Source organism: Schistocerca americana, chromosome 5, assembly GCF_021461395.2.
Source record: "Schistocerca americana isolate TAMUIC-IGC-003095 chromosome 5, iqSchAmer2.1, whole genome shotgun sequence".
Taxonomy (NCBI): domain Eukaryota; kingdom Metazoa; phylum Arthropoda; class Insecta; order Orthoptera; family Acrididae; genus Schistocerca; species Schistocerca americana.
This window is the reverse complement of record NC_060123.1, coordinates 392,309,522-392,381,610: the sequence shown is the minus strand read 5'-3', so window position 1 is coordinate 392,381,610 and position 72,089 is coordinate 392,309,522.

Genomic DNA, 72,089 nt, shown 5'->3' with positions numbered 1-72,089 from the left:
ATCTAGGCGTAATGCTACAAAGGAATATGAAATGGTACGATCACGTTTGGTGGATAGTAGGGACGGCCAATGGTAGCCTTCGTTTGATTGGGAGAATTTTGGGAAAGGAAATGATTAGTCGTTGTACGTGGTACCCCCCGCCATGCACACCACGGTGGGTATTTGTGTTCATGTAGATTTTCAACTGCTGATGTCTCTGGCCCTAAAGAAAAATAAATGTCTTCCATGTTAAACAGCATTTAATTTGAACGGGGTTGTTATGATGGAGGTTCTAAGCAGCCTTCCCCGTTAACGTCAGACGGCGATCAAATATTACCTTCTAGTTTCAGGTGGCAGCCGCTATGCCAGTTAACGAGGCTTTACGCCATGCTTGTCTTCACGCATTCCTTAATAAGGGAATCTCAGTATGAGTATCAGCAGCCAGAATTGTTTATTCATCGTATTCCACCTTATATCTTGTGGGTGTATAATGTTCAGCAACAGTAGAACTAAAGGCCAGTGTAGCGCTCAAGTTCTACGCATCGTTCTCCCTCGGCGCGTGTGGTCTGGCCTTTCCACTTGACAAGATATTTCATACGTTCGAATCTCTTGCGACAATAAATCATCATTCACCTATCCATTAAAGTATGCAATCTTAGATTGTGGACGTAAATTTCAGAAAGACCATGTGTATGTTGACATGGCCAAAAAATGGAAAAAAACTGGTATTTGCAAGTGTGCTATCATTTTTACCTTATCGCTTATCACTTGCTTTATTGGATAATTATCCAGGCTATTGATTTCCAAGACCACTGCACTCACCTTGACGACCTCCTCAAGCAATTTCTCAGAATCGGAAAATACGTCTCCCACGATCGAGCACCTTATGCACATTCGCAGTTCGTGACAGCTGATACCAACTCGAAGATTGTAAACATAAATCCGTGTCAGTGGGGTTACGGTCAACCACACTAATACATGACCAGCCGTTGATAGTTGCTTTGGGAGTGACTGAACGATGGGAAATTGAACATCATTCGTAGCAATAAAACCATTTATAGCTCTGCTGGGTTTAATAGAAAATCCCAGTAACACATTGACAATACGATAACAAGAACAGCTGCTTCGCCAGTCACAGTAGGACCCCTCCCGAGCCACACATCTTGTGACAGGATTCAGATCTCAGCGTTGCGCACTAGTCTGGACACGCCACAATACACACTGGCAGAGATAACAGCGTGGTGTAGGGCAGCTGGCACGGTAGCTCAGCATATTCGGTCAGTCCGTTTAGGTACCCTCAGAATTAAAGAAAATGAGTGAACGCTTCAACGAACGAACTGGACGAGTGTCATCGGACGTCTGCCACGAAAAAATCCAGTGAGCAATGTATAACAAAATGAGATTGACAAAAATAGGGGTAGCACGTTTGATTCATAATCAAAACGTTATCGGACCCGAGTTCGAATCCCGCCGATATTTAAATTTTGATTAGTAATCAGCTTTGCAGGCCAAAAACTTCCGGCATAAAGAGTCACCCCTCATTCGGCCAACGTCCTTGTCAAAGAGGGCAGAGGAGCGGAAAGAGATTCAGGGCACTCTCTTGTCCTAGGGGTGGGAAACTGCCCCTAAAGGCGGAAGAATCAGCAATGATCAGCAGCTCGAGAATGCAGAAGGAAGTGGAAACCACTGCATTAAAGGCACGTAACGTGTATCCACAGGCCATGTGGCCTGTAATTGAAGAAGTGTCACGATGATCTCTGCATTTGGCAAAAGATTCCAGAGTAGTCCCCCATTCGGATCTCCAGGAGTGGACTGCCAACGGGGGGTTACCATCAGAAAAAAATGGTTCAAATGGCTCTGAGCACTATGGGACTTAACATCCATGGTCATCAGTCCCCTAGAACTTTGAACTACTTAAACCTAACTAACCTAAGGACAGCACACAACACCCAGCCATCACGAGGCAGAGAAAATCCCTGACCCCGACGGGAATCGAACCCGGGAACCCGGGCGTGGGAAGCGAGAACGCTACCGCACGACCACGAGATGCGGGCTTACCATCAGAAAAATATTGAAAAATCAACGGAAGGGTAACGTTCAACAAGTCGGGGCGTGGAATGTCAGAAGCTTTAATTTGACAGGGAACCTTGAAAATCTGAAAAGAGAAATGCAAGGGCCCAACCTAGGTACGGTAGGGGTCAGTGAAGTGAAGTGGATAGAAGACAAGGTTTTCTGACCAGACGAGTATATGGGAACATCAACAGCAGCAGAAAACGGTATAACAGGGGTATGATTCTTAATGAGTATGAAGGTACGGCAGATAGTGTGTTTCTATGAACAATTAAGTGACAGGGTCCTTTTTATCAGAATCGACAGCAAACCAAATCAGACAACGATAGCTGAGGTATACATGCCGACGTCGCAAGCTGAAAATGAAGAGATAGAGAAAGTACACTAGGATATTGAATGGGTAATGCAGTGTGTAAAGGGGGATGAAAATCCAATATTCATGGGGGACTGGAATGCAGTGTAGGGGAAGGAGTAGAAGAAAAGGTTACAGGAGAACATGGGCTTGGGACAAGGAATGAGAGGGGAGAAAGAATAATTGAGTTCTCTAACAAGTTTCAGCTAGTAATAGCGAATATCCTGTTCAAGAATCACAAGAGGAGGAGGTATGCTTGGAAAGTACCGGGTGATACACGAAGATTTTAGTTAGATTACATCATCGTCAGACAGAGATTTCGAAATCAGATACTAGATTGTAAGGCGTACCCAGCAGCAGATACAGATTCAGATTACAATATAGTAGTGATCGAGATTAGGTTGTAGTTCAAGAGATTAGTCAGGAAGAATCAATATCTAAAGAGGTGGGATATGGAAATACTAATTAATGACGTGGCACGCTTGAAGCTCTAAGGCTATAGATCCAGCAATAACGAACAGCTCAGTAGGCAGCACAGTTGAAGGAGAATGGGCATCTCTAAAGAGGGCCATGTCAGAAGTTGGGAAGTAAAACATATGCACAAAGAAGGTAACTGTGAATAAACCATGAGTAACAGAATCAGTAGTTCAGTTGATTGATGAAAGGGGAAAGTACTGAAATGTTTCGGGAAATTCAGGAATACGCAAACACAAGTCGATCAGGAATGAAATAAATAGGAATTGCAGGAAAGATGACACGAAATGACTACAGGAAAAATGTGAAGACACCGAAAAAGAAATGACTGTTGGAAGGACAGACTCAGTATACAGGAAAGTCAAAGCAACCTTTGTTGTTATGTTGTTGTGGTCTTCAGTCCTGAGACTGGTTTGATGCAGCTCTCCATGCTACTCTATACCGTGCAAGCCTCTTCATCTCCCAGTACTTACTGCAACCTACGTCCTTCTGAATCTGCTTAGTGAATTCATCTCTTGGTTTCCCTCTATGATTTTTACCCTCCACACTGCGCTCCAATGCTAAATTTGTGATCCCTTGATGCCTCAGAACACGTCCTACCAACCGGTCCCTCCTTCTTGTCAAGTTCTGACACAAACTCCTCTTCTCCCCAATTCTGGAATGACCTTAGGTGTCATTAAAACCACGGGTGGTATCATTAAGAGGGCAACGGCAATTCCACTCTTGAATGCAGAGGAGAGAGCGGATAGGTGGAAAGAATACATTAAAGCCTCTATGAGGGGGAAGATTTGTCCGAGGCGGTGGAAGAACAAACAGGAGGCGATTTAGAAAAGGTAGGGGATCTAGTATTAGCATCAGAATTTAAAAGAGCTTTTGATGACTTAAGGTCAAATGAAGCAGATGGCATAGATAACATTCCATCAGAATTTCTAAAATCGTAGGCGGAAGTGGTAACTAAACTACTATTCACGTTGGTGTTAGAATGTATGATTCTGGCGACATACCGTCTGACTTTCGGAAAAGCATCATCCACCCAATTCAGAGGACGGCAAGGCATGACAATGGCGAGAATTACCGCACAATCACCTTAACAATTCATGCATCCAAGGTGCTTACAAGAATTAGATACAGATGAATGGAAAGAAAATTGAGGATGCGCTAGATGATGATCAGTTTAGCTTTGGGAGAGGTAAAAGCACGAGAGAGCAATTCTGACGTTGTGGTTAATAATGGAAGCAAGACTAAACAAAAATCAAGACACGTTCATAGGGTTTGTCGACCTGAAAAAAGCATTCGACAATGTAAAATGGTACAAGATGTTCGAAATTCTGTAAAAATTAGGGGTAAGGTATAGCGAGGGACGTGTCGTAAATAATATGCACAACAGCCAAGAGGGAACAATACGACTGGTAAACCAAGAACGAAGTGCTCTTATTAAGTGGGTATAAGGTAAGGATGTAGCCCTTCGCCCTTACTGTTCAATCTGTACATCGAGGAAGCAATGATGGAAATAAAAGAAAGGTTCAGGAGTGGAATTAAAATTCAAGGTGAAAGAATATCAATGATACGATCCGCTGATGACATTGCTATCCTGAATGAAAGTGAAGAAGAATTACATGGAATAAATAGTCTAATGAGCACAGAGTAGGGATTGAGAGTAAATCGAAGAAAGATGAAGGTAATGAGAAGTAGCAGAAATAAGAACTGCGGGAAACTTAACATCAGGATTGATGGTCACGAAGCAGATGAAGTTACGGAAATCTGCTACCTAGGCAGTAAAATGACGAATTTCGGACGGAGCAAAGAGGACATCAAAAGTAGAGTAGCTATAGCAATAAAAGGCATTCCTGGCCAAGAGAAGTCTACTAATATCAAATATCGGCCTTAATTTGAGGAAGAAATTTCTGACAATGTAAGTCTGGAGTACAGTATTGTAAGGTAGTGAAACATGGACTGCGGTAAAACCGGAACAGAAAAGGATTTGAGACGTGGTGCTATATAGGAATGTTGAAAATTAGGTGGACTGATAAGATAAGGAATGAGGAGGTTCTATTCAGAATCGGAGAGGAAAGGAATGTGTGGAAAACACCTAAAAGAAGAAGGGACAGGATTATAGGACATCTGTTAAGACATGAGAGAATGACGTCCATGGTACTGGAGGGAGCTGTAGAGGGCAAAAACTTTAGAGATTGGAATACATCCAGCAAATAAATCAGTACCTAGTAAAAACAGTAAAAATACCCGCGCCAGCTCGGAAAGTAAATAAATAAAACAATTGAAATATAGAAATGGGTTAGCTAGAGAAAAAATACTTTATTAAAATAATGACACAAAGTAAAATAAAGCCCATCTATTGAAATAGCGCAATACAATGGAACTCAAACAACAAACGCTGGTACATCCCATGCCTACAGATCTGAAAATGAACAGTAGCAATTCGGTCATGTTTCAGAAAATCTTCTGGGGGCTACAGTTTCTTAATTCAAATACAATTTGCCTACCAACAATCAGAACATGATTAGTGGAACAAATTGGTAATGCGGCACGAACTAGTCTCTGCCCGGAGGTGAATTTATCTGAGTCCAGTTAACACAGAAACAGCACAATTAAAATAACCCTCTTAAACGAAACTGTCCAGTTACATTAATGTGATCACCTGTCAGAACGTCAGCAACCAACTTTTGTCGCGAGGAGAGCTGCGAGACGTGCACGAAGAGGGTGAATGAGGTTCTGCATGGTACCGATCAGGATGTAGGGCTATGCTTGCTGCACTGGCGTGGCCAGTTGCTCTACGTCTCCCTGTTGAGGAACCATGACCCAAACAGCCCACTCTAGGTGGTCTCACAGATTCTCTATAGGGTTTAAATCGGCGTAGTTTGGTGGTAAGAGGAGTACAGTAAATTCATCCTGATGCTCTTCGAACCACGAACGTACGCTGCAAGCTGTTTGATACCTCGCAGTGTCCTGCTGTTAGATGCCATCGTGTGAGAACATGCAAACTGCCATGTTCCCAATTGACGGATGCATACTAGTGTTCATCTACTGTGCCTTCCATAATGACGTGATTACCCAGGGAAAGGCGTCAGGCCTAGACCCTTTTGACAACTGTTACAGGGTGTTTACTTTCTGACGTTTCATGCTGTACACGCCAAGCCATCTGTCCCGTGGAGCAAAGGCGTCACTCGTCTGAAAAGGCCAGCTGTCGTCACTCAGTGGATGTCCAGATGAATGGCAGTCAGCATGGGTGATGAAACAAGGCCCCTGCTGTGGAGACCCATACGCTGCAATGTTCACTGAGCAGTCGTTGAGGAGACACTGTTGGTAGCTCCTTGGTTTATCTGGGTGGTCAGTTCCTCTCAGTAGTTATACTTCTACAGGGTGGCGCACGAAATGTGTTACCAATTGTTTCTTTCACAATTTACGACGCACGTTAGATATCCCGCTGGGATCTCTACAGCAGTACCAGCAGAGCCTGTAAAAACAAATGAGTTACGAAATGACGTGTAATTCACGATAATGCCGCTAGGAGACTAGTAAGCAGCAATGGCTGACAATGGGAGACTGACGACACAGCAACGATCGGCAATTGTGTTACTTTTTCATGAAATGAAAAGCCTTGTTGTGACTCAGAGGCGTTTTTGATAACAGTTTAACACACGATGGGTCCCTTGCAAGAAGACCATCCACAAGTTTTACGATAAATGTATACAGGAAGGAACAGTATAGGAAGCGAAGCGACCTCGGCCTAAGCCGGTTTGTTCGCCCGAGAATATTGAAGCGGTTCGAGTTGCTGTACAGAGAAGTCCAGGGAAATCGTGTAGAAAGGCAGCAGTGCAACTGGGAATATCCAGACGCTCCGTTCAACGCATTCTTAAAAGTGACCTCCATATGTACCCATACAAGATGACCTGTACACAGAAGCTCACTGAGGAACACAAGCAGCAGAGTCTACTGTTTGCTCAGTGGGCGGAGGATAGGGAAGAAACTCTCACCAACGTTTGGTTTTCAGACGAGGCGCATTTTCATTTAGACGGTGTGGTTAACAAACAAAATGTACGCTTTTTGGCCACTGAAAACCCACAAGTGCATCATGAACGACAACATTATGCTCCGAGGATTACAGCGTGGGCAGTAATTTCCAGTCACGGACTTATTGGACCCTCTTTCTTTTAAGAAACTGTGAACAGCGAGCGTTATTTGAGCATGCTTCGCAATAGCTTCATTCCACAGCTTCTTGCTACTGCCTTGCCCTTCAACACGCAATGGTTCATGCAAGATGGAGCAACGCCACATACCGCAAACACTGTGTTGGAGTTTTTACACGAGCATTTCGACATGCGAATCATTTCACCCAGGTTTCCAGGTCGCTTCAATGACGAACAAAGTTGGCCCCCCAATAGTCCAGACCTCAATCCATGTGACATTTTTCTTTGGGGGTACCTAAAGGAAAAATTTTTTCGAAACGTCCACGTGATTTAATGGAGCTCAGAAGACATATTCTTCAAGCTTGCAGTGAAATTGCGGAAGACATGTACTGTAAGGTAATCAGTAACTTCAGTGTTCGTTTGAAGGAAGTTAGGAAACGAAATGGTGAACATATTGAGCATGTGCTGCGTTAGAACAAATCTCCATGGACGGCTCTTCATTGTAGTATATGTTGCTTTCAGATTGTATTGACAGTAAAGTTTATATTCAAAAACAAAATGGTAACACATTTCGTGCGCCACCCTGTATTCGCCCGTACACATTTCCGCAGCCGTCATTGACCCCTATAGCTACTGCCTATTGTGTATCATTCTTGCTTCGACGTTGCTCTTAGATAGCACCATTTTGCCATGTATGGTATATTTCAGCCATGGCAACATGCGAACATTTAAAAAACTTATCCGATTCGGAAATGCCTCCATTCTCGGCCCGAAAACCAATGATCATGCATTTTTTATTGTCAGATAAATCGCTCCGTTTCCACAGTGTAACGACGACTGCACTGTTTTCTGCATCTCCTCAACTTGCTTCTTATAACCCTCCACTGCTAGTCCTACCACTGGCCGTCTGTGAGTGGTTATTGCACATTGACGTGGAATATAGGCTGTGAACACGTTAATGGGATTGGACTGCGTACCATTAAACAGTGACAACAAATAAATAAATACGCATCCATGGGAGGCTGAACAGCATCACGGATCAAGAAGATGGATCTTTGAATCTTTCGATTTAATACTTGTTTAACCGTACAGAACCTAGAGCGCCAGCTTAACGTGCCTAAAACAAGGGTGCACAGTTCTGAATTATAGTAGCTGTCAGTCCCACAACAAGCCGGCTAGATGTAGAAATATAATTACTTCAAACAGTTCACTAAAAGAAGCCAAGCAACCACAATCGATTAAAAAACACACCCATCTAATGTAGTGCTTTGGCAGAGGCTCGATGGTGGTAAGGGACCTCCATAGGTGTTTTGAGCATGCTCTAACAACTGATGGTTCCACGCCCCCCCCCCCCCCCCTTCCGCATGAGCTACTGACCACATGACCTCCTCACCACGTTTCAGCTGACATGGCAAGACTGATTGGATGTACTGCATTGGTTCCTGTTACTGTTCACACCCTAACACCAACACAGGTTGCATGGCGATTTGCCACACACAGAGTCTCCTGCCTTAGCCGCTAAAGACAGGCTCTATGTATGGTCATTCCCATACTGCTCCCTTCGCCCAACTGCACCCCACCCTTATGTTCCACACGCCCAGCATGCACGCAGAATGTGAGAAGCAAACCTCAGACTCAGTTTGACAAAGTCGACTCTGATAATGGCAGACTTTTCTCTTCAAATGAACATGCTCACCCCAGACTAAGGTTCTTCTCCCACTCTGGTCACGCTAAGAGTGCTCAATATGTTTCCATGTGCGCCTCCCAGCAGCATATACTCTTGAGAGTAAAATCTGTGAAACCCAGAAGCGTGGTACGAGCTTAAGGCCAAACCCCGTGGTGACGTTTACAAATTACAGTAGAGATGAGTTCTAATTAGTATCGTCAGCCTTAACGTGACACAGATGCTCTCGTTGGTTCCGTCCAGTAGAGGGAATCTCGACCAGAAGATTACAGGGTCAGTACCTGGACCACATGACACGATCCTTTTATGCTTTTTTATGAGTATGAGCATGACCCCTGAAAATCCTAGTGAACACTTCCCAATCTTAAAATCCTTGAGATATCAGCCTGAGCCAATGCATGTCACTTGTCTCCAGTTGGCGCGTTCTATACTTAACTTGACCTTTTCCAGTTCTCTTAAACATCTTCTGGAGTATCCTTTTCTGGCAGCAGATCACTGACCAACAAGGGATTGAACCGTGGTGTATTTAAGAAATAAGAAAACATCAGAGCACCTGCTTTTGTCTTCTGAGCTTCTTAATTGGCAGTGTTGAAGGTGAGTTTCAAGCAGGGCAAAGAGCGATCCTATTTGATCTGCACATTACCATGAAAAACAATCAATGCAGCTTTTAAATTGTGGTTAGGCGTCCCAGCGATGGACGGCTGACGATAATAAGGTGCGGTCGTTGTATGAGTTATCCTGTTTTGCCACAAAATTTGGTTAACTTCCTCGATACAAACGCCAGAGCATTGTCACAAACTTGAGATAAGCAGGAGGGGGGGGGGGGGGGGGGGAGAGGCTCCAAACGATAGCAAAATCCTCGTCAGATACTAAATAATGATAGCTGCAGTGGCCCTGGCACTTACAATAATCAAACAAAACATCAAAAGATGTCCACGGCTACAAAAATATATTGGTGCCCATTCGGGCCAACGGTCCAAAATGGGGCATATCCAGTCCATCGGATTTTTAGTGTAGGTGGACTGGAGAAGCCCCCCTACGACTGATATTGCGTCTTTGGCACTTGCCCACCAATCTACAAAATTACTTATATAAGGACGGCCACGTAACAGCATATTTGATCCTATGGACGTTCCTACAGACTCCCAGCTGTCCCCTAGCATTTTTAATGACAAATCTTTAAAAATTGGTGTTTTGATCCTCTGTTAGAGATGAAAATATAAGTGATACACTGTTTTCGGGAACTCAACCCCCGAGGGCGTGAAATAGGGTCAGACTCGTCGTCACCCAGCCAAAACTGCTAATGATAGGAACTTGAAGTTTGCAGAAGGTGTGGATCTTATACTGTAGGCACCGTTTAGGAAAGGATTGCCAGAAGCTCCACTCCTAAGGGGCTTAAGTAGGATATGAAAGACTTTTTGAAAGTATGACGTACTTGAGGCAGTTTTGAAGCTTTAACTATGAATAATCGTATTTGGTTTCTCGGTCAGAAGAAAAGAAACTTACGGAAATTTCTCACGTGTAGGGGTGAAATAGTGGTTGAATGTTTCTGGGAAATACATCATGGCTAAAGAACTACTAAAGCATTTTTAAAGATAAGTTTACTGACACTTCTATTTGGCTACTAATTTGGAAACAAAAAATTTCTGTTTTTTCGTTTTGGATGTTCAGCCCATAGGAGGTAAAATTAAGGATGAAAGTTTTAATGGAAACATTCCATTACGGAAGTATTTTTGGAAATAAAACGCAGAAAGTTTGTGTTTGGCCTTTCGGTTGCAAACAAAACGATAGTAGTTTCAATGTTTTTTTTTAGGAATTCGAACCCTGAGGGGTGAAATAGGGGATGAAAGCTTGTGTGAAAATATTTCGTAGCATGAAAACACTTTTAAATGTCAGTCTACGACGAATGATATTTGACTTTTAAAGAAATAGCTCTTGGGGATGAAAATATCTATGGAAACATCACCACAAACACAAGAACTCAGACGGCAGGATTACAAAAGATCTGTGGCTTCAGTTGTCGTCAGAAGTATATTAAGGAAAGTCCACCCTTATTTGGCCTCAATCAGAGTGAAAAGTTTAGAAGACGTTAAATTGGTGCCGGCAGTACAGTGTACGCGAGCGAAGCACCGGGCGCTAAACTAGTCCTTTATATATAGAAGCATTACTGTACGTCTTCCTTGCATTCTCAGCGCTAGATTTGCACCTGGTGGCAAAAATTGGAACAAATTTACTTTGACAGTGTAATTAGGTTCCGCATCAACGCACTGAAGTATCTACCTACATTTCGCTGTCATACGATAATTGCAGGCCATACTGGGAATCTGATAGTAGCTACACTTGAATTATAACTACACTCCTGGAAATGGAAAAAAGAACACATTGACACCGGTGTGTCAGACCCACCATACTTGCTCCGGACACTGCGAGAGGGCTGCACAAGCAATGATCACACGCACGGCACAGCGGACACACCAGGAACCGCGGTGTTGGCCGTCGAATGGCGCTAGCTGCGCAGCATTTGTGCACCGCCGCCGTCAGTGTCAGCCAGTTTGCCGTGGCATACAGAGCTCCATCGCAGTCTTTAACACTGGTAGCATGCCGCGACAGCGTGGACGTGAACCGTATGTGCAGTTGACGGACTTTGAGCGAGGGCGTATAGTGGGCATGTGGGAGGCCGGGTGGACGTACCGCCGAATTGCTCAACACGTGGGGCGTGAGGTCTCCACAGTACATCGATGTTGTCGCCAGTGGTCGGCGGAAGGTGCACGTGCCCGTCGACCTGGGACCGGACCGCAGCGACGCACGGATGCACGCCAAGACCGTAGGATCCTACGCAGTGCCGTAGGGGACCGCACCGCCACTTCCCAGCAAATTAGGGACACTGTTGCTCCTGGGGTATCGGCGAGGACCATTCGCAACCGTCTCCATGAAGCTGGGCTACGGTCCCGCACACCGTTAGGCCGTCTTCCGCTCACGCCCCAACATCGTGCAGCCCGCCTCCAGTGGTGTCGCGACAGGCGTGAATGGAGGGACGAATGGAGACGTGTTGTCTTCAGCGATGAGAGTCGCTTCTGCCTTGGTGCCAATGATGGTCGTATGCGTGTTTGGCGCCGTGCAGGTGAGCGCCACAATCAGGACTGCATACGACCGACGCACACAGGGCCAACACCCGGCATCATGGTGTGGGGAGCGATCTCCTACACTGGCCGTACACCACTGGTGATCGTCGAGGGGACACTGAATAGTGCACGGTACATCCAAACCGTCATCGAACCCATCGTTCTACCATTCCTAGACCGGCAAGGGAACTTGCTGTTCCAACAGGACAATGCACGTCCGCATGTATCCCGTGCCACCCAACGTGCTCTAGAAGGTGTAAGTCAACTACCCTGGCCAGCAAGATCTCCGGATCTGTCCCCCATTGAGCATGTTTGGGACTGGAAGAAGCGTCGTCTCACGCGGTCTGCACGTCCAGCACGAACGCTGGTCCAACTGAGGCGCCAGGTGGAAATGGCATGGCAAGCCGTTCCACAGGACTACATCCAGCATCTCTACGATCGTCTCCATGGGAGAATAGCAGCCTGCATTGCTGCGAAAGGTGGATATGCACTGTACTAGTGCCGACATTGTGCATGGTCTGTTGCCTGTGTCTATGTGCCTGTGGTTCTGTCAGTGTGATCATGTGATGTATCTGACCCCAGGAATGTGTCAATAAAGTTTCCCCTTCCTGGGACAATGAATTCACGGTGTTCTTATTTCAATTTCCAGGTGTGTATCTAGTACGGTTTTGGTAAATTGCCTTCATCGCTCAGACAGATAGCATCCCATTATACTGGCGAGTTCCACCAGAGTGAAGTGTTGTTCGAAATAAAAACCGCGAATACATTGGAACTTGCAGTAAGCTGACGTCACTGGCGTCCCTTCGGAGTAGCCGCTCGCCAAAGTTGGCGGCGCAAGTGCGGCGCCGCGCAGCGGAGCGGCTCAGCGGGGCTCCGGGGATTAGAGCGGGGCGGCTGGGCAGGCGGGCGCACACAGCCCGGGGGACAGTGCAAGTGTCGCCGCCGGCCACCGCAGGGGACGCTGAATATAAAACAGGCCCGCCGTAAGCAGCCTTATTTGTATTCAGAGCGGTGCCCGCGGCCAATTACAGTTCGTCGCGACGGCATTCCGAACGACTCGCCAGCCGGCCTCTCGTTACGAATTTACCGCCGGTGGCCCGGCCGCTGGTTTTGCGCCCGCGCCGGTCACGTCGATCTCCGGTGTTGCCTCTCTGGCTTTCCTGGACAAACAGCGTCGGCCGCAGGACGTGACAAGAAACGGGGCAGCGCCAGCCTCCGCTACCGCCACAGATTTCTCGGCTCCGATTCGGTTGCTACCGACAGAGACAAAGTGACAACTTCTAAACCACCCTCAGTACTGTCTGAGACATCTGGAAAGGCTTTCTCGCATGTCGGTACTACACACAGTGTCTACGACTGGATACGTTTTTGGTTTTAAGGAATTGAAAGCTATACACACAGCTGGTTTGTATTATTCTTAACGAATAGAAAGCAAAAAGCTGTGCTGAATAACACAAATAGTATTGAGACGGTGGTAAATTCTAATAAATGGGGAGTTATCACAAAGGGAGTCCATTAGGGTTCAATTTTTGGTCCTCTGCTGGTGCTTATTCATGTGAATGACCTCTCATTTAATGTTAGCAAGCAGAACTAGTACTTTCAGCAGATGGCACGAGTGTTACAATAAATCCTATTCCAGAAAAACCAGCAGAAGATATTATTAAGGATGGCCTTCAAAGAATTATTAAGTGGTTCTCAGAAAATGGACTCTTCCTTAATTTTGAAAAGCTCACTATTTCCAGTTCTGTACACCGAATAGAGTCATACCAACAACTGATGTAGCACACGAACAGGGCTCAGTTAACTGAGTAGAGTTCTGCACATTTTTGGGCGTTCACTCTGATGACAACTTGAAACGAAAGAAGCGTATTACTGAGTTTCTAAAACAATTAATTTCAGCTTCATTCGCTCTTCGTATAATAGCTAGTCTTGGTAATAAACAGATCAGCCTCCTAACGTACTTTGCATATTTCCACTCAATAATGTCTTATGGAATAGTTTTCTGGGGTAACTCACCACTTTGACATAAAGTATTAATTGCACGAAAGAGAGCAGTGAGAATAATTAGTTGTGTTCACCCAGTGACGTCATGTAGGCACCTATTCAATGAGTTAGATATTTTAACTGCACCATCAGAGTACATATATCTCCGAATGAAATTCGTTATAAACAATCGATCTCAATTCGCGAACAACAGTGATGTTTATACCTACAGCACTAGAGGGAAAAATGACCTTTCCTATCCGTTATTGTCAGTTGCTCAAAAAGGAGTACATTATTCAGCAACAAAAATCTTTGATCATTTGGCCAACAACATAAAGTGTCTGGCAGGTAGCAGATCAAGTTTTAAATCTAGCCTAAAATCGTTTCTTTTGGACAACTCCTATTCCATGGACGAGTTTTTGTTTCAGAAATGGTAAAAAATACTGTACCATCTAAATGTAGTTGCGTGTGTAGAACTAAAAATTTCAGTAATATTAATATTAACTCTATTCATGTGTGTATGTATATCTTGTAATCTGACTTGTTCCACATCATATCGATAAAATAATCATAAAAATGATCTACGGAACATGACATAACTAAACTAAACTAAGCTAATTTCTTTAACGGGATATACTCTTAATCTTTAGAGGTTCGAACAGCGATTACATCGGTTGTGAAATCGATGTTGTGTTGTCATAACGACCACTATATAAGTAAGGCAAAGAGCTTCGACACAATGTTCGATTTTGGGTTACAAACACGAGCACCAGTGTTAAATACACTACTTAGTATATAGAAAGTAAAGATAACCTGAGGAGAAAGACGTATGAGATACAATATGCACAAGAACCAAGAGGAAGCAACAAGACTGGAAAACAAAAAAAAAGTAATAATAATAATTACTTGCATTAAAAATGGTGTAAGACAGGAATGTAGTCTTTCGCCCCTTCTCTTCAATCTGTATATTGAAGAAGCAACGGTGAAAATGAAAGAATGGTTCAAGATTGAGTTAAAATTCAAGGTAAAAGGATATCAATGATAAGACTTGCTGATGACATTGCTATTACAGGGTGTGTCTAATGGAATGAACAGTCTGCTCAGTGTAGAATGTGGATAGAGAGTCAAACCAAAGAAAGTAAAGAAAAGTAGCAGAAATGTGAACAGCGAGGAACTTAACATTGGAATTGGGTATTTGGATGCCAAGCTAAGAAATTCAGCTCCATAAGCATCAAAATAGCCAACGGCTTCGCAGCAGTGGTAACACCGGTTCCCGTCAGATCACCGAAGTTAATCGCTGTCGGGCTGGGCTAGCAGTTGGATGGTTGACAATCCGATCGGCCGAGCGCTGTTGGCAAGAGGGTTGCACTCAGCCCTTGTGAGGCAAAATGAGGAGCTACTTGACTGCGAAGGGGCGGCTCCCGTCCCGTTAACTGACATACGGCCAGGAGAGCGGTGTGCTGACCACGTGCCTCTCCATATCCGCATCCAGTGATCCCTATAGGCGGAGGCGGCAGCAGGCCGGTATCGTTTGACCTTCATGGTCTGTTCGGGCGGAGTTTAGTTTAGCTATTTAGGCATCAAAGTAATCCGCGACGGTTGGAGCATGGACGATATAAAATGCAGACTAACATTGGCAAAAAGGGTGTTTTTAACCAAGATAAGTCTACTAGTTTCAAATACAGGCCTTAATCAGAGGAAGACATTTCTAATGGTGTAGTTGTGGAGAACAGAGCTGTATGGTAGTGATACATGGACGGTGGAAAAATGGGAACAGAAGAGAACCGAAACGATTGATAAGTGATGCTGCAGAATAATGTTGCAAATTACGTGGACTAATAAGGTAAGGAATGAGAAGCCTCCGCAGAATCGGCGAGGAAAAAAAAATATATAGAAAAAACTGAAAAGAAGAAGAAACAGCATGACACGACATCTGTTACGACAATTATCCCCTGGTACTAGAGGCAGCTGTAGAGGATAAAAATTGTAGAGGGGAGACAGAGACTTGAATACATCCAACACACAATTGAAGACACAGATTGCAAATGCCACTGTGAGATGAAAAAAGTTCGGACAGGAGACGAACTCCTGGCGGGCTACATCAAACCAGTCGGAACACTGATGACTCAAAGGGAACTAAGAAGTAATAATAGGGTTATTTAAAAGGTAACAACTTGTGTAACGGAGGATTTTGAGACGGGTGTTTGCATCTTTATGAGCAGGAGATGGTCAATATAGGATGTGAGCGATCCAAGAACTGTATAACAGGATAATGAGAATCTCTGACACCACCAGAAAAGAAGGAGCAAGTTTTCTAACATATCTACATCTACATGGATGCTCTGTAAATCACACTTAAGCACCTGGCAGAGGGGTCATCGAACCACTTTCACAGTAATCCTTTATTGTTCCGATCTCGAACAACGCGAGGAAAAAACGAACACCTATATTTTTCCGCGTGAGCTCTTACTTTCCCTATTTGATCATGATTATCATTTATCCCTGTGTAGCTCGGCGTGAACAAAATATTTTCACGATCGGATCACAATGTTGGGGATTGGAGTATTGTGAGAAGATTCCGTGGCAACGAAAAACGCCTTTTCTTTAATGATGTCCACCCGAAATCTTGTATCTGCCATATTTCTCGATAATGTAAAACGTGCTGTTGTTCTTTGAAATTTCTCGATGTACTCCGTTAATCCTCTCTGTTAAGGATCCCAGACCGCGCAGCAGTAGCCCAAAAGAGGACGGATAAGCTTAGTGGAAGCGGTGTCTTTAGCATATCTGTTGCATCTTTGAAGTGTTCTGCCAATAAATCCCATCTTTTGTTCATCTGTATCACAATATTTTCCATTAGTACTCTCTAATTTCAGTTGTACGTAATTTTAATTCAAGTATTTAGTTGAATTCACGGCCTTTAGATCTGACTAATTTATCAAGTAACATCATTGGAAAGGAGAAGAGGAGGTTGACGATAGATTATAGAGTTTCTTGTGAGGGAGTGGAGAATAGTAAGCTAGATCTAGAAGGTTTTAGATACACGAAACAGACATTTACGACATGGTGATTTAAAAAAGATAAAAAAATCACGCTTTCGTAGTCTTCCAGGACAGAATTGTACCCAACGCAAAACAATTTTTAGCAAAACAGCGACGAAGAATACCTAATACGAGAATCAAAGAATACTGAAGGATAAAGACCAGAAGAGACGTAGCGGCACGAATTAACTTCATCCACAAATGTTCAAAAAGAAAGGAGAGGAAAATACAAAAGTTGGGAATGATTTACTATGTATTTGAATAATATTACGAAATTGTTAATACGTTACTTGCAACGCCAATAATAAATATTCCATCTCTTCTTTCAGACGCTGCCATAGTGAAAGACGGAATGTCATGGAAGCTGAAAGTACAAACTTGTAGGCTGTTAGGCTGCGTTATGTTCAATTTCTGCTACACGACCAATGTTTCGATCCCCCTGATGGGATCTCCTTCAGGTTTTCCTGGAGTTCACTGCTACCTGAAGCTGTTCATAAAATACAGTAATGCCCAATAACTGCAAATGGATGGAAAATATTTTATTAGTATTATATATAGTCTTATATATATATTAGAGCTAGCGGTTGTAAAGCCAAGCGTTATACTCATATTAATTGGCACACAGCCACATTAAAACATTGAAAACACAGGGCAAAGCGTTTCACGTGCAACGCTCCCATCATTTGGCTATCTAACGCATATCATTAAACCTCTGAAGCACCAACCACACTAAAAAATCACTTGCGTTAGAGAACTTTGTGTTCTAATGATTTTACTTCATCACTAGTGGGTGTGAGACAAAGACGTTTTAGTAAATGGTTTTATGCTGTGATTGCTTTTTCGCAGGTTAGGTTGCAGCCATTTAATGATTCGGGATTGACAGCCACAAGATGAGAGCATGCCCTCCTAACCGATTTGCGGCTTTTTTCACTGTTTTACCGTGATTGCGTGCTAAACATAAGGATTATTGAGAATTGGTTGCCGCTTACTAAGACAGCAAAATATTTGTCTTAACTGCCGTGGCCAACGTCGTTGATGATTAGTGTACCACCGAGCATTCGGATTCGGCTAAATATCCCACCTTCGGCCAAACCTTCTGCTTCTGCTAAAATGTGCCGAAGTTTTGGCCTAAGCCGAAGATTTCTAGCAAGCGCCGAAATGGAACTAACTGTTAGAACTGCGCTAGCGCCGTGGACACCCGACAATTAAACTGCTACAGTCGCGAAGCTTTCACATGCTTGGCGCGGACTGTAGTACATTGCCTTGCGTCGGTCGGCCACCATTGCCAGTAAATACAAGTTCGTACGGGAGATTTCCTTACGCAAGAAGTACTCCGCATTTATTGATGGCAGCTCTTATAGGAATTCGTTTTAAAACAAAGTATTTGACTAGAGATGAAACGGAAAAGACGAAGACTGAAATATTGTCATTTCTAGGACAGAATGAGTCTCTGTCAGGTCAAGTAGCTCGTATGGACGTAGATGTTGATGAGACTAGTTCTTCCTTTTCAACGTCAGATGCAGAGACCGAAAATGCATCCTCAAAAAACAACGATGATTTATGGGATTCACATGATAAACTAGCATTATTCTTCCGGGTTATATGGCCGTGGTCCATGGAATTCTTCAATTCCCAACGTTTCGTCCAATACTACGTTGGACATCTTCAGAGGTATGGCTGGTCCTGCTGAGTCCTGCCGACTGTCGAGTCGGGCGTCGGAGAGTGGCCTAAATACCGAGGAAAGTGGGCGTGGTCTAGCTTGCACATAGTAGCAGAGAGAAAACTAGTCAAAGATAAAATGTAACTATCGGTAATAGTCCGTCATAGATAAAAATCACTTATCGATTCTGTAACGCCACTGTCCATATCTCGCTTAATTTCAAGGCGTCTTCTTTTCTATTAAAATTATCTTCATGTTTATAAATTTCAATAGCCTCCCTATACAGTCGTGGATAATAGTTCGTGGTAGCACTTAAATCTGTAGTTTCAGAAAACTTAACTACATGGTCACCTGACTGAAGTGCATGTTCCGCAACGGCCGATTTATCTATGTTTCCCAGTCGGAAAAGACTTTTATGCTCCATTACCTCGTATTCACACTTCTTTTCGTAGCACCAATATAGACCTTGCCACAAGTTCACGGAATTTTATACACACCGCTAGATGGTAATGGTGGCCTTCTATCTTTAACAGAACGAAGTACTTGTCCTATTTTTCTGGTAGGTATGTGTGCTCTTCCGAAACATTTTATGTTATGGACTGCCATCGGTCTGTCTCATGACTAACACATCGAGAAACGAAATAGCCTGGTCTTTTTCCACTTCAATGGTAAAATGAATTGTAGAGTTTATGCTGTTGAGATAGTAAAAAAATTCGTCTAAGGCTTTTTTACCGTGTGTCCAAACCACGAATGTGTCGTCTACATAACGATACCAACAACATGGTTTCTTATTTGCTTTATTCGACGCTATTTGTTCAAATTTCTCCATGTAAAAGTTGGCAATCGCAGGACTTAACGGATTACCCATGGCAACGCAATCCACTTACTCATAAAACTCCTCATCCCACTGAAACTGGCTAGATGCGAGTCAGTGTCTACAGAGAGCGGTCAAATCTCCAGGGTAAACTTCCGTTACGTAAACCATAACTTCATTGACCGGAATCATATTAAACAGAGATAAATCGGCCGTTGCGGAACATGCACTTCAGTCAGGTGACCATGTAGTTAAGTTTTCTGAAACTACAGTTTTAAGTGCTACCACGAACTGTTATCCACGACTGTAAAGGGAGGCTATTGAAATTTATAAATACGAAGGTAATCTTAATGGAAAAGAAGACGCCTTGAAATTAAGCGAGATATGGACAGTGGCGTTACAGAATCGATAAGTGATTTTTATCTATGACGGACTACTATCGATAGTTACATTTTATCTTTGACTAGTTTTCTCTCTGCTACTATGTGCAAGCTAGACCACGCCCACTTTCCTCGGTATTTAGGCCACTCTCCGACGCCCGACTCGACAGTCGGCAGGACTCAGCAGGACCAGCCATACCTCTGAAGATGTCCCACGTAGTATTGGACGAAACGTTAGGAACTGAAGAATTCCATGGACCACGGCTATATAACCCGGAAGAATTACGAACAACAGTACCATCCGGTCGTGGAAGCCTTCATTGTGTAAAACTAGCATTACTTGCCACAAGTGGTAAGGAGCTGGAACATCACTATCCTCATTTCGAATAACATCTAAAAAGTTTTTCTGAAGTGTTCACTTGATAGTGTATTCATTGTCTATCGAGGAGAATCAATTATATGAATGAACGTGTATTTTCTTTCGGACATGTTCGCTGACTGTAGAAATTATTTATTTCACTATCGCAATTTCAGCCTTTGGACCATTTTCAAGTGATACTGCAAAAGATTTTACTTCAGCACATGTCAGACTTTAAAATAGGCCGACATGTCATCGCCTAAATTAGTCCTTTTTTCTGAAGAAGTACTCATCTGATGTTACAGCATTTCCACGGTGAAAAGTCCTACATTTATATATACTAAGATGGTATCTGTTCTTTCGGACATGTCCGAAAGAACAGGTACCATCGGTGACCATGCAGCTCGTTAGAATGAAATTACAATGAAATGAACACCCTTAGCTGCTTACAGGCTTTGACATACGTATACGGGGACAGATGAAAATGTGAGCCCCGACCGGGACCCGAACCCGGAATCTCCTGCTTACATGGCAGACACTCTCTCCATCTGAGCCATCGAGGACACAGAGGATAGCGCGACAGCAGGGATTTATCTCTGGCATGCCTCCCGCGAAACCCACATTCTCAACATATTGTCCTGCACTACATTCGTAGTGTCCCCGCCCATTATACTCATTAATCGCGGCGCGTTGCCGATTCCCGTAAGAGTTCAGGCACTGTTTGTGCATTCGCACAGGAGAAGAAGATGGTCAAGTGGCCGGTGAGCCTTAACTATATATATATATATATATATATATATATATATATACTAAGATGGTATCAGTTCTTTCGGACATGTCGGCAAGGGCGAATGTTTATTTATTTATTTATTTATTTAACCTGGCAAGATTAGGGCCATCAGGCCCTCTCTTACATCTAACCGGGCATTCTACTTATTTTACATTCATATGTTTTAGTAGGCATGTTAAACTACACCTAGTACAAAAAGTGAAATAAACAATTTGAAAGGTACACCTGGAAAAATACATACATACAGAGTTTATATTCTTAGGTCACAAGTACTGTTATAATTAGACATTATTGAAGAGACAGATTTTAGATAGGAATGCTGGCAGCAGGGAGTATGAGGGAGACTCATGGTGAAGGGAGGAGAAGAATAGAGACATGATGAAACATAATTAAGGAAATATAAAGGAAAAGAAGATTGAGTGGCTAATAGAGATAGATGAAGAGGAAGGCATCTCAGGAGCAAGATAGGAGACGCTAGCTTTGCTATTTGGCAGATGAGGGGATTGTCCTTGTACATTAATTTTGTGGAGAACTTTGTGAGGATGATAGTAGGAAATGCTTCAACTTCTTCTTAAAAGCAGCAGGAGATCGAATTTTGCGCAAGGTAAGTGGCAGTTTGTTCCAGAGGCGGACAGCGGCAACTGAGAAGGAGTTTGCAAAAGTTTTTGTTTTGTGAGTGGGCACAGTTAGGATACCAAATAAGAGTGACCTCGTGTTTCGATTATGATGGCATGACAGGTTTTTAATCTCTGAAGCAAGGTACTGGGGTGCTTGCGCGACGAGGAGTCGTTGGAGTAGACATAGAGTGTGGTAGTCACGCAATTTGTCCGGCCGCAGCCACCCTAGCTCGGAGTATGAAGCACTAACATGATCATATCGGCGAATGTTGCGGGTGTAACGCACACAGGCATTCATGGTTAGCTCTAGCCGTCTTTTGTTTTCACTACTCATGCCTTGTTGAATCACATCACAATAGTGAAGGTTCGGTAGAACGAGTGCTTGCACGAGCTGGCGTTTCAAGTCCTGTGGAAATATGTTCCGAAACTTTTTGAGAGCATAGAGACAAGCAGACGTCTTTCGGCACACTGCGACTGTATTCTCCGCCCAGTTGAGATGCTCATCCAAAATTACACCCAAGTTCTTCACTGTTTTCTGATATGGTATTGGAGTACCGTCGAGCAGAATAGGAGGTAGCCGTTCGCGGAGATCTGAACTTATTAATTTCTGATGGGCTATTAAGATTACTTGCGTCTTTTTTGCATTTAGTTTAAGCCCCAGGTTTTTCGCCACGTCACTACTGAAGACAGATCATCATTCATCTGAGCGATTGCAGTGTTTACATCTTCAGGTCTGACGCTTAGGTAGAGCTGGAGGTCGTCGGCATAGAAATGGTATTTACAGGAGGACAGAACCGACGAAATATCGTTGACATATAAAGAAAACAAAAGTGGTCCTAAGACTAATCCTTGTGGCACTCCCGAGGAAACTTGTTTCCAGGAAGATTTTTCATTTACGCAGACAACACATTGCTGTCTGTCTTTTAAGTAGCTTTCAAACCATCTCATTGCACTATCAGAGAAATTAAGCTGTTGCATTTTCTGAGCAATATGTCAAAGTTAACAGTGTCAAAAGCTTTGCTGAAGTCCAGTAGCGTCAATATTGCTGCCTTTCGATTGTCGATGGCATGTAAGCGTAGGCTTCCGCGGCCGTTGTCTTCTTCAATAAAATTCTTCATGGTATCAGACCGCATCGTCATAATTTAAAATGCGCCAACGTTTCGGCCAGCGTTGCAGCTAGCCTTCATCAGGGCCTTACGTTAACTGCTAAATGAACACACTTGGTTCCTTAAATAGCTGCACGAGAAAACCGTGTCGTTACTTGATTGGCTGTAGAAGGAGGAGGAGGAGGGGTGAAAGATATGCTTTATTGGTGTTTCCTTAATTATCTGTCATTGGCTGAAATAGCTGTTTTCTATTGGTCTTTATATTAATCCACCCCATTGGAGGAGACGGACGAATAGCGAACAGGTGATGGCTGTGACGTCACACTGTTTCCATGCTGTCCAGAAGCCGGCTGCGGCGTGCTATTGCTTTGTGTGCTCGCGACCACTACTGCGGCTCTCCGCGTGTCTGCATGGGCCGCCACGGCTCTGCCGCCGCTCCGTAGCCCTGCTACTGCAGGCAGCCAAGACCTCGGAAGCTTGTACCCGTCCTCTCTATTCATGTTGGCGGGTCTTTTGGCTATTTCCATCGCCTCTCTAATCTTTCTTTTGAAAGTGAGAGGCTGTTTCGCCAGGACGCGGGCTACTTGAAAAAAGTCCGCCCTGCGCACGCTAACGAAGAAAGCGTACAGGGTAAGCGACGAAGAACATCTGAAGACAGGTCCATGTTCGGAACTAATGGCTATGGGAAGCAGATGATAGACAGCACCATGTCGACAAGGGAGAAGACTAATAGGGAAGAGGAGAAGGAGGCACAGAGCATTGCTGTGTTACCATATGTACAAGGGGTCACCGAACGTATTGGCAAAATTCTACGAAAAGCCGACATCAAACCAATTTTCCGAAGCAGAAACAAAATATCAGACATGCTCGGTTCTACCAAGGATGCAGTTGACAAACTACACACAGCTGGCGTGTATGAAATTGGTTGAGCGTGCGGATTAGTCTACATAGGTGAGACGGGACGTCCGATTAGCACAAGGCTCTCGGAGCATGAAAGATATATCCGCCTGAAACAACACACTAAGTCAGCAGTGGCGGAACACCGAGACGAGTGCGGGAAACCAATATTTTTTCAAGAAGCCCGCGTCCTGGCGAAACAGCCTCTCACTTTCAAAAGAAAGATTAGAGAGGCGATAGAAATAGCCAAAAGACCCGCCAACATGAATAGAGAGGACGGGTACAAGCTTCCGAGGTCTTGGCTGCCTGCAATAGCAGGGCTACGGAGCGGCGGCAGAGCCGTGGCGGCCCATGCAGACACGCGGAGAGCCGCAGTAGTGGTCGCGAGCACACAAAGCAATAGCACGCCGCAGCCGGCTTCTGGACAGCATGGAAACAGTGTGACGTCACAGCCATCACCTGTTCGCTATTCGTCCGTCTCCTCCAATGGGGTGGATTAATATAAAGACCAATAGAAAACAGCTATTTCAGCCAATGACAGATAATAAAGGAAACACCAATAAAGCATACCTTTCACCCCTCCTCCTCCTCCTTTTACAGCCAATCAAGTAACGACACGGTTTTCTCGTGCAGCTATTTAAGGAACCAAGTGTGTTCATTTAGCAGTTAACGTAAGGCCCTGATGAAGGCTAGCTGCAACGCTGGCCGAAACGTTGGCGCATTTTAAATTATGACGATGCGGTCTGATACCCTGAAAAATTCTATTGAAGTCGATGGCATATTTCAGGTCATCAGTTACTTTAATTAGAGCAGTTTTTGTGCTGTCCTTCATAAACAATTGTTTTAACAAGTTAAACGTTATCTCGAGAACTGCTTCACAGCCAAAAGATCGTGATTTAAAAAAGAATCGATATAAGAAAAAACAACCGATGCATGAATTACTTTCTTCCGAGAAGAAAATGACATATTAATGTCTGTTATTAGCTAATGTTGCTCAAAATGGTTCAAATGGCTCTAAGCACTATGGGATTTAACACCTGAGGTCATCAGTCCCCTAGACTTAGAACTACTTAAACCTAACTAACCTTAGGACATCACACACATCCATGTCGGAGGCAGGATCTCAACCTGCGACCGTAGCTGCCGCGTGGTTCCGAACTGAAGCGCTTAGAGCCGCTCGTCCACAACGGTCGGCCCTAGCGTTGCCTAACTTCGCTACGCACGCTCCCAATACGCTCGGCCGCCCGCGGTGTTCTAGCGGTTCTAGGCGCTCAGTCCGGAACCGCGCGACTGCTACGGTCGCAGGTTCGAATCCTGCCTCGGGCATGGATGTGTGTGATGTCCTTAGGTTAGTTAGGTTTAAGTAGTTCTAAGTTCTAGAGGACTGATGACCACAGATGTTTAGTCCCATAGTGCTCAGAGCCATTTGAACCAATACGCTCGCTGTGCTAGAGTAAAAGGTTTAGACTAGTTACGAGGAAATGGGAATGCATTCATTGCGTCGCTGTTACCAGAGAGATTCAGACAGATATGTCAGATCCGTTAGCTACGTTGTGATTTCATATTACAACAAGAATCCAAATAAAGAGGTTTATACTTTCCAGTTCGTAACGAATTACGAACGTAAAGGTTATAATGGAAAGGTCCTGACAGCTGCAGTATTAACATCCTCCTTAACTCGGTATGAAAAAAATGTGGAATCTAACGAATAAGCCACCTTCACTTCTCTGATTGAGACGTAGACAACCTCAGAATGGAGCTCACACGGGCTTTGAACGTCGATTTCGTATCTCTGTTTTTCAGAAAAATATTTATTACGCAGATTACAGCTCATACAGCTGATTTTAGTTTCGGTAGTATATAAGAATATTTTTTAACGAGTCCAGATGCATAGTAAGAACTGTTCCATTACGTAGCATCATTGTTTCGGGAAGATTCTGGATTCAATGACAGCCATCACTTCATTGGTAATGCCTGTCAGACGAATTCGTAGCATATTCAGTTGGAGACATCTCAGGCTACTGGAGATGATGAAACCATTAACATCCGATGCTGCTATTTTAGAGGTATCAATGCGCGCTCCACATCGATGCGGTTGTTATCCTTTTTCTTAAAAAAGATATGGCGGCATCGTTATGGGCCTACAGGTTTGCCACGAAAGGATAGAATAATCAGTTGCATGGAAAGACATAAGCTTCCTCTATAACGGAAAAGAACGAACTCAGAAAACCAGCCTTTGGTTTCATTCCTTCGATGTTCAAAATGTGTCGATGACTTGAGCGTTTTGTACTGTATTTCAGCGTCAAAGGTGCAAAATAATCAACTATCTGCTGCTCCTCTTGTTTGTAGCCTGTCAAAATGAGGGTCAATGTTTACTCTGCTTTTGTCACAGCGTGCTAGCAACACTAATGATTTCCTAGGTCTACCCTACAAATTCTTGTGGTTTCCTGCTAATTCTTTCTTTATGAAAAAGACTTATTTAACTCTCGGTTATTTCGTTCCACACTTACGCCGAACGCACTGAGTTTCCCTTCGTGTTGCAGCAACCTTATATGCAAATTTCCACTTTGTGTTTGCCTTAACAGCTTCCATTATAGGAAACGTGTAAGAGAACTACGCCAGAACAGCCCTCGTAACATTTTAAGGCTTCACTGCAGCGATGCTGTAGCATTTTACGAAGCTGTATCCGCTAATGTTCAAAGTGTGTAGCTGACTTGGTTCTGCTTGTTCAGTGACCAAATTTTGACTCGAGAAACGAGTTGTTACGGACCTTGAGGATTTCAAATCTAAACTAATAGAAAAGTTAAAGATTCCGTTAGAAACGGACAGAGTACAAAACCTGATTGTCCGAACGGGAAAGAAATGTACCTTGTTAAAATGGTCATCACGCATTGACCTAAGAGTAATACGAAAGAAATTACTCAGAGCGGAGACAAGAGAATCTGGACCTACATGCTCTCAATACGTGGAGAATTTTTACAATAATGCGACCGCTGTTAGCCTGAAATAAAATGTAATACTTCGCTTTAATATTTTTACAGATAACTCCAATGAGCGGTACATGCATTTACAATAAAATGGTCAGTAAAGTTAAGTAACTGGCTCCCAACGAAAAAAATTAAGCAGCCACAGACAGGGAAGTGGCATTTCCACGTCTTCTTCAGTTTGAAACCCTTGCCCGAACATCGAAATTTAAGTTTTTAATAGCATTTTTCATTTTTTTCAGGTGTTTTCTGGTATACTTTTTTTGTAAAAAGCCGTTTCTGTGTCTACCTGTTGGTAGTCGCTAGTGACGGGGATATACTCTAAACTTATTCCTTTTTTTCTGCAAGTAATTAATAATTTTGTTAGAAACCACATTGATTCATTTACTACTAGTCACTCAAGATAAATCCAACACCAACGTTTGAGTTGTATTACGGAGAATCACTGAAGATGATGCATTGTAGCAAGGACAAACTGAGTGATCGCCAGCTATCTTCTCATGTTGGGACTCAACAGGAAACAGCCATTACGGTATTGTGTAATCATCATACTTAGTAATGAATGATGCAATAAGTCGACCAAAGGTCGTGTCTACGTTGTTTGGAATGATTATGAACGAGTGGCATCTTGAAAAGAAGTTATGAGATGAACGACAATGAGAGTAAACAAAGGGAATGGCTACGTTCAGGGAGTTAGGTCTCTAAATGTGCAGTAGCTCAGCTTCTGTTTAGGCAGCAAAGTAACTGACGGTGGCTCAAGCAGAAAGGATTTTAAATGAAGAATTCCAGTACGAATGTACGAATTCCTGTAAAATAGAAATTTGGGAACACTGAATATGAATTTTAGTCTCAGGAAGCCTATTCTAAAGAACTTGTACGAAAGTGAGACGTGCACGGTAATACGATCAGCAAGAAGAGAACAGAAGCGTTTCAAAGCTAGTACCACAGAAGAATATTGAAAATTTAATGCTTACATTGAATAAGTAATGAGGGCGTACAGAATCGAATTACGGAAATAGAAATTTGTGGCACTTCTTTATTAAAAGGAGCAAGGTCTTGAACTAAAAAAATCACCTGACTTCAGTCCACTTAATTTTGCCTGGGGTCATCTCAAAAGTGAGGTGAACAGCACTTCCGTTGGTGAGACTGAAGAACTATAGAAACTAACAGTACAGTCACATCAAGATTGTGGTTTTGATCCAGGAGTGCTACTCACTGCAGATAGGAGAGGAGTGTGGCACCCAAAAGCGTAGAACACGTCCTTTTACAGGTACGTGTGTACTGTTAATTGTAACATGTATACTTCTGAAACAGTACTGTACTCCTAATTAAACTAGAACATGAATGAAATTTGAGCTAGGTTTCCTAGGAACTTAATGGGAAGATTTAAATTCCAAATACACCTTTATGAACGAGGAGAAGACGGAAAGTGCCATAACTCAAATTCCGTTAACTTCCCCCAGTCGAAGAGAGGTTAAAATAAACGACTACGTGTCTCTGATTATCCGTAGATACTCGACTATTTCTGAGAAAACTTCTGTCTGAGATTCCAAGGTAGTTTGTGTGCCTTTTAATGATTGTATTAGTCAATCAAAGCGCTGGCGCAGTCGCTACTGCCGTAATCTAACACTTTTCGCCTCGTGTCCCAAATCCGACTATTATTTTTATTTTAGTTTTTCATTTATATTCCAATGTCTGTAGTAGACTACTACATGACTGTTTTCCAGTTTATATTGAAATAACATTGTACTTATACATCTACTAATTGTATGTCTGGTGAATACATTTACAAATATAAAAAATAAATGAACGATAAAATTATTTGAAGCTCTTTTCGATGAAATTCCTGTAGTGTCTCTGGATTCATAATCAACTGCAAAAACCAGTTTTCGCTAAAGCGATCCGTTTTGCGTGGTCTTCCGCGAAATTAATGCCAACACGTGAAATATTCAACAATTTTAATGACGTTTTTTCCCGAGCGAGATTTACCTGACGAAATATCACTATGGCAATCTTGCAATCGCACGATGTTCATGGTGTTCGGAACTTAAATTTTTCGAATGTTTCTTTAATCGGTATAATCCAAGGGAATACATCAAATCTTCCTGAAGAATGAATGCAGGGGTAATATGTGAGAATTAATACATGAATTGATATGAGAATTAAATATAAGAATATAAGAATTTAAAAAGAATGTTACCCTTTAAGTACCATACACATACATGCTATGTAATAAATATATGACACTTATTCTGAAACCCAGCTGCAATTTTACAATTAAGTGAACTCTAATACCATACATCTCTGAAACTGTCACACGAAGTGTACACCATGATCACAGGAACCCTCAATAATTTGCTGGAGTACCATGATTGCCTTAAAATAGAATATTTGATAAGAAACATGACTCTCACGTGCTAGACTCACCTTATTTCACCTCTGCCATCACTATTAATATTAATGCAACAAGAACTATTCTTACCATGTATTACTTAATTTTTCTCGTCGCTGTCTGAAGATTCGGCAAACTGATCAGTTATGCCATTCTAAGTCCTCATTTGTGTGGATATTCTGTAAAAATGGTTCGCAAAGGGTTCATGGAATAACCTTCAAAATAATTCTCTATTACTCCACTGCCGAACAGTGCGCGGAAAAGCCGAACACCAATATCTTTTCGTGCGAGCTCTGATTTCTGTTGTTTTATTATGATGTAGGTCGGCGTCAACAAAGTGTTTTCGCATTCAGGTGAAAAAACCTGGTGACGGGAATTTCATGAGAAGACCCCACCGCAACGAGAAACGCCTTTGTCTTGATGATGTCTACCTCTAATCCATATCATGTCCGTGACATTCTCTCCCCTATTTCTCGATAACAGAAAACGTGCTGCTCCTTTTTGAACTTTCTCGATGTAGTCTATTAATCCTGTCTGGTAAGGATCCCACAATGCACAGCAGTACTGCAAAACTTACGGACGACCGTAGTGCACTCTGTCATTTCATTAGATCTGTTGCATCTTCCATGGAATCTGCCACTAAATGGCAGTCTTTGGTTCGCCTTCCCCACAGTATTTTGTATGTTCGTAATTGTAATCCTAGGTATTTAGTTGAATTTACGGCGTTTAGATAGGACTGATTTATCGTGTAACCGTTATTTAACGGATTCCTTTTCACACTCATCCGAATGACCTCACACTTTTCATGTTTTAGAGTCAATTGGCAGTTGTTACACCATACTGACATCTTTTGTAAATCGTTTTCAACTTGTTTTGATCTTCTGCGGACTTTACTCGACGATAAACGACAGCATCATCTGCAAACACCATAAGACTGCTGCTCAAAGTGTTTCCTAAATCGTATACGTAGATAAGGAACAGCAGAGGGCCTATAACACTACCTCGGGGAACGCCGTAAATCAGTTCTGTTTCACTCGATGACTTCCCCGCAATTACTACGAACTGCGACCTCTCTGACAGGAAATCACGAATCCCGTCGCATAACTCAGGCGATGGTCCATAAGCAAGCAATTTTATTAAAAGCTGCATATGAGATACAGTGTCATGAGTCTTATGGGAATCTAGAAATAAGGAATCAATTAAAAGTCATTCGTGTGAGTCGAGGACTAGTTGTGTTTCAGAAGAACAAAGTTTTCTACATCCGAGTGACTGTGTGTCAATAGACCGTTCTCTTCAAGGTAATTTATAATGGTTCAAATGGCTATGAGCACTATGCGACTTAACTTCTGAGGTCCTCAGGCGCCCAGAACTTAGAACTAATTAAACCTAACTAACCTAAGAACATCACACACATCCATGCCCGAGGCAGGATTCGAACCTGCGACCCTAGCGGTCGCTCGGTTCCAGACTGTAGCGCCTAGAAACGCACAGCCACTCCGGCCGGCGTAATTTATAATGATCGAACACAGTATATGCTCCGAAATCCTGCTACATGTCAACGTTAATGATATGGACCTGTATCTTAGTGGGTTACTCCTACTACCATTCCCGAATATTGATGTGACCTGTGCAACTATCGGTTCTTCGGCACGGATCCTTCGTAGAGCGAACGGTTGCATGTGATTGTTAAGTATGGAGCTACTGCATCAGCATGCTGTGAACGTAACTGGTATACAATGTGAACCGGAAGATTTGCTTTTATTAAGTGATGTACGTTGCGTCACTATTTCCAGGGTATCTTCTTCTCAGTTAATCTTGTTTGCAGCTGTGCTTGATTCGAATTCTGGAATATTTGGTGAAAAATTTCGGAAGGCTGTGTTTGGTATCTCTGCTTTAGCAGCACTGTCATCCATAGTACTTCCGCTGCTATCGCGTAGAGAAGGCATTGATTGTGTCTTCCATACAACCAGAATCCCTTGGGTTTCTGCCAGGTTTCGAGACAAAGTTTCGTTGCGGAAATTATTTTAAGCATCTCCAATTGAAGTCCGCGCTAAATTTCCAGCCATTGTCCACAACTTCTGTAGGAGCTATAGAAACACATTCATACGAAAGTCACTTACATCGCTTTCATGACTGAGTTCTTCTAGCAATGCTTCCCGTATAGCATCTTGGGCCAGTAAAGTGTCGTTCCTACGTGCCATTTTCACATAAATGAACTTCATACTCTGCGACGGAACAGTTACGCATTGTGTACTCCAGAGTCAGAGCGATATTTTAAAAAATATTTCTGTCAAATTAATCAAACAACAATGTCCCATAACTTCGAACACCTGTCATCTTCTGGGTCTCACTCAATTCGGCGGCAGTGGGCTGTGTATGTGCAGTGGCGCATGCGCAGCCACCCTGGGGTAGACGCCTAGGGCTGACGGTCTTGCATACCCTAATTTGGTAACAAACATTCGTAGAGTAACCATCCACGGACATGGGTAGATAAATGAAAAAAAATGAAATAAATGAAAACAATAATCGGGTTTCGAACACTCGGCGTGAAAGAGAGCACAACAACGCTAGTCACTGCGCCACCATTTCACCTGACAGTATTGCGCGCTGAAGGACATCTAAATTACGTCGAAAACTTTGGGCGTCGTTTTCTCAGAAACGGTCGTGTTTCTAGATAAGCCGAGAAACGTGTTCGCTTATTTTGACTCCACTTCCAGTGAACGAAGTTACTGAGAAATCAGGTTATAGCATATGCTGTGTCCCACTCGTAAGTAGGACAATATTTCGTACAAACGTCAATTGCGGCTCGGAGCCACACATTAGTAACTATGTCGGAAATGGCACTGGGCCAGTGTACAGTGCATATGATAGGGCACATCGTACCAAAATTACTTTCGTCTTTGAGAATTTAAAACCAAATATAGGAGATGCAGAGATGTAGAAGATTATTTCGGATTGGAGTATCGCCGCGCTGTGTTGCCCTGCGCACTGGGGCGTGCGAGGTCGTTGGCCCAGGGTCCTAGGCTGCGCTAGTGCTGTGCCACAAGTTAGTTCCAGTGGGTGACGCCGCTAACTGCTGGCCTAATTGCTCGTGCATTACCTCCGGCCCGCAGGCACACAATTGAATACAGCGAACAGAGGCGAGCGCCGCCACCACAAATCGGTGCCCTAGCGCAGGGCAACAGAGCGTGGGAGGAATTCACCAGCAGGTCTGCTGCAATGCCTTGCACCCGCCAAGTGGATAGAATAAACAGTATGTCAGATTACAAAGGACCGATGGTGTTTATTTTACGACCAATCGTCAATATACGCATTTTATTTTGACGCTTTTCCAGTTCCCTCCTGAAAATGTGCTGAGAGATAATTTTACCGGAACCCATCGCGAGATGTATCTGAAGGATTACGGTTGCCTGTCGGGCTGGAAGATGAATCTAAGCTCGGACGATATACATTTGTGGTGACGGTCCTCATTAAAAGTGCAATCGAAACGCAGTTCAGCGATCGCCTCACAGCTTGAAACGATCAGGATCTTCATTTCAGCTGTGCAAAGGCCGCACATTATGTACTTTATATGTCGATGGACTGGCATTGTTAGAGGAAAAATATATCGAGAATGGCCTAGTCACAGCGAGTCTATTGCTTCTGCTGGCGTATGTCGTAGTGGTGCACTGTGCTACGCGATGTATCTACCTCCCAGGAGAGCCAGCACAACATTATGTGCAATAATGCTTCTCAGAAGCTAAGAAAGTATCGGTTGTTAACAGCGGCAACATGAGCTGAAGGGTATTTTAGGATGCTCAGTATTTGAGTCAGTTGTCCACGAAAGGAAAGTGAAGGAAGAGAGAATGATTCTCTTTATCAGTGGCTACGTTCTCCTAGGCTGTTTTTGTATACAAACAAGAGGGGTAGCCATCGTGTTTTAACTGTCACCTCTAAAATATTCTACTGCGGCAATGAAGTTTGATCATTCATTCATTATGCGACAAGTTTTTCCTACTGATGGAAGTCTTGACAGAGACCTAATTTTTAGAACTATGTGTTTTGGCACTGGACTCGGATTCGGGAGGACGACGGTCATCCTGATTTCGATTTTCCGTGAATTTTCTGAATAACTTCAGGCAAAGCCGGGATGGTTCCTTTGAAAGGCTCTGAGTACTATGCGACTTAACTTCTGAGGTCATCAGTCGCCTAGAACTCAGAACTAATTAAACCGTACTAACCTAAGGACATCACACACATCCACGCCCGAGGCAGAATTCGAACCTGCGACCATAGCGGTCGCTCGGTTCCAGACTGTAGCGCCTAGAACCGCACGGCCACTCCGGCCGGCTCCTTTGAAAGGGCACGGACGATTTACTTTCCCTCTTTCACTGATTCGAGCTTGTGTTCCGTCTCTATTGACCTCTTTGTGGACGAGATGTTAAACGCTAATCTCCTCCTTCTTCTTTATATTGGAAGTTCATGAAAAATTCCACTTCTAAAATCATCTCGTATTCATTTTGGAAATTTCTGCCGATCAATAGATTTTCCATCCGAGTAAAGAGGAAGAAATCCACTACATGTCCTGCCACTTACGTGAGATGGGAAGCTGGGGGTGTTTCTTTGCCAGACCCGTAATCGGGCATACAGCCCATTCATCAGTGGCGTCTTATGCAGAGGATAAACAGTTAATAATGCATACATACGTCTATAGCACAAGAACACTTGTCATACACTAAAGAAGGAAATCGATTACTTACATACCTTGTGGGTGCTTGTCAGGTGTAAAATCTTTATGATTATTGCTGATGCATACATGTAAACATACCATGCATACGTGAGCACGATACAGTCCATTACCTAGTGATAAAAGCGAAGTGTCTTACCTATGCATTATACAAATATACATTCATGTTATAAAACTCTAAAACTCCGGAGAGAATGGAGAGTGATCATCTCTTTAAATCTGATATAAACATGATTACCAAACAATTCCTTATAACATTTATTTGAAAAGTAGAATGTCACTTGTCCTATCCACTCTTCTGGGTGGTATCAGACATCACTGTTACAGTAAGCAAGCAAGGAACTGGAGGTCATGGCAAAGACGTCCATAGTGCACGACTCCTGTTACCTCTGGGAGCAAACCTTGACAGATGCGTGAATGCAGTCACTATGTACTGTACTTTGAATACCGGAAATTAGTAATTAAATCATGAAAGAATATCAAAACAGACAATCCTTGATGTCACCTGTTATGAACAGCACGTTGCACGAGACGCTGCTAACCAAGATCTTGATCTAAGAGCTTATTCATCACAAGTACGTGACAGAAGTACTCACGCTCCTAGAAGCTTTCGCGACAAATATTTTACCTCATCTCTTCTTCGAGGGAACATCTTTAAATCGCAGTTCACGGCACTCGCCCTTTCTCCGTCGCGGGGCGATCTTGGGCTAATCAGCGTTCGACACTAACTGGCGACTCTCCTCATCAACCGAGTGAGGAAAGAAATACAGCGTCAAGACGCATGCCTCATTTGTAGTCCTTTAACGAGCATGAGAGTAACCAGCATAGCGCCACCGATACACTTAGTGACAATTCCTTCTGAATAGCAGGACATCCAGAATTGTTTTCTCGGATTTAAATACGTGTACCCCAGTATATGAAACACCTCACAGCTTCCTAACAACACGATTTACAAAATCATGACAAAGAGTGCAGCTGGAAACCTTGTCCAAAGAAGGGAACAACATTTGAACTGTACAGTAGTGTGGCAAAATATTCACCAGACATTCCTGACCATGTGGATTCGCTCAAGGTGTATTTGAATGTCAATTATAAAGAAGGCTGAAGTTTATGAGATTAGTCAGGAATTATCAATACGTAAAGAAGTGGGTTGCGGAAGTGCTAAAAAGTGACGACATACGCTTGTAGTTTTCTAAGGCTGTAGATACAGCAATAAAGAATAATCCAATAGGTAGTACATTGAACTGGAATGGACAAAGAGCAGTCACAGAAGCTGCAAAGAAAAACTCAGGTGCATCGGGAATTCCAATTTGAATGCAGAGAGAGCGGGAAGATTTGATGTGTTAGGAGAAGAAACAGGTTTAGATTTAGAAGATATGGGGTATCCAGTACTAGGATCAGAATTGAAGAGAGCTTTGGAGGACTTAAGATGAAATAAGGCAGAAGGGATAGCTAACATTCCATCCGAATTTCTAAAATCATTGGGGGAAGTCGCAACAAATGACTAAACACGTTGATGTGTAGAATATACGAGTAGGGCGACATACCGTTCAACTTTCGGAAAAATATCATACACGTAATTCCGAAGACTGCAAGAACTGACAATTGCGAGAATTATCGCACAAACAGCGTAACAGCTCATGCATTCTAGTTACTGACAATAACATACAGAAGAATGGAAAAGAAAATTGTGGATGGGTTAGGTCACGATTAATTGGACTTTAGGAAAGTTAAAGGCAGCAGGGAGGCAATTGTGACGTTGCGGTTAATAATGGAATCAAGGCTAAAGGAAAGTCAAGACACGTTCATAGGCTTTTTCCGACCTGGAAAAAGCGTTCGACAACGTAAAATGCTGAAAGACGCTCGAAATCCTAAGAAAAATAGGGATAGGCTTTAGAAGGAGACGAGTAATGTACATTACGTACAAAAGCCAAGAGGGGATAACAAGGGATTAGGCCAAGGAGAAACTGTCCGGATTAAAAGGTTGTAAGACAGGCATGTAGTCTTTCGTCCATACTGTTCAATCAGTACATCGAAGAAGTAATGGTGGAAATAAACGAAAGTCTTAGTTGTGGGATTAAAATTCAAGCTGAAAGAATATCAATGATACGATTTGTTGATGACATTGCTATCCTGAATGAAAGTGAAGAAGAATTGCATGATCTGCTGAATGGAATGAACAGACTAATGAGTGCAGAATGTGGATTGAGAGTAAATCGAAGAAAGACGAAAATAGTGAGAAGTAGCAGAAATGAGAACAGCGAGAAACTTAACATCAGGATTGATGGTCACGAAATAGGTGAAGTTGGGGAATCCTGTACCGAGACGGAAAAACATCAAGTAACGGACGGAGGAAGAAGGGCATCAAAAGTACACTAGCACAGGCAAAATGGACGTTCCTGTCCAAATATCAGACATAGGACTTAATTTGAGGAAGAAATTTCTGAGAAAGTACTTCTGGGGCACAGCATTGTATGGTTGTGAAACATGGACTGTGGGAAAGTAGAATAGAAGAGAGTCGAAGCTTTTGAGATGTGGTGCTACAGACGAATGTTGAAGATTAGGTGGATTGATAAGGTAAGGAATGAGGAATTCTGTGCCGATTCGGAGTATGTGGAAAAGACTGACAAGGAGAAGGGACAGGTTGGTAGGACTTCTGTTAAGGCATCAGAGAGTGACTTCCACGGTACTAGAAGGAGCTGTAGAGAGCAAAAACTGTAGGGGAAGGCAGGGATTGGAATACATCCAGCAAGTAATTGAGGATGTAGATTGCAAGCGCCACTCTGAGGTGAAGACGTTGGCACAGGTCAGAAATACGTGGCAGGTCGCGTCGAACTAGTCGGTAAACTGATGACTCAAAAATAAAAAAAAATTAAAAATAAATCAATAGAAGTTGGTATCCGGACTAGGTGATGGGCTAAGAATTACTCAACGAATAAACTCGAACGGCAGGATTATAGAACCTCGAGTACCCTGCTGTGAACGTCACAGTCTGTCGTTCGCTCTGATTCGTTCAGTTGCCAGTTCTCAGTCGTCAGACCTCACGGCTCAGTGCTCAGTCTCTGGGCAGTTATGTTATGTGTCTTTCTCGATCTGACTCCATCTGCTGCTACCATGAGTATATGTGAGTGACTTTAGACGAGGTGAGCCCGTACCACCATATCTCTACCTTGCAGCATACTTCTCATTTCCCCTCGGGTTCTTCCTTCATAAAGCTCATTGTCGTGACTGGATGCTGTATAGCAACGTGCAGTACCTAGGTTTTTTGTGTAATGCAGTGTGTGTGTACGTGTGTGTGTGTGTGTGTGTGTGTGTGTGTGTGTGCGCGCGCGCGCACGCGCGCGCGTGAGTGTGTTGTGTGTATGTGGATCTGTGTGTGTCTATGTGTGTGAGTGTATGTGTGTGTATGTGTGTGCCTTTTCCCTACATATATATGATAACTTTAGCTTTGTTCTGGTTGGTCAACCATGTGCTCATTGCTAAGATCGATAACTCATTGCCAAGATCCATACTAAACATCTTGTGCTAGTTTGTGCTAGTGAATATATTTTTTACTTGTGCTGAGTAACCGTGAGAACGAGCGAGTTATTCTATCCCTTGCAATACAGTGCCAGTACAACAACAGGACACCCCCCACCCCCACCCCTGCAAGTAGGAATGTAAATCTGCATTGCCCGTAAGAGGGATAAATTATTCACTCATCCTAGATGCATGTGAAGTAGTTTCAGCTGCATGACAACATCACCCAGAAAGGTTATCTTCCTTCATTAGTTACTTCCACCTAATCGACTCCTCAGCCCCGCCCCACCGCAGGTTCGTTGTTAATATTTGTTGGACAAGGAGACTTGTCATTATCAAGTCGCTCAACCCTTCGTCTTACTTCTATTGATATCATTACTTCTGTTTCGCCCTCATCGTTTACGTCTTGTGTGTTTTCTTGCTAAAATTCTGCAGTATTCTCAGCCAAACGATACTGATAATATATCTTCTGGTTGTAGCACAACTCGGACCTGTACGAGCCGTTCTGACATAAGTCGCCGAGTCAGTGTGTCGGGCTGGCGTGTACACGAGAGGCGAGTAAGAGCACTAGACTGCGCTGTCATCCGTCAGGCGGTGCGGCAATCTCGCGGCGCGGAACACCTCTGCTGCTGAGTCGGGCCTACCGCAGCCGCTTGGCGCGCTGACGTATGGCGGCCATCAAGTCGGCCACCTGCTGCGGCTCGGCAGCGCAGCGCAGACGATCGCGCCGCTAGAGTACCTACGCTCCGCTCCCTGCTCGCCTCGAACGATAATCGAAGCACTAAGAAACTCCTATCTGCCGTTTCACATCAGTCAAACAGGCACTCTCGGAACGGATATTTCCCTTTTTCAGGAGATACAACTCAGTCTTCCATGTCAGTCTTTAACTTGGTGGAGGTTCAGTGGACAGTTGCCTTAAAGGCATTCTTTACTGACACCAACTCACCACGTCCAGTTTTAAAGTTAACTATCTCTCACGACCGCTACAGCGTCTGTTTAAAGCAAACCTGATTTGCATCCTGATAGTGGCGCTACTAGCGCCACTCTTATGTGACTGGCGCGAAATTTTAGTAGCTATATATTTCAGACGTAGATGAGGCCTACCACCTTCTTTTATATTGCACAACTCCTTCTTGGTATTGCGATATTTTTTGCCAATGTATTTCGAAATGACGTGACACAGAGCTAAGGCACTTGAATCGCATTCCAGAGGACGATGGTCTAGATCCTCATCCGGCAATTATCTGATCACCATGACGATATAATTATTTTACGCAAGACATCGAAGTCCTTATCTTCAGTACTGAAGTCTCGGAAGACAAGGTTAAGAAATTAGGAAACCTCTTAAAATTGTAGAATAAATATTCCCGAAAACCTCGCTCTTGGAACACACTTGCACATGAAAAAAACACTGTCTGAAAGCTTGCCATGAGTCATATCGTAAGTGGATGGAAAGAAAAGTAGAGCTCAAGAGAAAGTTATTAAGAGTCTATAGCAGATACAGATGGTTCGCTGATCAATAAACAAAATATATGCCAAACAACTCCTGACGATCCACAAGTACTTCAAACGACGGAAAATGTCTATGCTTAATAGCCTTCCCGCTAAAGGCACAAGCGTTTTAAACATTTCTATTTTGGAAATATTTGTAAACTTGTGGTAAGACCTTATGGGACCAAACTCCTTAGGTTATCGGTCCATAGAGCTACACACCAGTTCATCTAACTTAAACTAACTTACGCTATGGACAACACACACACACACACACACACACACACACACACACACACACATGCCTGACGGATTACTTCAATCTCCGATGGGGGGGGGGGGGGGGGGGGAGCCGCGCGGATCGTGACAAGAGACACCCTAGACCGCGCGGCTACCACGCGTGGCTACCCTGCGCGGCTCGGTTTTGGAACATAACGTTTATCAAGTACGTGGTAGGTGCGGTGCTCCTTCTTCGCCTAGCCACGGTAAGGGTGATTAGCAGTAGAGGCAAGTGTCACTGAAAGCAGCAAGTTCAACACCCGCTGAATACGTCCCAAACTCCCCACAAGAATCGTGATGATTGGTTACTCCTGAGCGTGAGTTGAATAACGATTTGTACCCATAGAAACAGTGGTGTTTTGGTAGACGTCGTTCTCCACTACATTTTTGACTTTCAAGATATTTAAACAATATGCCTTATGAAATAATAAAGGATGGGGGTTTAACTGACAGCTTGAAGTAACGTTGGTTGAAGATAATGCAACAGTTTAGGTGCACTGCGGATTTAGAATTGTAAATGGCCTCTGACAATTCAATATTAAGCCCCACATCTCTGCAATGACGTTAATGTGTAGTATCAAAGAAAGCCTGTGTGTTTTTGGGAGATCTCCTTCCAAGTGATTTCAAAAAGGACCAACAGTGGTTGCTGGAGAGCTGCTAGAAGGAGGAGCTGCACCTTCTATTACTGAAACACATGACGTTCTGATTGTATATAATTTTTTTCTTAACTCAAGGGTGAATCAATATTTAATGACAACCCCAACCAGCGTAGTGAGTGTTTAATCCGCCATGTCGCTTAATAGTGTATTCTGCCCGATTGTAGTCAACACATAGGGTCTACTAATCCGTTTGAGGCCTACATCTCAGGACAGATGAAATATAAATGTTGGTAAATACCACCACGATATTTGAGGTACATTTATTATTTCACAAGTGTTTTCGTTCTAAATGATCTTCTTCTAGTGGCACCGAAAGTTCAACAACAGCCTTCGTAAGTATTTGTCATAAAGTGACAGGAATGTACCGGTGTCACTGTTCTAAAATGTACAGTAGCCACAAGAATGGCAATTAGACATTTCAGAGTCATGACAACGGTGTCACAAGGAAATTTATTTTAGACTCCAACAGGAAAACACCAAAATAATATTCGGCGAGACAAAAAAAGTTTTCAAACAAACTGTTCTATTGGAATCGGATGTTGAACTGGATAAGAAGCTCCTGAAACTTGGGCGCTGAAAGACAAAAAGGAAAAGCTAAAGAACGAATAATTAGAAACATATAAATCGTCTTCCTGATGGATGTCGAGATTCAGATAAAGGGACTGTGAGATACTAGACGTATTGGGGAAGCGGAGACGTCTGAAACCAAATAAACATATGAAACAGACAAGCGTTAAGAGTAGTGGAACTATTAATAAACATATCCATGACTAACATAGGTGATTTTTGGATAAAACAAGATCAGTCCAGTTTAAATTCCAGTCACTAAATTTCGTATTCTCTCAATTCTGCGTGTATTGAGCTTTAGGATCATCAGCTTGCAGGATTTTAGCTCCTAACAAACAGAAAGGCCTAAGTTCAAAGACGAAAGCCACGGATTCTCAAAGTACTATGTCATGGTCGGTAAGCAATAATATAGTCATGTAGTTTGCTTCTCTTGTGTCACCCTTTTGTATGCCCACAGTTCGTCCCTTACTCTATGCATTCCATTAAATATTCGTACCTGGAAGTTTAAGATCAGAAATAGTGCCACCCCACATACAAAATTCTAAACTCTGGGCGTCCATAAAGACCTGCTTCTATTTTAAAAAACCATAACTTTTAAATTATTAGGAATAGAGAATCGTTGATTGTTATAAGACTTTTAACAACTTTCAGAGTATTTTTCCATTGTCTCTTGTTGCGGATTTGACTTGGAGTTTATGAAAACGGCGACAGACCGTCAGAAGACGCTACGTGTCATCTGCTATGTAAAATCGAAGTATGTGAGAACGGTACTACGGAATTATCGATGCTACTATGGGAAGGCACCAACCAGCAAAAATAGTCATAATGAAGTGAATAATTTAGGAATAAAATATAAAGAAACAGCGATTTGTATAACATTTTTTTTAAAAAATTGGACAATCATGATCACATAAAATATTTATTGAAATGGTAACAGGTTTCGGTCACAAAGCAGGAACTTCATGTACAAAGGTACAAACGTCGAAGGCTGAATAACGTGAATACGCCATAGCTTATTGGAGAAGCTCCGCCGAACGGATGCCGCATGGCTACAGCAGGAGCAAATGAGACAAAACGTAAAGAAAAAACGCATGAAAAACATTAAACTTATTAATTTGAGTATAGATACAGGAATAATACATGAAATTACGTCGGCTTGTGGGCAGCAGCTAATCAGTAAAACAATGATAAAGTGTATCAGTTATGGCAACGACAGTTGCTCCCTGTGGGCGGTATGTAAAAGAATAAAACAAATCGTACCGAAACGACCGCAGCAAATATTATTTAAATTGACGCCATCGGTTGCCACAGAGACGATTTGAAGAGTATTGACGTGGTACATTCGCAGTAAGCGGACCGTACACCGAAGATGTAATGCCAACAGGCGGACGCTGTCGGTCTCTACGGAGACGAGTTTCGGTGAACCACTGATGTGTCGAAAAGCGGACGCCGTTGGTCGTCAGGAAATGTCTACATTATATGAGCCGACAGGACGTGACGACAGAAGAAGTCGTGGTTTGGGACTAGAGTTGAAAACTACGGTAGGCTACCGTAGACTAACACAAGCTACTAGCTTTGGTCAGTTGAGGTCGTACCCGCATTACCTGTGAATTAGACGTGTTGCATACCCGTGGGGAGCTACATCTTAACGACCTCTTTCTTAAAGTACGCCATCACTGTCTCACTGTCTTACTAATTGCCCCAGAAACCTGAAGTGGTGAACCGTCTAAAAACTGAGAATATACAAAGGGCAACCTACGGAATATTTCTGTTCTACGTAATTATCCTCCTGTATGTTAATTAAAAATAAACGGAATTTGTAGCAAAATTCAATGTTCAATTCAGGTTTAATTCGAAAATTATTGATCTACAACGATGAACATACGTATGTTGCAGTAAAAAATACAGAAAGCCATACAGATATCTTATATAGTGCTATAAAATGTCATTTCAAATGGTCAAATAAAAGAACATTGCAAAACAAAAACGTATCAAATGTCCTATCAATACTTCGTCGGACTCATGGAAAACTTCTTTCTCTGATTGAGAAATAACTTTTGCATTTATCAGTAATAACAGGAAACTCATGCTTTGCTCATGACGAAGAACATTCTATTGAGTAGAAATTAAATTTCACTTGCATCAAATGTAATTGCGTTAGTTATACAGAAGCTCAGAAGGTACGCGATCAACTTATTTTTATTACTCATAATATGCCGTTTATATTCTTTAAGGAAAGAGGATACACAGTGGACTAATACTGATTGATGACCGAGCGAGGTGGCGCGAGGTTAACACACTGAACTCGCATTCGTGAGGACGACGGTTCAATCCCGCGTCCGGGCATCCTGAGTTAGGTTTTCCATGATTTCCCTAAATCGCTTCAGGAAAACGCCCGGATGGTTTCTTTGAAAGGGCACGGCCGACTTCCTTCCCCATCCTTCCCTAATCTGACGGGACTGATGACCTCGCTGTTTGGTCTCTCCCACCATATCAATCAAGCCCACTGAACGATTGGTGGTTTTGCTTATGTGGGAAAGAAACAACTAACCAAACAAAGAAAGAAACAAAGCGATATCATCGACTCAAAATTTCTGTCTTACACATTCGTCTTTCTTTCCATACGATCCTGCCAATATTACAGGTAATCCTGCATTTTACTACGTTATTTATGTACTACATGAAAACTACCAAACCTATCTTTTGGAGGAGCGTAACTCTGTCTGGAACGCACCCGTGGAAATTGAAACGTCGCACCAATGTTACAGTGGTGACAAGAAGCCATTTGGCACGGTAGACATATGAAGGTCGGTGGACAAACCAAAGTCGTTAAAATAAAATAATTTGCTGCGTCAAAAACGATAGACAGGCATTGTTATAGATCTTCCTCGGGCAGTTCTCTGTGTCTTACACACATTCTGAGAGTGCAAGCTGTAATTAAATGCACCTCCAAGAAGTCAGATTAGTCTAAACGTGCCGGATGCAATGAATAAGTCATTTACTGAGATATGTGTTGGCAGTGTTTGTCCCATCGCATGGTATCCGCTCTCTTCCGTTTTCACGCAATTAGACATCTTTTTTTGTGGAGTTATAAGGATTTCGTGTACACAACATTATTCAAGGCCATGGCTACCAATTCTGCACGAGTCAGTGAAGTAATGAGAGATGTTGGCGCTGAATGTTAACCTGTACGCCTTGATGTTCTACTAGCGACGAGTGGGGCGTTCACTGAAATTCTCACGTAACAGATAAAACCGTCGAGAACTGCTAAGCACTTTACATCAAACCATGAATCTCTGTCTCTAATAATTTGCAAGTTAGATTTGAAATGAAAACGGAACTTTATGGGCAGTCTATACTACTCAAGATTCCCCCAACCAAGAATTCACGTAGGGACATCAGACCAGCAATAACTCTTTGTAGCGACTGTTTAAAAATGTAGCGAGGAGCGTTTTATTGCTTTTGTTCAGTAACATCTGCCTTAGGAGCGAGATACCTGTATTATTTCCCGAAACGCTGCTGCATCAAATATACGGCGAGCCGGTGCAGAGCGCAGTATTTCAATACCCCCTGCGGGAGACGCGGAGCGCCTGCTGTTGCGGAAGGCACGCAACCAGCTACACGAGAAGAATCCTCCCCAGATGACAAGCCTCCATCCTCTGCCTTCTTGTTTTTCGGTCCCTTCTTCAGGCAGTAAGCTGGGAGAGGGCTGATGGTGCTCCAGAATGACTCTGCAGTGAAGCGATGACTAAAGCGAAGTTACCCCGTTATGAACCGTAGAGCCTATCGTATGTATCTACTGAAAACGGACACAATTTAGTAACGGTACCCTACCTTCTCTCTGTGTTGCTGTGAAATACTAATGCTGTATCATATGTTATTAGCCAGCGTCTTAGAGAAATTTTATATCCTTTATTCTTCGTTGTTTGTAAACATACCGGGAGTTACGGCTATAGGTACAGATATTGTGATTCTAGTACACTACTATGTACCTTCTCCAGTGTGTACGCTGTTATTCTCTTCGTCTGACAGCGTTCCCGGAAACACATTATTTAATTTACAACCCAATATTTTCTACACAGTCGTTAACTGCACCAAGAAATGGATTACGCCTGTCAGTACAGACTTTTCTTTTGCCTTCATGCATCCGCGCCTGACTTGCTTCCCTTAGAGAATAAGCTGTAATGGTTTCGTTGTGCCACAGACACTAACAAACCTAAAAACATACCACTCGTAATAGCTATCCTTATTAGTCTGCAAATTCAGTAAATCCTGATGCAGTGAGGTTCAATATACTGTCCTCAGTCATCATTAAAAATATTGGCACCTATACCCCTAGTACCTTGTATGGATCCCTCCCCCCTATATCCATACCACCTTGGCTATTGTCACGCGCTTTTTTTTTGTGCCTTTGTCCTATACCGGCGCAGGGTCGGAGTGATTATCAATGGGTTTGGAATAGTCAGTTTGACGAGTGCCGGATGCCCTTCCTGTCACCACCCCATTACTCTCCGGGATGGAATATGTATACCCCAACTGTCTGCCTGTATATTATTCGTGGGAAAGTGAGCGAATGTTTTCTAAATGTTTGTGTTTCGTATAACGGAGGCGGGATTAGGATACCAGCGCGGTATTCACCTACGGGGATGCGGGAAACTACCTACAAGCCACACCCATGTTGGTCAGCACACCGACATTCGACGTTAACCACAGGGCTACTCGATCCGGAACATGCGCACCTTCTCATCCAGGAATCGGCTCTTTAACAAGCGCAGCTATCCGGACTAGTCCTACTGCCGCTCTGATGTTATTGTTGTAAACTATTTTCGTTTAGATGTGCTCGGGACCGGACGTATTAACGGCCACTCCGCCATGAACATTAAAATCCTTTCCAGGGGGTCCCAGTCATGCCGATTGACACGATAGTGAGATACAGGACACATATATTTCCTCTGTACATCTACATCTACATTGATACTCCGCAAGCCACCCAACGGTGTGTGGCGGAGGGCACTTTACGTGTATTATCGGTTAAATTTTATTGTCTTTCAAATACTTGGACTGTGTCACGGAAACCAGTAATCATCCGCGCCGGGGTTGTTTAGAAAAGCGTGAGCACCCACATATTATATTACTATGTATAAAATATCGTGACGAGACAAAGTGTACGTTAAGTGAGAATATTTCATGACTTGTTGAGCATTCGCTTTTTGTTGTGTTGTGGAGACGATACTCATTTGATTCGGCAGATCTTAAACCAAAGTCTTCTGGCGATATATGGGTGATGCTTTTGTGGTGTCGCCGCACGGAGAAGATGACGGTCACGCTTTTTGCGGTATCTGAATTATACCCTCATGAATATCAAATTTAATATGGAAATGGAAAAGAGCGGCTGTCTGCTTTTCCTGGGCGTCTTGGTGAGACAGGAAGTGAATGGATCATTGGGGCATTCCGGTTTACCGTAAGACCACATATACAGAGCTTTATTCGCAGGGGTCTAGCTGCCGCCTCCCATAACAATCTATGGGCATCCTTCGAACGGTGGTTCACGGGGCATACATCGTGTGTGTTGCAGACAGCCTTTCAAAGGAGCTGGAACACCTGCAATCATTGTTCAAAGATAATAGATATTCTCCACATCAGATCAGCACTGCCTTAAGGAAAAAGAAACGAAACCAACCAAGCGATTAATAGGAGAAGGAGTGGGTCAAGTGAAGGGCGTTCCTCCTGTACGTTGGCAACATATCGTCGAAATTAGGCATAATCTTTAGAAAACGTGAAGTCAAAATCTCCCACCCCCCTACAAAGACGTGTGCACTTATGGGTTCGGCAAAGGAACATCTGGATCTACAGAATACCTTGCCTGTGTGGCAAAGCCTACGTTGGTCATAAAACATGCACATGGCATGGAAAATGGACTGAACGTGGTCTCCACACTCGCTTATCGCCAGCCAGTAAATCAGCCGTAGTCGATCATTGTATCGCCACAGGGCATTGCACGGAATATTCAGCCACGGAAATCTTGGCCTCGACGAGATCCTTCTGGGATTCAACTGTTAAGGAATAGATGAAAATATGTTTATCGTAAGATCTTATTAATCGTTTTGGCACCTTTCAACTAGATAAGGCGTGGGGCTCGGTGACACCTCTAATTCCTTCAGAAAGAAAACATTTCACGACCTGTGACACGCCTAGCGAGGTTTAATTTTATTCGTTTTGACATCTGAATTTTAAATCCGCAAGTGCGGATTCCGAAAGAGAGCGCACATGTAATATCGTGGTGTGGAGTCGACGTTATCCGGCTGCAATCCCGAAACTTCATATTATATTTATCCACGTCGTGATGTTTACGCGTGCCATGGTGAACAAGAATCACTTGATACACAACCATTGTAACCTGTGTAAATGAAGACAAAAAGTAATGGTTAGATCCAGTACCCTTCATAACTGAAGTGTTAATGCCCGTAGACTACAGCCCATATTTTAAGTATGTTTTGCTCGAATCACTAGAAGCCCAATTTGATCAGAGTTTAATCTGAGGAATTTATAAGTTCGTCACGAATACGTTGCCGCTAATTAATTACAGGAAAGCGTAAGGTTTCACGTCGACAATGTAGACGCCGGTCAACAGCAACAGCATCAGCAATAATTCCACCGGTCTACATGCATACCAATGGCAGAATCAAGAACTTAGAGTACTGAAATCTCTGTTCGTTAGAAGCAGAAGGTAGACAATACACATCCGTAGAACAGAGACCCAAAAATATTAGGGTTCCAAACTATCTGCTTGACGTATCAAAGATATCTGTAGGCTTAACGTTTTCGGATCTCTGATGTGCATCTTCAGTGGGTGTATCAATAAAGTAGGTAGTTTCATGTAAATGAAGCAAACATCTTAAGTCAGTTCTTCGGATAAACTTTAAATTTCTAGATAAATAAAACTGAAAAATTAATTTTTTCCAGTCGTATGTTTTCTCTGCTGCGCACTCTTTCAGACAGTATTTTAAGGATAAAGAAAATGATAGTGCTGCTTACTACAGTTTCATACCACCACTAGCTTATGATCTAGGCGACTTTTCTCTATTGGTCGTAGTTTTTATGGTTCTGTGAAATTAAGTAACCCACAAAAGTAACTTGAACAATTATTGCTGTTAGGAACATGGTGGATTATAAACAACCACATCAGAAAATTTTGTGACGCATCGTTTAACTTTCAGTCCTCCAGTTTCGGACGCTGTATCACATTAGCTGGAAGCTACTACATTTCACCTCCCCACTCCAGAGCTGCAGTGATTGAATATTTCCTTAGTGTTAACCATAGGCTCATATTTATAATTTAGTCCACTTATTTGTAATAGTATACGTTTTTCAGTAGCATTTGCTCGAAATTTTTAAAATTAATTCCAAAGTTCTTAAGTAATTCTATGGGATGGTGTTAATGAAACGGCGACCCGGAGTGGCCGTGCGGTTCTAGGCGCTACAGTCTGGAACCGAGCGACCGCTACGTTTGCAGGTTCGAATCCTGCCTCGGGCATGGATGTGTGTGATGTCCTTAGGTTAGTTAGGTTTAATTAGTTCTAAGTTCAAGGCGATTGATGACCTCAGAAGTTAAGTCGCATAGTGCTCAGAGCCATTTGAACCATTTGTTAAAGAAAATTAATATGTACTGTAAAACTGAGTGTAGAATATGCTTGCCACTAAAACCCAGAAGCGAATCCCAGTGCGATCAAGCGAGTCATATGGTGTGGAGCCCTCTATCGACCATCCATGAAGAAGGTTCCCGTTTTTACTTGAAGGGCGTGGTTTTCAAAATATAAGGGCTTGGACATTTCGTCCTCTAGATATTTCTAGAGCATTCGGCAGCATTCTCGAACATTCCACAAGATTCTAGAGTATTCGAAAGCATTCCACAACAATCCAGAATGTTCCGGTATGTTCTACAATAATCAGGGATGTTCTGGAATACTTTGGAACGTTCAGGAAGATGCCAGAATTTTCTAAAATATCCCGAAACATCGCAGATCATTGTAGAACATTCCAGAAAACTCTCGAATGTTGTGGAATGTTCCGGAACATTGCGGACCATTCGAAGTCCTTTTGGGATTTCCTGTAATTCTCCACTGGTGGGGATACCCATTGGTAGGAGTATATAGGGTGGTCCATTGATAGTGACCGGGCCAAATATCTCACGAAATAAGTTGTTGTTTGTTGTGGTCTTCAGTCCTGAGACGGGTTTGATGCAGCTCTCCATGCTACTCTATACTGTGAAAGCTTCCTCATCTCCCAGTACCTACCGCAACCTACATCCTTCTGAATCTGCTTAGTGTATTCATCTCTTGGTCTCCCTCTACGATTTTTACCCTCCACGCTGCCCTCCAATACTAAATTGGTGATCCCTTGATGCCTCAGAACATCTCCTACCAACCGATCACTTCTTCTAGTCAAGTTGTGCCACAAACTTCTCTTCTCCCCAATCCTATTCAATACTTCCTCATTAGTTATGTGATCTACCCATCTAATTTTCAGCATTCTTCTTTAGCACCACATTTCAAAAGCTTCTATTCTCTTCATGTCCAAACTATATATCATCCATGTTTCACTTCCACCCAAGGTTACACTCCATACAAATACTTTCAGAAACGACTTCCTGACACTTAAATCTATACTCGGTGTTAACAAATTTCTCTTCTTCAGAAACGCTTTCCTTGCCATTACCAGTCTACATTTTACATCCTCTCTACTTCGACCATTATCAGTTATTTTGCTCCCCAAATAGCAAAACTCCTTTACTACTTTAAGTGTCTCGTTTCCTAACTAATTCCCTCAGCATCACCCGACTTAATTCGAATACATTCCGTTATCCTCGTTTTGCTTTTGTTGATGTTCATCTTATATCCTCCTTTCAAGACACTATCCATTTCGTTCAACTGCTCTTCCAAGTCCTTTGCTGTCTCAGACAGAATTACAATGTCATCGGCGAACCTCAAAGTTTTTATTTCTTCTCCATGGATTTTAATATCTACTCCGAATTTTTCTTTTCTTTCCTTCACTGCTTGCTCAATTTACAGATTTAATAACATCGGGGAGAGACTACAACCATGTCTCGCTCCCTTCCCAACCACTGGTTCCCTTTCATGTCCCTCGACTCTTATAACTGCCATCTGGTTTCTGTACAAATTGTAAATAGCCTTTCGCTCCCTGTATTTTACCCCTGCTACCTTCAGAATTTGAAAGAGAGTATTCTAGTCAACATTGTCAAAAGCTTTCTCTAAGTCTACAAATGCTAGAAACGTAGGTTTGCCCTTCCTTAATCTAGCTTCTAAGGTAAGTCGTAGGGTCAGTATTGCCTCACGTGTTCCAACATTTCTACGGAATCCAAACTGATGTTCCCCGAGGTCGGCTTCTACTAGTTTTTCCATTCGTCTGTAAAGAATTCGCTTTAGTATTTTGCAGCTGTGACTTATTAAACTGATAATTCGGTGATTTTCACATCTGTCAACAGCTGCTTTCTTTGGGATTGGAATTATTATATTCTTCTTGAAGTCTGAGGGTATTTCGCCAGTTTCATACATCTTGCTCGCCAGATAGTGGAGTTTTGTCAGGACTGGCTCTCCCAGGGCCGTCAGTAGTTCTAATGGAATGTTGTCTACTCTGGGGGCCTTGTTTCGACTCAGGTTTTACAGTGCTCTGTCAAACTCTTCACGCAGTATCATATCTCCCATCTCATCTTCATCTACATCCTCTTCCATTTCCATAATATTGTCCTCAAGTACATCGCCCTTGTACAGACCCTCTATAACTCCTTCCACCTTTCTGCTTTCCCTTCTTTGCTAGGAACTGGGTTTCCATCTGAGTTCTTGATGTTCATGCAAGTGGTTCTCTTATCTCCAAAGGTCTCTTTAATTTCCCTATAGGCAGTATTTATCTTACCCCTAGTGAGATAAGCCTCTACATCCTTACATTTGTCCTCTAGCCATCCCTGCTTACCCATTTTGCACTTCCCGTCGATCTCATTTTTGAGACGTTTGTATTCCTTTCTGCCTGCATCATTTACTGCATTTTTACATTTTCTCCTTTCGTCAATTAAGTTCAATATATCTTCTGTTACCCAAGGATTTCTACTAGCCCTCGTCTTTTTACCTAATGCATTGAGGTTGACGGACGTCATTTTGAACATTTATTGCATTAATGTGGTATTTACAGGTAATCACGCTGAAGTAGCATTCGTTCTCAGAAATGATAAGTTCACAAAGATACATGTATCACATTGGAACAACCGAAATAAAATGTTCAAACTTACCTACGTCCTGTACTTTAAATTTAAAAAAACCTACCTGTTTGCAACTGTTCGTCTAAAATTGTAAGCCATATGTTTGTGACTATTACAAGCGCCATCTATCACAAAGCGAGAAAAGTGGTCCAACTAAAATATTCAGATTTATTTGCGTACTACACGAATATGTAATAAAAAATTGGTTTCCTATTTAAAAAACGCAGTTGATATCCGTTTGACCCATGGCAGCTCCATCTAGCGGACCAACCATAGCGGCATCTGGTTTCCCTCATCAAGCTAGACAAGTTTCGTTCGTTGTAGTTTTTTCGTTTGATGCTTATTTCGTGAGATATTTGGCCCGGTCATGATCAATGGACCACCCTCTATAAAGCAAGACCCGTCGTGGGTTCCAACGTCAGTTTCTTATCGGGCATGAAGGAAGGAACCGAAAAAGTAGTGCAGTGAGTAAATAAAAACAAACAATGAAGTGTGAATATTAAAAGTGATACAGTGACTGATGTAAGTCGAAAATAAAGTGCGAAAAGTGTGTAAAGTGTACTTTGTGTATTTGTTGGTAAAAATTTGATTTGATTTATGTGTTAATGTTCCAACGTAAAGGAGATCTTCCCAGTTCTAAAGCAAAACGGCCAAAACCAAAAGAACAGCGAAATAACGAAACATATGAAGAGTGCGAAGCAAGTTTAAGTTCCCAACGAATGAGACTGAGCACCGTGAGAAGGAGAGAAACCGAAGAACAACGAAATGAACGGATTGAAGAATCAAGAATTGCTATACAATCATACACTCCTGGAAATGGAAAAAAGAACACATTGACACCGGTGTGTCAGACCCACCATACTTGCTCCGGACACTGCGAGAGGGCTGTACAAGCAATGATCACACGCACGGCACAGCGGACACACCAGGAACCGCGGTGTTGGCCGTCGAATGGCGCTAGCTGCGCAGCATTTGTGCACCGCCGCCGTCAGTGTCAACCAGTTTGCCGTGGCATACAGAGCTCCATCGCAGTCTTTAACACTGGTAGCATGCCGCGACAGCGTGGACGTGAACCGTATGTGCAGTTGACGGACTTCGAGCGAGGGCGTATAGTGGGCATGCGGGAGGCCGGGTGGACGTACCGCCGAATTGCTCAACACGCGGGGCGTGAGGTCTCCACAGTACATCGATGTTGTCGCCAGTGGTCGGCGGAAGGTGCACGTGCCCGTCGACCTGGGACCGGACCGCAGCGACGCACGGATGCACGCCAAGACCGCAGGATCCTACGCAGTGCCGTAGGGGACCGCACCGCCTCTTCCCAGCAAATTAGGGACACTGTTGCTCCTGGGGTATCGGCGAGGACCATTCGCAACCGTCTCCATGAAGCTGGGCTACGGTCCCGCACACCGTTAGGCCGTCTTCCGCTCACGCCCCAACATCGTGCAGCCCGCCTCCAGTGGTGTCGCGACAAGCGTGAATGGAGGGACGAATGGAGACGTGTCGTCTTCAGCGATGAGAGTCGCTTCTGCCTTGGTGCCAATGATGGTCGTATGCGTGTTTGGCGACGTGCAGGTGAGTGCCACAATCAGGACTGCAAACGACCGAGGCACACAGGGCCAACACCCGGCATCATGGTGTGGGGAGCGATCTCCTACACTGGCCGTACACCACTGGTGATCGTCGAGGGGACACTGAATAGTGCACGGTACATCCAAACCGTCATCGAACCCATAGTTCTACCATTCCTAGACCGGCAAGGGAACTTGCTGTTCCAACAGGACAATGCACGTCCGCATGTATCCCGTGCCACCCAACGTGCTCTAGAAGGTGTAAGTCAACTACCCTGGCCATCAAGATCTCCGGATCTGTCCCCCATTGAGCATGTTTGGGACTGGATGAAGCATCGTCTCACGCGGTCTGCACGTCCAGCACGAGCGCTGGTCCAACTGAGGCGCCAGGTGGAAATGGCATGGCAAGCCGTGTCACAGGACTGCATCCAGCATCTCTACGATCGTCTCCATGGGAGAATAGCAGCCTGAATTGCTGCGAAAGGTGGATATACACTGTACTAGTGCCGACATTGTGCATGCTCTGTTGCCTGTGTTTATGTGCCTGTGGTTCTGTCAGTGTGATCATGTGATGTATCTGACCCCAGGAATGTGTCAATAAAATTTCCCCTTCCTGGGACAATGAATTCACGGTGTTCTTATTTCAATTTCCAGGAGTGTATAATAAAAGACTGCGAACTCAAGCCAGACATGAAAGTATCACCCTACGAGAAGCACGTAAGAGGACAAGCAAACAGTACAATCTAACAAATCCGGTGACCAGAGGGGTTCGGCTCACTCATACTGGTGCTCTTCGAAACATACACGTACACTGCAAGCTGTGTGGCATGTCACATTGTTTGTCCTGTTGATACATCGCGTTGTGTCGAGGAAAACTTAACTGCATGTAGCGGTGACCATGGGCTCCAGGAATAGAAGCGTGCTTGTATTGATTCATTGGTCCTTCTAGAATAACGAAAACACCCAGTGAATACCACGAAAACATTGACAGACCATAACGTTCCCTCCTCCGGCCTGAACCTTTCCGACGATTGTTGCAGGTTGCTTGCTTTCAGACGTTCCACACAGTACACGGCAACGGCCATCTGATATCTGAAAAGTGTTGGCGTGCCAATTCCATCTTTCGTCGCCTATGAACAGCAGTCGGAACCGATGCGTCACCCAGGCGCCAGCCGAGAAGGCCCTTACGGAGCAGTTGAACGATTGATGAGGTGACACTGTTACTCATACGGATGATCAGTTGCTCATCCGTTGCATATTTATCGCCCGTCGTTCACACCTGTCATCAATGCACCGTTATCACCACAGTCGCCTCTGTGCCGGTTTCGGAAAGCAACATTTTGCCATCGACTGTATACTTTAACTACAGCGGCACACGAACAGTTTCCACACTTAGCCGCTTAGGAAATGATTTAACCGTTGGCCCGAGAACCACTTGAACATCAGATAAAGTGCTCTGTTTCCGCGTCATAACAACGAATGTATATATTTCCGTGACCCAGGACACGCTTTATAGACGCTCCACTGCTAGTGCAGCCATCTGCTGTCTGTGACTGGTTACTGAAAACGGACGTCGAACCTAGGCGGTGATCATACTGTGGTGACTGGACCGTATAGTTATTGATTTATCAGCATTTGTGCTGCTCTTGGTTCTGTGAAAGCCCATTTTGCCCAAGTATGTTGAATTGTTCTCAAGAAATGTAACGTTAGTTTTTGCGTGCAAGTGACTTTGGTATGTTTACCTTCTCCAGTGACCCGCAGTGCGCCTTGCACCTGGGAAGGCAGACCCTGCTCGCTGCGGAGTTTGGGAGTGTGAGCCGCTGGCTGCCTGGCAGAGATTGCCGCTGCGGACGGCTGTCGCCGCGCCTCCGCCTTGCAGCGGCGGGGCGGCCGCTTCTTCGCTCATTAAGGCCGAGCCCCTTCTCGTAATTACGCGTCGCTGCTGTGAAAGTAATTACCAGCCCCACAGGCGCGCCGGCGACGCAGCGCCAAATACCAGCCGCGTCATCGCCCGACGGCTGTGCTGCGCTGTGCATACGCGCGGACGGCTGCGAGTAAGCTTGCCACTGGAGACGCACAGGCGGCAACAATCCTGCGAGAAGCTACACGTGTACCGAAGTCGGGACTGCAAATACGGAAGAGAGGGCAATGTCCAAACGCTGTTAACAAATGTGAACAGTCATCAGCAGACAGCCACCAAAAGACGGAAAGGATCGGTAGAAAACATATTGGAAGAAACAAACTAGGAGTTGACAAAGCAATGAATGTCAGTAAATTCATAAATAAAGACAAGAGAAGATAAAGTCAGCATTTACAGTTAACTGTGGCGCTATGAATTCCCCCTTTAAGTAAAAGACTGCTTATATCTACGTACACAGAAATGGGCTACAGCAGCCCTTGGATAGTCGTGCGTGTTAAACTGCCACTTCCGAGACGGGGAGGTACACAGGCCCTGGTCGAATCCACACGGTACTCTAACGACGACAGTCATTGTGCCCGATGGCCTGCACGTGGCTTTTACACTGTTTCATACCTCCCACTAGGAGAGAACGGGTTGGTAAGTAAGTCACGCCTCAGATACACATTTCGAAAACTTTCACTCACGTGCACACGCAGGCAGTTGGCGTACACATATTCCGTTCCGAAGGTTGGTTGGTTGGTTTGGGAAAGGAGACCAGACGGCGTGGTCATCGGTCTCATCGTATTAGGGAAGGATGGGGAAGGAAGTCGGCCGTGCCCTTTCAGAGGAACCATCCCGGCATTTGCCTGGACTGATTTAGGGAAATCACGGAAAACCTAAGTGTCGTTGGCTGAACGTGTGTTTAAACCGTCGCCCTCCCGAATGCAAAGCCATTGTGCCAACGACTGCACCACGTCGCTCGATGTTACGGAGTGGAAACAAGAAGGGCATATGGCCACCCCTTAAACTAACCATGACACATACACTACTGGCCATAAAAATTGCTGCTCCAAGAAGAAATGCAGATGATAAACGGGTATTCATTGGACAAATATATTACACTACAACTGACATGTGATTACATTTTCACGCAATTTGGGTGCATGGATCCGGAGAAATCAGTACCCAGAACAACAGCCTCTGGCCGTAACAACGGCTTTGATACGCCGGGGCATTGAGTCAAACAGAGCTTGGATGGCGTGTACAGGTACAGCTGCCCATGCAACTTCAACGCGATACCACAGTTCACCAAGAGTAGTGACAGGCGTATTTAGACGAGCCAGTTGCTCGGCCACCATTGACCAGATGTTTTCAATTGGTGAGAGATCTGGAGACTGTGCTGGCCAGGGCAGCAGTCCAACATTTTCTGTATCCAGAAAGGCCCGTACATGACCTGCAACATGCGGACGTGCGTTATCCTGCTAAGAGTAGGGTTTCGCAGGGATCGAATGAAGAGTAGAGCCACGGGTCGTAACAAATCTGAAATGTAACGTCCACTGTTCAAAGTGCCGTCAATGCGAACAAGAGGTGACCGAGACGTGTAACCAATGGCACCCCATACCATCACACTGGGTGATGTGGAATACACGCTTCCAATGTGCCTTCACCGCGATGTCGCCACACACGGATGCGACCATCATGATGCTGTAAAAAGAACCTGGATTCATCCGAAAAAATGACGTTTTTCCACTCGTTCACCCAGGTTCGTCGTTGAGTATACCATCGCAGGCGCTCCTATGTGTGATGCAGCATCAAGGGTAACCGCAGCCGAGCTGATAGTCCATGCTGCTGCAAACGTCATCGAATTGTTCGTGCAGATGGTTGTTATCTTGGAAACGTCCCCATCTGTTGACTCAGGGATCGAGACGTGGCTACACGATCCGTTACAGCCATGCGGATAACATGCCTGTCATCTCGACTGCTAGTGATAGGAAGCCGTTGGGGTCCATCACGGCGTTCCGTATTACCCTCCTGAACCCACCGATTCCATATTCTGCTAACAGTCATTGGATTTCGACCAATGCGATAGGCTACAATCCGAAATTTATCAAAGTCGGAAACGTGATGGTACGCATTTCTCCTCCTTACACGAGGCATCACAACGACGTTTCACCAGGCAACGACGGTCAACTGCTGTCTGTGTATGAGAAATCGGTTGGAAACTTTCCTCATGTCAGCACGTTGTAGGTGTCGCCAGCGGCGCTAATCTTGTGTGAATGCTCTGAAATTGTAATTAATTTCATATCTCAGCATCTTCTTCCTGTCGGTTAAATTTCGCGTCTGTAGCACGTCATATTCTTGGTGAAGCAATTTTAATGGCCAGTAGTGTATATCAATAATGAAGTCGACCATGCGTCGATGCTGGACGAACGCACAAGAAAGAGGAAGAGAGACAGAAGTAAGCTACAGGGATCATGATGTGATCAGGAGGTAACATGTGTCTCAGTTCAAGAGGTTAATAATAATTGAAAAAGAATGATAACAAAACACTGACTTTAAATGTAATGTATCATGAGTCCATTGCATAAAGTTTATTTTCCCACCATATGAGCTATATGTGCTTGATGAAACGATCACTGCCACATGCAATATGCCAACATATGATAGAAAAACAATGAGATAAGAGAAGTCATGCGATACCTCCTAATGTCGTGTCAGACCTCCTCTTTCCTGGTTCAAAACGGTTCAAATGGCTCTGAGCACTATGGGACTTAACATCTATGGTCATCAGTCCCCTAGAACTTAGAACTACTTAAACCTAACTAACGTAAGGGCATCACACAACACCCAGTCATCACGAGGGAGAGAAAATCCCTGACTCCTCCGGGAATCGAAACCGGGAACCCAGGCGCGGGAAGCGAGAACGCTACCGCACGACCATGAGCTGCGGACTCTTCTTTCCTGGAGCAGTGCAGTAGCTCGACCGTGGCATGGACTCAGTAACCTGTTGCAAGTCCCATGCAAGAAATACTGAGACACGCTGCCTCTATAGCCGTCCACAACTGTGAAAGAGTTGTCCGTACAGGATTTTCTGACGACTCACTTGTCGATTATGTTCGATGGGATTCATGCCGCGCGATCTGCGTGGCCAGATCATTCCTTCGAAATGTGAAGAATGTTCTTCAAACTGTCGCGTCCCCGAGCGAAGTGGGACACGTTGTTATGTTACAGGGGAGCTTACTTCAGTCTTATCTGCTGCTGAGTAGCTATTAGTGGGCAACTGCTTGAAGACTTCCGACATCGGCGACCTAGTAAAGCTGCAATGCTTCAAAGATACAGGACTCGGTGAAGGAAAAAAGATTCATGTACAAGTAACATTGGATGATTCCTTCCGCACTATCTGGGCTAGCCCCATATGACTGTCCCAGGATCTATCTCCGTAACTCGCTACTCCAGCTGTGGACTCATCCTAAGTGCAACGGTCGAGACATGCAGACTGACTGGTAGGTGCTGGCTGGCACTACTTCAGAGAAGGCGGCGGCGCTGCTGATAACAGAATAACTGAGTACTAACTAAGAGAGAGTGCTTTCGCGCCTTCCTATTGATATGACGCTTTCCCTGGCATGTTGCCCCGCGGCAGACTACGTTCCTCATATTTGTTACTCGGCACCGATTAGTCAGCTCGAGGTTTCTGTCATTTACACAATGCGACTGCATATCTAGGCTGGCTGCCGGTGCTCAGTCGAGACTTCAGAATACTTGTAATTAACCATCTCGAGTGTTAGTTAAAATATCAGTTAATCATACTGAGGTTAACGACAAAACCAACCGCGAACAGCTGTCGTACGATGACATGACACGGTTGTTTGGAAACATGAAGTTCAAGAATGGCTACATATTGTCTACATGTAGAAGAACAGGACCTCTTCCTGTCGTTGGCCAATTCAGTCCATTCCATGTAAACATAACCCACCCCATTATGAAGTCAACACCAGCTTGCACTGTGCCTTTGAATGTTAAGTAGCCTGCGGCTACTAGGTGGCACTCTTGGCATAATGTTCACCTCTCCGCAATTGAGTGCCTCAGTCCGATGCTACTTGTAGCTCGACATGTGTGAGCAGCCCATTGTGGCTTGCCTTCCATGCATTTCAGAAAATTTTTTGACTAAAGCTTTATCGCTTGATATTTATTTTATATGTGACATGTAAGTACTGTCTCTTTTTTGTAGTATTAGCCAGTTTAAACTGTACTATTAATCTCCATGTCTGCTGCTGTCAGATAAAAAATTGCCATTTACTTCATGTACCAAATAATGTTCATCATAATATTAATCTGTCCACACTTTGAATTTTAAGTAGCGTGTTTGTATTTGCAGCTACTAGATAGCATTCTTGGTGTAATGTTCACCTGCCCGTAACTGCTAATGCGGGCGTCTCAGTCTGATGCTAGTTCTAGTTCGACATGTTTGAGCAGCCAATAGTGTCTTGCCTTTCTTGAATTCTTCTTCGAAATTTTGTGACAACAGCATTAACGCTTGATATTTTCTAATACATTGTAAGATGGCAAGAACTATGCCCCTTACATGAAGTCATTCACCTAACTCACGTTGAGCGAACAGTACGGCTGAACAAAAAAAATTACTGACAAGGCACAATGCATCTTGTAGAGGGTATAGTATGGACATATTGGAATAATTAATGTTGGGTGATACTTTTAAAGTAATTCACACGACATGACAACTTTGTGGAAACGAGTCGATTTACTGGATGCTAGTTTACCCCAGGGAAGCATTTAGAGTTGACCGTGACTGGCAGGGGAACAGTGAAGGGAAATGACAATTAGCAGCTTAGGGCGGCTCAAGCTCTGAGAAAGCGGTAACGCGGTGCGGATTCCAGCCACCTTAAGATGAGTGACTGTGAGTGGGTGGTTTACCCCGACTCCATGCTGGTGTACCAGGAAACAGATGGAGAACTTGTATGCCTGTTGATAAATGTCTGTTGTCCCGTTTTCTGTGATACATGCGACAAAGCCGAGCAAAGCTACGGTGGAGCGGTCAACAGAGGACAAAATATGCATGTTCGTGACTATAGCAACTTCATGCTGAATTCACGGTCCGCAGAGCCTGAAGTAAATCAGGTGAAGAGCGATAGCATGAAATACGCCGGCGTCCGATGGGAACGTAGCACCAAGGAATTTTAAGTACTCTCCTGGGAGTCAGAATTCCGGAAAACTTGGTGTTTGTGCACACGCTAAACTTGATGGGTGGCCTGCGGGAAGTTAAATAGAAGAAGTTGAGAGGAAGGGAAATTTTATGCTGTATTCAGTGATATCCCGCCATCTCCGGCCACTGATTAATTTGTTGGATCACGTCGGCAAAGTTTCCACGAGGGTTTCATGGGCCGTGTATTGTAGAATTCTTCTCGCACTTCGCATTACACCCGGGCCAGTCGATAGGAATTACTCTTGAGTTATCGCACTTTACTCCACGCAAACGCAAATTATTACCACTGCCTGATAGGAGAGTCTTGTAATGTGATGATTGAAGGTCGGGAGTTAAAATAAATTTATGCTAATTGACTACATCTGTTTTCAATCAAGTAATTGAAATCCCAAGTCACTTTCTTAATTAATTTTAGGTTCTACATTTGAATCTGGTATTCAATAGCTGAATATAACATCAATGTGCACCCCTTTTTAATTAAAAGTGATCAATTCTGAATAAATTAATGTCAACCCTGCCACCGCAGTTCAATCAGGAGTCACAGGGCCATATTATTTTTTTGCGTTATCCAATATTGCCGCAGTTTTTGCACTCTCTGATGACCTGTTAGTTAATTAGTTGGGGTGAACACACGCCAAAACCAGCTAAGTGAGGGGTGGGGTGTTAGAACTTGACATGTAAGTACTATTTCTTTCTTGTACTGTTAGTCAGTACTTACATTTAAAAAAAAAATCCTGTAATTTTTGTACATATGCCATAGGCCAGTTTGAGTGTTTTACCTCTGATGAAGGCACTCATAGTAGTGCCGAAACGTAGGTCAAAACACTTATTTTTTGCGACCGAGGGCTCTTATTGCTTTAATTTTATTTTGCAAACGGTGGCTGACCACGCACTCATGTTTAAAACTTTGGTGACAATTTGGGTCTAAGGCTTCATGGAGTCTGCGTCTCTCTCGAACCCTACTATCAGCTAGTACTAACTGAAATCTGGGCTCATCTGACCACGCCATGGTTTTCCAGTCGTCTAGTGTCCAAACAATATGTTCACGAGCCTGGAGAGGCGCTGTGATCGATATCATGTTGTTAGCAAATGTACTGGCGGTAGTCCTCCGCTGCTCAGCCCATTAATGCCGAATTTCCTCACGCTGTCCTAACGCATACGTTAGTCGTACATCCCACATTCATTTCTGCGGTTATTTCACGCATAGTTCCTTGTCAGTTAGCACTGATGCTGACTGCCCTCGGTCATTCAGTGACGTCTGTCGGCCACCGCGTTGTCCGTGATGAGAGGTAATGCCTGAAATTTGGTATTCTCTGCACGAATTTCGGAATATTGAATTCCTTAGCGATTTCCAAAATGAAGTATCCCATCCACGTAGCTCCATTTCGCGTTAAAAGTCTGTTAATTAACGCCAAGCGGCCATAAACACATTGGAAAGCTTTTCACGTCAATCACCTGAATTCAAATGACTGCTCCACCAACACACTGCCCTTTTATACCTTGTGCAAGCGATAATACCGCTATTTGTACATGTGCATATCGCTATCCAATAATTTCTGTCTCCTCACTGTTTACAGGCTGGATAAAACGACTACTGCCACATATGGTATGCCAACCTATGGTGGAAATAATTACACTCGGTAATATGAGGGCTATTCGGAAACTGAGGTCTGGTCGGACGCGAGATGGAAACCACAGTGGAAATCCCACGAGGCCTTGCATTGATGTGTAGGGCAGTGTCTCTAGTATGCCCGTCGATCGTGTCACATCGCTCTTTTCAGTTCTGAGTGCACTGTGAGTGTGTATGGACTCGTAAAAAGTAGTGTCTCCCGCCTAGTATGAGGGCCTGGTGAGAGATTTCGCCTGATGTCATGCAGCCCACATAACAGGACTGTCCTTCCTCATGACATTTCTCAGCCACCCAATACGGGAGCAATAAAGATGCTCCTGGAGCGTTTTCAATCGGAAGTGTTTGATCAACCACCATACAGCTCATATTTGGCTCCCCTGCTCACATGAACCGCTGGCTATGAAGACAACATTTTGACAAAGACGCAAGCTGTAGACCAGAGTAGAAAATTGGCGGAAGGCACAGGCGGCTGCCTTCTATGGCGAAAGTGTTGGAAAGCTGGTACAAATCTACGACGAATATCTAAGTCGGAGCGGCGACCTTATAGAGAAGTAGCTGGAAGGTGTAGGAAACTGTTACAAAAAAAAAAAAAAAAAACTTTTGATATTCATACTGGTCTGCATTTTGCAATGGATCGGAGCTTACTATTCGAATAGCTCCTGTAATATCAACTATCTGACACCATTACAAGATGTCGGTGGAACAATTTACGGTCATTGATGTATACTGCCGCTCCTTCAGTGTCAAAATATGTCAAATAAACTTCATTAGAGCTGGTGCTCAAGTTCGTATTCGGTAGGTGTGGAAAACGTAATCGAATCTCCCACTTCACCCCTGTTAACAGAAATACGAGCAGATTTCAAAGCAGTTCGAGTTGTCAGCTCGCAGTGCAAACATGAAAGTAAAAGCAAATATTCTCGACTTAGACAGACAGAACGGCTGGATAACAACATCATTAAATACGTATAAGACGAGAAATAGAAACCAATGACGTGCTTATAAAACAATAAACTTGAGTAGCACGACAGTGTGAACAAAAAGAAATTACGGAACTATTGGTATTCCTGAATTTCCTTTAGGTGAAACAGTATTAATTAATCTTTAATAAGACAGTTTATTTTTACATAATGGATACATGGTGCTAGATGTTCGAAATTCTAGTAAAAATAGGGTTACGCTGTAGGGAAACGCGTGTAATATAGAACATGTACAAGAACAAAGAGGGAATAATTGAAATGGAAGACCAAGTACGAACTGCTCGGCTTAAAAAGGGTATAAGACAGGGATGAACCCTTCCGTCCCTACTGTTCAATCTATACATCGAAGAAATAAAAGAAAGGACGGCATTAAAAGATATGTTCAAAACTTGGGTTAAAATTCGAGATAAAAAGATACCATTGATAAAATTCACTGACGAGATTGCTGTTTTTTTTTTTTTTTTTTTTTGGTCATCAGTCTACTGACTGGTTTGATGCGGCCCGCCACGAATTCCTTTCCTGTGCTAACCTCTTTATCTCAGAGTAGCACTTGCAACCTACGTCCTGAATTATTCGTTTGACGTATTCCAATCTCTGTCTTCCTCTACAGTTTTTACCCTCTAAAGCTCCCTCTAGTACCATGGAAGTCATTCCCTCATGTCTTAGCAGATGTCCTATCATCCTGTCCCTTCTCCTTATCAGTGTTTTCCACATATTCCTTTCCTCTCCGATTCTGCGTAGAACCTCCTCATTCCTTACCTTATCAGTCCACCTAATTTTCAACATTCGTCTATAGCACCACATCTCAAATGCATCGATTCTCTTCTGTTCCGGTTTTCCCACAGTCCATGTTTCACTACCGTACAATGCTGTACTCGAGACGTACATCATCAGAAATTTCTTCCTCAAATTAAGGCCGGTAGTTGATATTAATAGACTTCTCTTGGCCAGAAATGCCTTTTTTGCCATAGCGAGTCTGCTTTTGATGTCCTCCTTGCTCCGACCGTCATTGGTTATTTTACTGCCTAGGTAGCAGAATTCCTTAACTTCATTGACTTCGTGACCATCAATCCTGATCTTAAGTTTATCGCTGTTCTCATTTCTGCTACCTCTCATTACCACCGTCTTTCTCCGATTTACTCTCAAACCATACTGTGTACTCATTAGACTGTTCATTCCGTTCAGCAGATCATTTAATTCTTCATCACTTTCACTCAGGATAGCAATGTCATCAGCGAATCGTATCATTGATATCCTTTCAACTTGAATTTTAATTCCACTTCTGAACCTTTCTTTTATTTCTGTCATTGCTTCCTCGATGTACAGATTGAAGAGTAGGGGCGGAAGGCTACAGCCTTGTGTTACACCCTTCTTAATACGAGCACATCGATCTTGATCGTCCACTCTTATTATTCCCTCTTGGTTGTTGTACATATTGTATATAACCCGTCTCTCCCTATAGCTTACCCCTACTTTTCTCAGAATCTCGAACAGCTTGCACCATTTTATATTGTCGAACGCTTTTTCTAGGTCGACAAATCCTATGAAAGTGTCCTGATTTTTCTTTAGTCTTGCTTCCATTATTAGCCGTAACGTAAGAATTGCCTCTCTCGTCCCTTTACTTTTCCTAAAGCCAAACTGATCGTCACCTAGCGCATTCTCAGTTTTCTTTTCCATTATTCTGTATATTATTCTTGTAAGCAGCTTCGATGCATGAGCTGTTAAGCTGGTTGTGCGATAATTCTCGCACTTATCAGCTCTTGCCGTCTTCGGAATTGGGTGGATGACGCTTTTCCGAAAGTCAGATGGTATGTCGCCAGACTCATATATTCTGCACACCAGCGTGAATAGTCGTTTTGTTGGCACTTCCCCCAATAATTTTAGAAATTCTGATGGAATGTTATCCATCCCTTCTGCCTTATTTGACCGTAAGTCCTCCAAAGGTCTTTTAAATTCCGATTCTAATACTGGATCCCCTATCTCTTCTAAATCGACTCCTGTTTCTTCTTCTATCACATCATACAAATCTTCACCCTCATAGAGGCTTTCAGTGTATTCTTTCCACCTATCTGCTCTCTCCTCTGCATTTAACAGTGGAATTCCCGTTGCACTCATAATGTTACCGCCGTTGCTTTTAATGTCACCAAAGGTTGTTTTGACTTTCCGGTATGCTGAGTCTGTCCTTCCGACAATCATATCTTTTTCGATGTCTTCACATTTTTCCTGCAGCCATTTCATCTTAGCTTCCCTGCACTTCCTATTTATTTCATTCCTCAGCGACTTGTATTTCTGCATTCCTGATTTTCCCGGAACATGTTTGTACTTCCTCCTTTCATCAATCAGCTGAAGTATTTCTTCTGTTACCCATGGTTTCTTCGCAGCTACCTTCTTTGTACATATGTTTTCCTTCCTAACTTCTGTGATGGCCCTTTTTAGACATGTCCATTCCTCTTCAACTGTACTGCCTACTGCACTATTCCTTATTGCTGTATCTATAGCGTTAGAGAACTTCAAACGTATCTCGTCATTCCTTAGTCCTTCCGTATCCCACATCTTTGCGTATTGATTCTTCCTGACTAATGTCTTGAACTTCAGCCTACTCTTCATCACAACTATATTGTGATCTGAGTCTATATCTGCTCCTGGGTACGCCTTAAAATCCAGTATCTGATTTCGGAATCTCTGTCTGACCATGATGTAATCTAATTGAAATCTTCCCGTATCTCCCGGCCTTTTTCAAGTATACCTCCTCCTCTTGTGATTCTTGAACAGGGTAATCGCTATTACTTGCTGAAACTTGCTACTGAACTCAATTAGTCATTCTCCTCTTTCATTCCTTGTCCCAAGCCCATATTCTCCTGTAACCTTTTCTTCTACTCCTTCCCCTACAACTGAATTCCAGTCGCCCATGACTATTAGATTTTCGTCCCCCTTTACATACTGCATTACCTTTCAATATCCTCATACACTTTCTCTATCTGTTCATCTTCAGCTTGCGACGTCGGCATGTATACCTGAACTATCGTTGTCGGTGTTGGTCTGCTGTCGATTCTGATTAGAACAACCTGGTCACTGAACTGTTCACATTAACACACCCTCTGGCCTTCCTTCCTATTCATAACGAATCCTACACCTGTTATACCATTTTCTGCTGCTGTTGATATTACCCGATACTCGTCTGACCAGAAATCCTTGCCTTCCTGCCACTTCACTTCACTGACCCCTACTATATCTAGATTGAGCCTTTGCATTTCCCTTTTCAGATTTTCTAGTTTCCCTACCACGTTCAAGCTTCTGACATTCCACGCCCCGACTCGTAGAACGTTATCCTTTCGTTGATTATTCAATCTTTTTCTCATGGTAACCTCCCCCTTGGCAGTCCCCTCCCGGAGATCCGAATGGGGGACTATTCCGGAATCTTTTGCCAATGGAGAGATCATCATGACACTTCTTCAATTACAGGCCACATGTCCTGTGGATACACGTTACGTGTCTTTCTTTAATGCAGTGGTTTCCATTGCCTTCTGAATCCTCATTTCGTTGATCATTGCAGATTCTTCCGCCTTTAGGGGCAATTTCCCACCCCTAGGACAAGAGAGTGCCCTGAACCTCTATCCGCTCCTCCGCCGTCTTTGACAAGGCCGTTGGCAGAATGAGGCTGACTTCTTATGCCGGAAGTCTTCGGCCGCCAATGCTGATTGTTTATCAAAATTTAGGCAGTGCTATCCTCAGTGAAAGTTATAAAGATCTGCTGCAAGGGATCTACAAGGTGACAATTATTAAACTATTTGAATTAAAATCGTTGTAAATTCTGAGCGGTTTGCGTTAGGATATTGAAACTGCACGGTTGACCGCGGTCCATTATAGTGGGACGTGAAATTGAAGCGTCACCCATCCACCAGTGTCAGCCCAGTTTGAAAGTGAATATAAGTTAATTTACTGTTTTGTTTATGTATTTTTGTAATATTTGTAATGGTTGTGAATTGTATAAAGTTTTTGTATTTTTTTTTTTTATGTTTCATGTACGGAGAGGGCGGCGCAACGAACGGAGACAGCATCTTCACTGCCGGGACCAGAGAGAAAATTGCTGGCCACTATACGTCGCGGGTCGACAGCCAAAGAGCAACAGAAGATCCTGAAACCGAGTTGTTGCGTCGTGCTTCTAAAAATTGAAAATTAAGAATTTGTAATGTATCTACAACAATGACGTCATAGAAAGTTTAATCATGTTGTACATGTTCAGTTCTATCTTGTCAAGGCTCAGGTTCACGTCTATATGTAGGAAGATAATAAACTAGTGGATGCTACTAAAGTTTAAATACGTGTTCCGAGAGTGTATTTATGAAAAATTATGTTACGTAATTTATTTGACAAGATTATTAGTTTTTGACAACGTTCATCGCGAGTTTGAATCTCGAAAGTTTATTCAATGTGGTTCTAATATTTATTAAAGCAGATCACTTGCATTAATATAATTTCTGAGAAGAAACAAACGACATCTAAATTGAAAAAGTTTGCCCAAACCAATTGGACTGAGTGACGTAATTCTGCGCATACGACTCAAATGATGATGTTTTGATTACAGTTTCGTTCAAGAACCATTCAGAGACAATTTAAAAAGAATTTAAATAATTTTGAAGTGTGTTGTAACTGACGTAGGTGACGAAGTCAAAAGAAAATCATGTATACAAAACTTACGTCGTTACACTACAGCATGTTGGGGACTTAATGTGCGCTGTTTGATTTGGTTTAGCGACGAAGCCCACTATCATTTGGATAGGTTCGTCAATAAGCAGAATTGGCGCATTTAGGGGACCGAGAATCGGCATTTCGCGATCGATAAGTCTCTTCCCTCTCAACTTGTGACTGTGTGGCGTGCAATGTCCAGTCACGGAGTAATCGGTGCAACATTCCTCGATGGCACCGGTGACTACCGAGTGGTACGTGAAAGTTTTGGAACATGATTTCATCCTCATTATCCAAAGCGAGTTCGAGAAGATGTGGTTGCACAAGGCGGAGCTCGACCCCATCGAAGCAGGAGAATGTTTGTTGTCTTGGAAGAGCACTTTGGGGACCGCTTTCTGGATCTGGAGTACCCAGAGGACACTGGCATGAGCTTTGGTTGTCTGCCATATTCTCCGGATCTGAAAAAATGCGACTCCTTTTTGTGGGGGTATATTAAAGACTTGGTGAACAACAATAACTCCAAAACCTTTGCTCAGCTTCATAGGTAACTCATTTGGAATATTTAATTGATTGAGAATGTTGGCAGAATGTAGTGTACTAACAACATTTATTTTACCAAACAAGACATCAATAATATTCAACAAGTTATAGATTGAATTCCCTAAAGAACGCCGGCCAGAGTGGCCAAGCGGTTAAAGGCGCTACAGTCTGGAACCGCGCGACTGCTACGGTCGCAGGTTCGAATCCTGCCTCGGGCATGGATGTGTGTGATGTCCTTAGGTTAGTTAGGTTTAAGTAGTTCTAAGTTCTAGGGGACTGATGACCACAGTAGTTAAGTCCCATAGTGCTCAGAGCCATTTGAACCCTAAAGAACTAACAAATGATTAAACATTTCACTGGTGGCACCTGGTTCATAAAGACAGTTTAACTAGGTGATCAGTGGGTCAAGTACTCTGGCCCTAAAAGTATGGATAACGCAAACTGAATTGATCTGATGCTGAGCAGACTTTGATTGATCAAATGTACTGAAGTTTCTCTTCATAGGGGCAGCTGAGAGCAAGTGGCGAGATCAGTACGCCCTTACAGTGCCAGAGTGGCAGTACGTTACTCTGTTTACTTCGTGCGGTGACCTGACTTGCAGCTGGCGAGTTGTGCGGCGGAGGAGTTGAGGCGTGGAGGCTGCCACGAAAGAAATGTAAAAATCTCACGGACTAGCGATCAGGCAGACGGACCGCAATTTACTCTCTACCAGAGTCCTAAACTCACAGTAGATATCAGTGTGTGACACGCCTGTTCGCTGATCGTACCATGGAACAATTTGGCTCACTTATAAAACAGAGAGCACAAGGAAACCAAACGTCAAGACTGCTAAACCCAAAACGAATAAGAATGCCCTTGGAAAACGAGTAGTCCGAGATGTTGAAGTCACACTGTCGGTATAGTTGAACTTCATCACAGGCTCCCCAGTTTAAACCATTCGCAAGTGAAGTCAGTCCCAGGACAGGTCCCAAGAACCAACCAAACATGCCAGAGCTTCGACCCGAAGTGCCTACCAAACCATATTTTCATACCCGGGTGTTTCCCACCTATCCACAAAAAAATTCCGTTTTCCTGCAACGTGCGTGAACGACGCTGCCTTCACACCATCTTGAACCAATCACAAGGCTCTAGAAGCGCTATATCTCCCATTCCACACGACAGCACAAAGTCATGTCGAACCAGGGCAAGAGATAAGAAACCTGCTTCTGTGAAAAAATAGAAACCGCCAGTTTCTGGCTTTTATAATTTTTCACAGAGGAGTAAATGATGATTTTCTCAGAATTCGTGTCTCTTCCCATAGTAACAAGCAAACAGATACCATCTTAAAGATATTTCTCTAAATCACCAGTGCAGGAGCGAGAGATAGAGATGTAGTGCTTCATGTGGCACAAGTCTCTGGGAAAATGTGGAAAAAATTCAATGGGTAAGATCTACATTGGGTTCCACGCTATCAACGTGCGGAACTTTTTGGTGGTACCTCGTTGCCATAATTGTGGAGATCTCGTTAAAAAGAATTGCACAAGACCCAGAATATGTATCCCCTGTACAAGGAGGGGCAAAAAAGACATGCAATGTCGAAATTGCCCAACGTGCGGGTTGTTAGAACAGAGATCAATATCAAGAACTGACTATGGCTGAGTCCACTCCGGCATCCAGGATGCCTAAACGAAAATCCCCATGCAAGAGGCGAAGAGATGCGGCGGAGAAGCTCAATTCAAACAGTTCCTCGCAGTACTTGCAGAAGGCAAAAATGGAAGAAGGGAATCTAGAACATTCCTTCCAACTATCCCGCCTGGAGGAGCCGGCTGTCGTGACCACGGCACTGTGACACCTAGTGCGGGTGGGACATACATATGGGCATAAGGTCACCTTCTCGGTCATGGAGGCTGTTGACAGGATACAACTAAAGACTGTAAATCTTCCCACCGACTTCGGTTCGCTGCATGACCTCGCAAATAAAGTATTTGAAAGACGAAATGAAACCTTTGATCTAAACGAAATATACAATCAGTCTGTCCTATCTAGTGGGAGAATAGCCTATGACTGCACGAAGACCTTTCCGGAATGTTATGTACACACATACATCGCATGACTACAGAAATGCAGATAGGGCAGCTAATTGCACACAATAGCAGGCTGGTCATGAAGTAGCTTTCGGAGAGTGGTGCAGGAGAGGAGCCTTGATTTGCCCTGTTTGCAGGAGCCATACTCTCTTGCGGGGAACATAGCTTTTGCTGCCATGAGTTAATAAGTAGTTAGTTTCGGAGACGATCCGAAAGCCACCATCATAGTAACCAATAGGGCACTGCGGTAAACATCATTCTCAGACCTTTCTGACGATAGAACTTCAGTCACCAGTTGGCATCATATACTTAATACATATGTACTTTCAGTACAGCACAGACACTGAAGTGTATTATGACCAACTTGTGCAGGTGGCAACGGCGGTGAGAGGGAGAAAGATTGTTGTGGTGGCAGATGTGAATACCAAATCCCCCCTGTGGCACAGTGGCACTCGTAATGAAAGAGGAGGCAAGCTGGAAGAGACTATTATGTCTCTATTGCTTCTCATTGCCAATAGACAGGAAACCCCCACACCTACACGGGCGGTGAAGGCGAGGGAACGAACATTGATATAATGTTGATGAAAGCCCTGGATAATCTACAAAATTGGATAGTTAGAGACAGAGACACCACCAGCGATCACAACCTAATTACCTTCACAACCTCATATAAAGAGTGTAACTGGGACGTAAGGTGGGAAGTACAACCCAACTACAACAACTGGGAGCACCTTGCAGCAGAGTTGGACGCCCCGACATGGCCAGAGGGTGAGGAAGATGTCAATAAACATGCCGAAGAGCTGGTGGGCGCACTCACCAGGGCGGTGAAGGCTGCGGTATCAACCAGGAGGAGAGCCGTAGCGTGGGAAGATGCGTCTGTCTGTCAGGAGGGTGAGGAGGTACTACCAGCGAAGTGTCGTCTGGTAGGGAAAACAAATATGGCTGCAAACATACAGAGAAGCCAAAGAGCAGTTCCAGAAGGAACTACTGGCAGTCAGGCTGCAAAGATAGGAGCACTATGTGCAAAGCCAATTAGCTATGGCTCCCTGGTGCACTCCTTATAAGATAGTAAGGGAGAAAATTAGGTCGCCAATGGTGCTCTCCTCAGTCAGGGATGGAAACCGGATGACGGGGTCTTGGCAGGATAGTGCTGAGGTCCTTCTCCGCTTCCTCCTCACTGATGACAGAGCTGAAAAAGACACAGAAGAGCTACTCTTAATTAGGCAGGCTCTGCAGGAAGAATTCAGGAATAATACCATGGTCTACCCATTATCAGAAGAGGAAGTGGTGGCGGCACATAAAATCACTAAAAAAAGGAAAGGCCCCAGGACCAGACGGCGTGGTTGCGGAAGTGGTGCAATACTTCGCTCCTCAACTGGTAACGCCTCTAGCAAGAATCTACAATGAGGCCCCGCGCCTCGGAACGTTTCCCTCAATCTGGAAACAGGCCAATGTAGTTATCATCAAAAAAGGACAGGACAAAGACCCGAAAGATGTAAAGTCCTATAGGCCAATTTTTCTCTTGTACCTGTTGGGCAAATTGTTGGAGAGGTTGCTAGCTGACAGACTGAGAGCACAGCGAGTGCTGTGCTGGATGAGCGACAAGCAATTCGGTTTTCGGCAGGGGCGATCTGCGTCTGACGCAATTGCCCTGGCGGCCGAGGTCTGTGGATCGTCTCCGCACAAGTACATAGTTGGCATCATGGTGGATATCAGTGGCGCCCTCGACAACCTGTGGTGGCCTTCGTTCTTCTCCTGCTTGCGGGAGAAGGAGTGTCCACTGCTGCTATACGGCTGTCTTTGGAGCTATTGTATGGAAATGGAGGTCTGGGTATCGACCCCTAGCGGGCGAATTGGCAAGAAGATTACGAAGGGATGTCCTGGGGCTGCTCTATTACGATATATGGAGCCTCTCCTGGAGAGCTTGCAGAACAGTGCGGATGTGCTAGAGGTGATAGCCTACGTGGACGACCTCCTCCTGCTGGTTGGCGGCCGGAGTTGCGAAGATCACGAACCTAAGATTGAAAGGGCATTAACTATTCTCACACAATGGTCCCACAAAACGAAAATGACCATAGCACCCAACCAGTCGACATACTTATTATTGAAAGGGCAATTGACCAGAAATCCAACGGTGAGGATCGAGGGCTCACCAGAAATTTGGCGTCGCGAGGCCCGGTATCTGGGAGTGATAACTGATGAAAGTTGGAGTTTTGCTAAGCACATCGAAGCGGCAACTAAAAGATCATTAGAAACTCTGAACAACCTCATCATGATAGGACACCACCTTCCAACAGAACTCATAAAGTTACACCATAACACCATTCTTGCTTCCATCGTGGGTTGCGGATCCGGAGTCTGGGCACACGGGCTCACGAGGGTCGTGCCTGCTATGGCCGTGAGGAGGGTGCAGCGTAACATGCTTCTACGTTCCATTGGAGCATATAGAACATCTCCAGGAGGGGCACTACTGATACTCATGGGGTGTGTCCCCTGGATATTAAAATTTGGAAACAGGCGGACTGGTAGTGGGTAAGAAGTTGAGAAACAGAAAAAACTGAGAGCATTTAGGGGGTGCGGATGGGGGATAAGCTTACAATTAAAAGAAGTGGAGAAGAGCTTTGCAAGAACTTTGGGACACAGAGGAAACATGCAGAAGGACTTACCAACTGCTCCCGAACATCAAAGAACGTCTCCAACTCTCGCATTTCCAACCAACTAAGGGACTGCTGCACTTCCTCACAGATCATGCACTGTACCCGGCATATCTTTGCCGGCTCGGGAAAAGGGCTACCCCCTCGTCTGACTGTGGAGCTGAATTGGGCACTCCGGAAAACGTGATCTACGAGTACCCTATCTTCGATGAGGTAAGACATCAGCTACCATACAATGACACATATCTCTTAATCAGGAACCCGACCACATTTGAGATCATTAATCGCCTTGCCAGCGAGGTATCGGCAAAAGTCCTGCGAGAATATCGAATGGAAAACATACGAACTATTGATCACGACATGACTTATTGCGACATATCCCATTCCGCCAGGGCGTTGATTGGCCAATCACCATGACGGTAGGAATTCGCCACGTTCTGGAACAGTGGGAGGGTGCACAAATATCCCGAACTTGACAACTGCACACCAATAAT